The sequence below is a fragment of the Ostrea edulis genome, chromosome 2 (genome assembly GCF_947568905.1).
Source record: "Ostrea edulis chromosome 2, xbOstEdul1.1, whole genome shotgun sequence".
In the NCBI taxonomy this organism is placed as follows: domain Eukaryota; kingdom Metazoa; phylum Mollusca; class Bivalvia; order Ostreida; family Ostreidae; genus Ostrea; species Ostrea edulis.
Genome location: NC_079165.1, coordinates 107,213,701 through 107,274,648, shown reverse-complemented (window position 1 = coordinate 107,274,648; position 60,948 = coordinate 107,213,701). Strand labels below are relative to the sequence as shown.

Genomic DNA, 60,948 nt, shown 5'->3' with positions numbered 1-60,948 from the left:
AATTAAAGAAATGGAGATGGGCCTTTGCATATAAAGTCTACAACATAAAACCAGTGCCATATAACATGATAATTTCCCTATATTCATAAAAAGGGTTTAGACATATTTCTTCACATTATCTGTACATATTATATATGTAAATACCTTGCTTTTTGATCCGAAATAGAACAGATATTAAGACATCGAAATTGAGAAGATAAATATAATCTTTCTCAATACACAGATGATACTTCTCTTATGCCTGATGAGTCACTAGAATCAATGAGGCGAAGATAACGAACCGTGACCAATCGCATACCCAGTAACTCCTATAAAAGGTGAAGACAACGAACAGTGCTCAATCTCATAACTCTTATAAAGGTGAAGATATTGGACAGTGATCATTCTCATAACTCGTATAAAAAGTGAAGATAACGAACAGTAATCAATTTCATAACTCCTATAAAGGTGAAGATAACGAGCAGTGATCAATCTCATAAATCCTATAAAGGTGAAGATAACGAACAGTGATCAATCTCATAACTCCTATAAAGGTGAAGATAACGAATAGCGATCAATCTCATATCTCCTATAAAGGTGAAGATAACGAGCAGTGATCAATCTCATAACTCCTATAGAGGTGAAGATAACGAACAGTGATCAATTTCATAACTCCTATTAAGGTGAAGATAACGAACAGCGATCAATTTCATAACGAACCCCTGGATATACCTATCCATATATAAACTAACAACTCAACTTTAAGACAAACGGGATGATTTGATCTTCTCCATCTTTAACTTCCAATATATGTGTAGCAATTGTCCATCATCCATTAACAACTGCATATGGTGTGTATATTTCTCACCTGATTCGATTTACAAGAGCTTATTATGTGTACGAACATTGTTTTTAAAATCAGGACAGGCTACTCACAAACATGTTGATGGTGCAGGGGTTTCATCAATCTCATTTGAATTTAGCATTTCGCAAATTATATGGTTGTTATTATAACGATATAGTTTGCCAATACAACCTATCATTGCCATCAGACGTGTGTGATACCGATTATTATGCCGTTCCTGGCACACTGATCTTATTTACTCCGTTTACCTGATGAAGATATATGCCTTATGGCGGATGTGACCGGTCGACAGGGGATGCTTACTCTTCCTAGGCGCCTGATCCCGCCTCTGGTATATCCAGTTATCCGTGTTTGTCCAACTCTCTATTTTGTATTGTTTACGCGTTGTATTGTTTATAGGTGTTATGAGATGGATCAGGTTGTTATCTTCACCTTTTGTGAATGAGAATTATTATTGTAAATAGATAAAACATCGTGGAGGTATCTAAATGTCGAGTGATGATGCAGTAAGATATTTTTATAAGATGGTTTCATCACTCTAGGTGGATGCTTAACTGAAATGACAGGGAGTTAAAGTCTTTTGTAAGTATCATACCCATCTTCATTGGAAGATATCAAACAGGTGCTTGGTCAGTGGAAGGAAATATCTTCACACAAAACTAACAATAATAAAACATACCAAATTTAGTCATCTAATTATAACGCTACCCTACCCTAAACAAGAGTTTAAAGAAAAAAGATTGAAACTGAGATCTAGCTTTGGGTTATGAAAGTACTAAAAGGTACAAAAAAGCTTAAAATTAACAAATATAGATAAGGGCAATTAAATACGATAGATTGTATTTATATTAATTCTAAAGTGAATCTGGATGATATCAATACACTCTGATACAAAATGGATCAAACTAGTTTTACCGATCCACCTCTGCCATATCCAGGGGTCCGTGTTTGTCCAACTATCTATTTTGTATTGCTGATGGGATTTATGAGATTGATCATTGTTCGTTATCTTTCCCTTTCATTGATCACTGTTCGTTATCGTCGCCTTTCAGTCATGTTTTGCAGGTAAAGATAACAGATATTATCATTAGGAAGGAACTACTTGATCTTAAATTGTGTAAGAGAATAAGTAATGTATTTTGATTAGGAGTTTTGTAAAGTTGCATAAATGTAACCAATATTAGTAGTTAAAAAGTTTCGAAAATTAAAGATGAGCACATTGGGTGTAATCCAAGAGTGAAAGTAAATAATTCCTCAGTTCTTAATCATGAATGAATATGAAATTCACTGACAGGGCATATGTAATTGTCTATATACAAATAGTTTATGCGATCTCCACCTTTCACACAGGTTATTCTATTTTCTGATACACTCATGCACTTTTTTAGTTTGACTACGGATTAATCCTCTGGTGTGGCAAAGGACTTGGACAATTGATATTGGATTGTTCTCTAACTTCGCACTTTTCCTTGATTTAACTGTCCAGGTAACTAAGAGTTACGATCATTTCTCAAATTGCAAATTGAGGGATTCCACCTGTCAACTAAATACTTATCATTATCGACGTCATTGTAGACAGAACTTCCGTATTCTGGATTTGACAGGAGAGTGTTCATTCCCATCATGTTGACCTGTCAGTTTTTGACCGTCCATTCGCGTTATCCCTACGGACAAGAACAGCTATAATCATTTGAATTACCATGTTGAACTTTAATCCAAAACTAAACGTGATATTTTGTTTTTGATATACTTAGACATTGTATAAAGATGTACTTATACGAACGTAAGTTATATTGATTTCCATCAGGGGTATTTAATAATGGTATATGTAAGTTAAATAGCACGAACAAGAGAATAATTCGTCTCAACGCTTTTCGGAATTCCGTGGAACATTGAACTCGCATTTTATCTAAACATATAGCCGTGGTGGAAATCAACGATATCCATCTTTCACACAGGTTATTGTATTTTCTAATATACCAATACACTTCTTTTTGGTTAAACTACGGATCATTTCGTTTATCTGATAAAGATATAGGGTTCACGACGGGTGTGACCTGTCAAGAGAGGATGTTTATGACTCCTCCTAGTCAACTGATCCCATCTCTGTGGCATTTTTTACAAAAAATCTTACAATTAGGATGAAAATTTTAAAATGTTGTATTCTTTTATAATTCTTTACTCAAATATTTCTGAATGAGCTAACATTCTTACTTTCGGCATAGCTGCACCCAGCTGCGTATAAAGCAGACGGCATAGTTGCACTCAGCTGCGTATAAAGCAGAAATAAAGTTTTATCTTCGTTGTAAGATTTTTTTTTGAAAATTGCCTCTGTTGTATTCAGGGATCCATGTTTGTCCTACTCTTAATTTCGTATTCTATTTTATGAGATCGATCACATATTTTTCCTTCTTCATGCTCACCTGATCAATTAATATAAATTTTGTCCATTATTATATTACTCTTTCAGTACATACTTTAGGGTGTCAAGCGCCGCCTCCAATCGGACAAAGCTGTCGTTTTTATGAATGACTTGACAATTGATATTGAATTGGTTTGTAACTCCGCACTTATACTTGATTTAACTGTCCAGGTAACTAAGAGTTACGATTATTTCTGAAATTGTAAATCAGGAAATTCCACCTGTCAACTAATGACTAATTATTGTCGACGTCAGCTGTTGTTTATAGCTGTAGACAGAACTTTTACATCCTGGATTCGACATGAGAGTTTTCATTTCCATCATGTTGACCTGTCAATTTTTGACCGTCCATTCGCGTTATCCCTACGGACAAGGGAAACTACAAGGTAAGGATTCCCGTATTGAACTTTTCAAAAATGTTTCGCACTTCAATTTAAAGCTAAAGCTGATGATTTATTTTTGATATATTGAGAAATTGTATCAAGATGTACATATTTGAATGATTGTGGTTCACTGCTTTTAAGCCGAAAAACAGCTACTAGTCAGCTCTTGGAACCTAATGTTAAGCGTTACAATGCTTGTACATACACATGACTTCAAATAAAAAAATTATCAATACCTCTACACAAACATTTTCTAATGGTAATTTCACAAGGAATGATTTACATAAACATTTTGTTCCACGTACATGAATGCCCGAACACTTCCAAAAATACATATGCACATCTTCAGTGCTGCCATAAAAGCTTAACAAAGTCTGAAGGATATCAAATAAATGCTGTCAGAGGAAAAATAGGCACCGTCTATTCAAGACATGCTTAAAAGATTAGAAAGTTCAACTATATGTAAATCTTTCGAAAAATGTCTGATCCCTTGCAAAAAGACACATGCGCATCTTCAATGTGTTCACAACAACTGTACAAAGTTTGAGTAATGTCAATTTCAAGGGATGAGAGTTGATTACACAAAGTAGGTATCCTATTACAGGGACACCCGCTGTGCAACCTGGACAAAAACCAACCAAATTTGATTTATAGTAGTTTTGTCATACTTCAATGGAAATTAGAATAGAACTGTCCACAAAATACTTATTTCATGTTTCGAAGGATAAGTATCAGTTTACTAAAGAATGCGCCTATATTTGCGTAGGCACGTGATATAGAATCAATCCATAATTTTCCAGTTAGTATCATACACCATATACAGTATCTCTGCTTTTAAAAACGACTAACATTTGGTGAAAATCCACCGGCTACATCTTGTATTCTCATGGAATCCTTTCCATTCGTGCGGACCAATGTTTTTTCATAGTCAGGATTTTCAAATTCCTTGAGATGTAATATCTGCATATCGCATGTTTGAATATCATTTAGACTTGTATGTTTAGTTGAAACTTTCAATTCGTGGCCAAGGAGTTCACACTAAATCCTATATAAAAAAGGACAGGGGATGCTTACTCCTCCCACCTCTTGTATATCCAGGGTTCGGTGTTTGCCAACTCTCTATTTTGTATACCTTATAGTAGTTATAAGATTGTCCATTGTTTGTTATCTTCACCCTTCCATTAGTCTCCATAAAATAGCAATTTCAACCTATAAACTCTAAGTTTGATTTATTCACAAAGGTAACGCTATAACGATTTACAAGGAACATCATTCATTAATAGTTTTGTCTTACATTTTAGCTTCACCAAACGACAGCAATAAACAATATAATATTCTATGTGCCTTCTGCCGACAGATGAGATTTAGAAACTGTAACCTCCATTGTACTGCAATTGTACCACGGAGATCCGAACGTCTCAATCCCCAGACTGTATCACGTGTACAACAGATATCCGAGCGTCTCAATCCCCAGACTGTATCAAGTGTACAACAGATATCCGAGCGTCTCAATCCCCAGACTGTATCACGTGTACAACAGATATCCGAGCGTCTCAATCCCCAGACTGTATCACGTGTACAACAGATATCTGAGCGTCTCAATCTCCAGACTGTATCAAGTGTACAACAGATATCCGAGCGTCTCAATCCCCAGACTGTATCACGTGTACAACAAATATCCGGGACTCTCAATCATCAGCCTGAATCACGTGTACAACAGATATCCGGGGCTCTCAATCCTCAGACTTTATCACGTGTACAACAGATATCCGGGGCTCTCAATCCTCAGCTTGTATCACGTGTACAACAGATATCCGAGCGTCTCAATCCCCAGACTGTATCAAGTGTACAACAGATATCCGAGCGTCTCAATCCCCAGACTGTATCAAGTGTACAACAGATATCCGAGCGTTTCAATCCCCAGACTGTATCACGTGTTCAACAGATATCCGGGACTCTCAATCATCAGCCTGAATCACGTGTACAACAGATATCCGGGGCTCTCAATCCTCAAACTTTATCACGTGTACAACAGATATCCGGGGCTCTCAATCCTCAAACTTTATCACGTGTACAACAGATATCCGGGGCTCTCAATCCTCAGCCTGAATCACGTGTACAACAGATATCCGGGGCTCTCAATCCTCAGACTTTATCACGTCTACAACAGATATCCGAGCGTCTCAATCCTCAGTCTGTATCACGTGTACAACAGATATACGAGCGTCTCAATCCCCAGACTGTATCAAGTGTACAACAGATATCCGAGCGTCTCAATCTCCAGACTGTATCAAGTGTACAACAGATATCCGCGCGTCTCAATTCCCAGACTGTATCACGTATACAACAGATATCCGGGACTCTCAATCATCAGCCTGAATCACGTGTACAACAGATATCCGGGGCTATAAATCCTCAGACTTTATCACATGTACAACAGATATCCGGGGCTCTCAATCCTCAACCTGAATCACGTGTACAACAGATATCCGGGGCTCTCAATCCTCAGACTTTATCAAGTGTACAACAGATATCCGGGACTCTCAATCCTCAGACTTTATCGCGTGTAAAACAGATATCCGGGGCTCTTAATCCTCAGCCTGTATCACGTGTACAACATGTACTCGAGCGTCTAATTTCTCAGACTGTCTCTCCAGTTTATCCAAAATCGTACAATCCATACCAGGCTGGATCTAGCATCCACTAAGTAGTAGCCAGTAAGCCGCTAGAAGATAGCACTCCCCTAGGAAAATCATCAAAGGACCGAGGATTCTCATAGAACACTATTTCAATTGAAATCTACCTTAGTATTTCTAAGGAGAAAATAACATTTCTTTAATTAGTAGTTTCCACCAATAATTAGAATAATAATTAGAAAGTGTCCTGAGCATAATAGCTCTCAGAAGAGGTGAACATCAACGACAAATTTAATTTACATGGTTGATTTGTAATGTAAGAATGAAAGTAAATGAAATTCGCCTCACATTTTATTGTCAATATGCATTATGTGTTGTCATCTTACATGAAAATAGATGCACATTGATAATCCAGCTCATTAGAACGATGAAAGGTGAATATAACGAACAGTGATCAATCTCATAACTCCTATAAGCATTAGAAAATAGAGAGTTTGGCAAACACGGACCCCTGGATATACCAGTAATGAGGTCTAGGAGGAGTAAGCATCCCCTGTCGACCGGTCACACCCGCCTTGAGCCCTGTATCTTGATCAGGTAAACGGAGTTATCCGTAGTCAAAATCAGTGCCCAAGAACAGCCTAACAATCGTTATGAAACACGTCAGACAGCTTTTGACCCAATGATAGGTTGCACTGGCAAACTAGATCGTTATAATGACCATAAAATTTGCGAAATGCTGACTTTAACCTGTTCAAAGTCTTGTACCATCAACTTGTTTGTCAGTAGCCTGCTTCGATTTAAAAACTGAACATAAGCAGAACAAGCTCTTGCGTGTCGAATCAGTTGATAGATATAAACACCATATGCAGGCGATAATGGAATATTGCTACATAAATATGGGAAGTTGACGATGGAGAAGCTGAAATCATCCCGTTTGTCATCAACTTGAGTTGTTAGTTTTCCGTTAATATCTACTCTCACTAAGATATCTAAGTATAAAGTAGAAGTGGACGACTCTGTGATGTTATTGATTTCGAGTTATATAAAAGGCATTAAAAGAAAACGCAAATTGTTTCAATTTCTGTATACAGACGCAGTCAAGTAGAACTATCCTCGCCAAGGACAATATTATTTCATTCTGCGTTGTTCGACGGAAGCACATGTGCTGCAAAACCAATGTCATACAAGAATTGTTGTGTTTGTATGTGCAGAATCATATGCCTGTTGTTGATATCATATATAACTAAAAATGCGTCAACACATACATTAAAGGTGAAGATAACGAACAGTGATCAATTTCATAACTCCTATTAGGAATGCATAAGTATCAATTGGGCGAAGACAGACCCTTGGTTATACCAAAGATGCGATCAGGTGCATAGTAGGAGTAAGCATCCCCTGTCGAGCGGTCACATCCGCCGTAAGCCCTATGCCTTTATAAGATAAATGGAGTAATCCGTAATGAGTGTTTAGAGAACAACCTAACAATCGGTATGAAACAAGTCAGAAAGCTTTAGGCCCAAAGATATGTTGTAACGACCATAAAATTTGCGAAATATTGATTTTAAACGAGACAGGTGAAACTCCTGTAACATCACCTTCTTTGTCAATAGCATACCTCGATTTAGAAACTATTCAGTGTACATCCATCATGCCGGTACATCTTTGTAAGAGGTCTAATATAAAACTTATACGGTACCAATTTTGATGCACCAGATGCGCATTTCGACAAATAATGTCTCTTCAGTGATGCTCAACCGAAATGTTTTAAATCCGAAATACTGGTAAACTTGTAGGACCTAAGAGCTATTTTAGGGGAAAACAGAGTGCCACAAAAAGTGGAGTCAAATTCGTCAAAGGATAAGAGCTATGCATGAGGGAGATAATCCTTAATTTTGAAATGATTTTCTAAATTTTATCACAGCGATTAAATATACATCCGTATTTCCAAGCTAGTAACGAGGTACTTAGCTACTGGGCTGTAGAGACCCTTGGGGACTAACAGTCCACCAACAGAGGCCTCCACCCAGGGGTCATAATCTAAAACTTATACGGTACCAATTTTGATGCACCAGATGCGCATTTCGACAAATAATGTCTCTTCAGTGATGCTCAACCGAAATTTTTGAAATCCGAAATACCTGTAAACTTGTAGGCTCTAAGATCTATTTGAAGGGAAAACAGGTTGCCAAAAAAGTGGAGTCAAATTCGTCAAAGGATAAGAGCTATGCATGAGCGAGATAATCCTTAATTTTGAAATGAATTTCTAAATTTTATCACAGCGATTAAATATACATCCGTATTTTCAAGCTAGTAACGAAGTACTTAGCTACTGGGCTGTAGAGACCCTCGGGGACTAAAAGACCACCAGCAGAGGCCTCCACCCAGGGGGTCTAACAAACGTTTACGTCTATGTTCCCAAACTAAAGACATTTAAAAACAACCGATAACGTTTACACAGTGTTAGAGACAATTTAAAATGATTATGCATGAGCCTTTTGTAAAAACTAAAAGCAGATCCGGACTAATTATTTTTGTCACACTGAATTTCATCCTTTTTTAATTCAATGCATTATCAAACTATAAAAGAATATAATAGAAATTAAATTATAGTGTTCAATTTCTTTAATTTCCATATCAAGATACAATAACTATTGATCCTTAGATTAATATACTGAACGATGTTTGTAAAACTTTGGATAAGGCGAAAGTAAATGTGAGTATAATCCTGAGGGAAAAATAGGTTGAGGGTGGATGAGACCAGGAGACGGTCTCCGATTGGTACAGTGGGGAGGACAGCAACATGGAACGAGCCAACTGCAAAAGGCACAATGTATATCGCCTTCGCCAATTCCTTGGTTTGTTGAAGCTACAAAGATAGAATGGCTAATTACTGTGGCGGGTCAGTGTTAGAGTTTTCGGTGCGTGAATTAATCAAAGGTACGTTTTATACCGTGAAATCATTATATTTCGTGGGCCTAATGATTTTGTGGATTTCGTGCATACCTCAAGGCCGCAAAATGACACCTTCAACGAACACAAACTAAATGATATACATGTACATACAAATGTAAAGAGTCATCAAGCACGATATTTCATCAATTGATTTGATTTTTGATGTTTTTCGCCACGTTCAACAATTTTTCAGTTATATAGCGGCGCCCAGTTTTTGTTGGTGGAAGAGAGAACCCAGATACAATGTACCTGGGAAGAGACCACCGACCTTCCGAAAGTAAACTGGGAAACTCATCAATTGACAACGGATATTTAAAATGTTGACAATCAACAAAACTTTATCCCAGAAATGTATTTATTCCACATTAATATAATATTTTGCTAGTCGCCAATCTTAAAAGTTGAATTATTCTATACCGTGACTGGAACTGGCGGGAACAGAATGGTTTAATTTATATTCAATGAACCTTTTCTTTAATGCAAGGTGAAGATAAGGAACAGTGATCAATCTCATAACTCCTACAAGCAATATTTCTTTCGATATTGACATTGGTTTCATCAGTAATAATAAATATATGTTTGTTGCAAAATAGTTCGGTCCAGTTTTCTTCGAACCACATGTCCGCTTAATCATTACCGAATATGGAGCGGCGTGAAGGTCAAAAGTTACATTGGATAATCAATTTAAAGTGGCGAATGGGTCAACGATATGATATATTAGTACTTAAATCTAGTTTACATGGTTATTTAAAATACATATCAATATGAATATAAACAGTAAAATGGTTTCTTTGTTGTTTTATCGGGCGATGAAGGTAGCATACATCATTGCAGAAGAAAATAGCTTGAAACGCTAATTCGCTTATTATTTTTTATGCAATGCAATCCTTCATTACCCGACAGAAAACATAGAAAGTATTCTATAGTCTAAATTACGTTTCTTAATTATAGATACATTCTGCAGCAATTTATCGAACAAGATACAAATATCTACGTGAAATTCAAAATCATGGAACGTTCTACAATTTAAAAAAGTCAATTTATTTCACTTTAATGTGTCCCTCAACTCGACATTTAGATATATCGATGACGTTTTATCTATCAACAATGATTATTTTCATTCATATATCGACTAGATATATCAAGGTGAACTCACAATAAAAGACACCAGAGTTTTCCGCATCTGCCTCGTACTTAGATATTTCATTTAACATACCTGCTAACGGCGAAATAAACAACCCAACTTTATCATAAAGGGAATGATTTCAGCTTCTCATTCGTCAACGTCCCATATTTATGTAGCAATATTCCTTTATCAAATGGGTATGGTGTTTATTTCTCTCAACTGATTCGATAGACAAGAGCTTGTTCTGCATATGATCAGATTTTAAATCAAGGCAGGCTACTGACAAACAAGTTGATGTTACAGGGGTTTCAACAGCCTTGTGTTAAGTCAGCATTTCGCAAATTCTATTTCGATCTACTTTGCCAATAAAACCTGTTATTGGGTTATTGTTAGACCATTCTTTGTACAGCGATTGCGACTACTATAGGACTCACGGCGTGTATGACCGGTCTATAGGGGATGCTTACTCCTCCTAGATACTTGGGCCACCTTTAGTTTGTACAAGGTGAAGTGTTTTCCCTAATCTTACTTTGGTATTTATGGGATATATAAGATTGATCACTATTCATTACATGAATAATCGCGATTTGTAACTAGAAGAGTATTTAAACGTATTAATCATGAATTAGAAATGCATGTCAAACTCGTTTTATAGATTCAATGATTGAAAATCGATTTGAAATGTTTCGCTGCTATTCACAATACATGAGAATGTGTTACGAGGATAATACAATACTATTATTTAACGGGTTCACGAACAACATCAGTGTTATTTGACCATGAACGGATCTGTCGGCCGATTTATGACGGTCAAATAAAGCTGCTGTTGTCCAATAACCCAGTCTACAACTGTTTCATTAAACACATCTATTTTTGCAGGACAGAGTTGCATCATTCTATTGATGTCGAAAATCACCAAACGTTTATAAACTCTCCAGATACAAATCAGAATGGATATCAACTTAATTCAAACTCCAGTTCGTTCATCATCATACTAACTGCACATGTAAGTAGATTCAGAAAATAAACAATGGATGCGGATTGATTGTGTGAAAATGATTAAAAATCAGAACGGCAGTCCTTACCTGGTACTTGTGTTTGTCCTCGTCCATACAGATAATTCGAGTGAACGGTCGTCAAACACAGACAGATGAACAATATGGTCAGCATAATCAAACTGAGCACTCTCATGTTGATACCAGGAGAAGGAAGTTCTGTCTTCTGTCAACAACTGTAAGCAATGGGGCTGATGACGACAATCATTGGTTTTAAGAGTATGAATTTGATTGACAGCTGAAATGACCTAATTTGTAGTTTAAGAAGGAACAGAAAATGATAATGAATGATACCTTACCTGGACCAATTAATCATTAAAAAGTCTGATATTAAAACAAACGGACCCAATACCAATTTTCAAAATAATTCATAGTAGAATTTATCTTGTTGTTGGCTACACACTCGGAAGTACATTTGAATATGCTGAAAGGTTAAGATGATCAAGACCAAAATATGTACCGATTGATGAGGTGATCTTAGTATTATGATTCTTGGAAAGAATTTCCTATATTATATTGATTGAATATTATTTAACGTCCCTCTGAAGAGTATTTCACTCATATGGAGACGTCACCATTACCGGTGAAGGGCTACGAAATTTAGGCCTGTGCTCGGCGCTTATGGCCTTTGAGCAGGGAGGGATCTTTATCGTGCCACACCTGCTGTGACATGGGACCTCGGTTTTTGCGGCCTCATCCGAAGGACCGCCCCATTTAGTCGTCTCTTGTGACAAGCAAGGGGTACTGAGAACCTATTCTAACCCGGATCCCCACGGGACTCCTATATTATAACATTTGATGAATAATGAGATAAAATGCATCCAATACAACCTGTCCTTGGGTCAAATGCTGTATGACGTGTTTCATACCAAGTATTAGACCGTTCTTGGCACACTGCTTTTGACTACGGATAACTCCGTTTACCTGATCAAGCTAAAGGGTGTGTCCAGGATTCCGTGTTTGCCCAACTATATATTTGGTACTGCTTGTAGGAGTTATGAGATTGATCACTGTTCGTTATCTTCGCCTTTCATATAGATGATGATGGGATATCGTGGAATAAATATAGAAAGTTGATGAACTGAAAATGTCTCGGTTGTCCTACTGTGGAGTTTTCAGTTTACCATTAACGTGCATGTTCAGTAAAACATCCAAATATGAAACAGGTGTGGAGGAACCGGATGTTTTTATTTCAGGTTTACTGGGAGATATCGAATCGACTTATGAATGAAAATGAATTACATCGTTGGTGTACATAAATATTGAGTTGAAGACTACATGAAGAGATTTCTTCATGTCGTATTGTAGCTTTCAAATAAATTCTGCCTCACAGAATATGTTATCTATCATAGAGACATCAGTACGCGGATCCAGATGAAATAAAGATAAGCAGAAGTATTTGTGGTAGAGAATCAATTATGTGATGTTTTTAAGAAGTTTACCCTAGAGATGCCTCGGAATTTCATATGCATTTATAATAAAATCAGATTATGTAGGTAATCTTTTTACAAAACATACTGGAAAAGTAGCATATTAAAAGTAGATATTTTAAACAACCAAAAACACCAGAACACGTTTGAAATACCACATGTATATCTTCTATTTGTTTTATGACACCTCTAGATTTCAAGGTCTGAAAATGTCAAGTAAAACTGAGAAAAGAGTTGGTTACACAAAGTGGGTACCATGCTTAAAAATGCCAAGTCCAACTACACGTAAATTTTTTCGAATAATACCCGTACACTTCCAAAAATACATATAGAACTGTCCAAAAAATACTTATTTCATGTTTCGAAGGATAAGCATCAGTTTACTAAAGAATGCGCCTATATTTGCGTAGGCACGTGATATAGAATCAATCCATAATTTTCCAGTTAGTATCATACACCATATACAGTATCTCTGCTTTTAAAAACGACTAACATTTGGTGAAAAATCACCGGCTACATTTTATATTCTCATGGAATCCTTTCCATTCGTGCGGACCAATGTTTTTTCATAGTCAAGATTTTCAGATTCCTTGAGTTGTAATATCTGCACATCGCATGTTTGAATATCATTTAGACTTGTATGTTGTGTTGAAGCTTTCAATTCGTGGCCAAGGGGTTCACACTAAATCCTATATAAAAAAGGACAGGGGATGCTTACTCCTCCCACCTCTTGTATATCCAGGGCTCGCTGTTTGCCAACTCTCTATCTTGTATACCTTATAGTAGTTATAAGATTGTCCATTGTTTGTTATTCACCCTTCCATTAGTCTCCATAAAATAACAATTTCAAGGTATAAACTCTAAGTTTGATTTACTCACAAAGGTAACGCCTAAACGATTTATAAGGAACATCATTCATTAATAGTTTTGTCTTACATTTTAGCTTCACCAAACGACAGCAATAAACAAGATAATATTCTCTGTGCCTTCTGCCGACGGATGAGAATTAGAAACTGTAACCTCCATTGTACTGCAATTGTACCACGTAGATCCGAACGTCTCAATCTCCAGACTGTATCACGAGTACAACAGATATCGTATCACGTGTACAACAGATATCCGGGGCTCTCAATCATCAGCCTGTACCACGTGTACAACAGAAAACTGAGCGTCTCAATCTTCAGACTGTATCACGTGTACAACAGATATCCGGGGCTCTCAATCCTCAGACTTTATCACGTGTACAACATATATCCGGGGCTCTCAATCTTCAGCCTGTATCTCGTGTACAACAGATATCCGGGGCTCTCAATCCCCAGCCTATATCACGTGTACAACATGTACCCGAGCGTCTCATTTCTCAGACTGTATCACGTGTACAACAGATATCCGGGGCTCTCAATCCTCAGCCTGTATCACGTGTACAACAGATATCCGGGGCTCTCAATCCTCAGACTTTATCACGTGTACAACATATATCCGGGGCTCTCAATCTTCAGCCTGTATCTCGTGTACAACAGATATCCGGGGCTCTCAATCCCCAGCCTATATCACGTGTACAACATGTACCCGAGCGTCTCATTTCTCAGACTGTATCACATGTACAACAGATATCCGGGGCTCTCAAACCTCAGCCTGTGTCACGTGTACAACATGTACCCGAGCGTCTCATTTCTCAGACTGTCTCTCCAGTTTATCCAGAATCATACAATCATCGTTCCATCCATACCAGGCTGAACCTAGCATCCACTAAGCAGTAGCCAGTAAGCCCGTAGACGATAACAGTCCCCTTGGAAAATCATCTAAGGACCGGGGATTCTCATAGGACACTATTTCAATTGAAATATACAGGATTGTTTCAAAGGAAAAATAACTTATTTCTTTAATTAGTAAGTTTCCACCAATAATTAGAAAGTGTCCTGAGGAACATAGCTCTCACGAGAGGTGTACATCAACGACAAATTTAATTTACATGGGTGATTTGTAATGTAAGGATGAAAGTAAATGAAATTCGTCTCACAATTTATTGTCAATATGCATTATATACTAGCGGAGAAAAGAAACTGTGCATTATTTATCATATGAAAAAATAATAAAAAAAAAATAACAATCAACAAATTTTATTTTTTGTAATACTGTCAAAAAATATATTTGTTACAACATTTCATAATCCACTAATGTTAACGCTGAATAACGTCAATGTCAGCACATTCGAAAGACACTGGTATTCGAAATTGAATTAGCAAAGTTAATAACGCGTGTGACCATACACGCATTCTTGACAACTTCGCCTCATTGCTGCCACTAAAAAGTTCAGAAATGCTTGAGGGATGTTGTTCCAGATGTTGGTTAAAGCTTGGCCTAAATCAGCCAATGTCACTGGCTGATTTGGTTAACGGCGTTGACGTCGTTTCATTTCATCCCAGACATGCTCGATCGACGATAAATCGGGGAAAACAGCTGGTCAAGGGAAGACATCGACATTCTGTTGTACAAAAACGTCCCTGACTACACGTGCAACATGTGGTCTTGCGTTGTCTTGCTGAAGAGTGATGTGATTTTGCTGTCTCTGTATGAAGGGTATCACATGGCGCTGAATAATTTCGTCTCGATAGCGTACGCCGGTGAGATTTCCATTGACGATTTGTCGAGGGGTCCATCCACGTACTGTTATTTCACTCCACACCATAACGCTACCTCCACCGAATTGTCGACGTTGTACAACACACGCGTTCTGGTTCCACTCCCCAACGCGACGATAAACTCTACAACGGCCGTCACTGCTATCCAAATGAAATCTGGATTCATATGTTACCATTTTACATGAACATAAATGCACATTGATAATCCAGCTCACTAGAATGATGAAAGGCGAATATAGCGAATAGTGATCAATCTCATAACTCCTATAAGCAATACAAAATAGGGAGTTGGGCAAACACGGACCTCTGGATACACAAGAGGTGATATCAGGTGCCTAGGAGGAGTAAGGATCCCGTGTCAACCAATCACACCCGCCGTGAGCCCTATATCCTGATCAAGTAAACGGAGTTATCCGTATTTAAAATCAGGGTGCCAAGAACGGCCTAACAATCGATATGAAACACGTCAAACACCTTTTGACCCAATGACAGGTTGTATTGGCAAAGTAGATCGTTATAACGACCATAGAATTTGCGAAATGCTGACTTTAAACTGTTGGAACCCTCCACCATCAACTTGTTTGTTAGTAGCCTGCTTCGATTTAAAAACTGGTCATAAGCAGAACAAACTCTTGCGTAATGAATCAGTTGATAGATACCATTTGCAGGCGATAATGGAATGTGTGATAATGGAATATTGCTATATAAATATGGGAAGTTGACGATGGATAGGTTATAATCATCCCGTTTGTCATAAAGTTGAGTTGTTAGTTTGCCGTTAATATCTACTCTCAATAAGATATCTAAGTATGAAGCAGAAGTGGACGACTCTCTGATGTCATTTATGTCGAGTTCACTGGCTTAGATTGAATAGACATATGAATGAAAATTGTCAACTGTTATCTAAATGCAAAATATTCCATTATCACCTGAATATGGTGTTGATATCTCTCAACTGATTCGATACCGAAGAGTTTGTTCTTCGTATGGTCAGTTTCTAAATCGAGGCAGGCTACTGACAAAAAAGTTGATGGTGCAGGGGTTTCAACAGTCTCGTTTGAACTCAGCATTTCGCAAATTTGATGGTCGTTATAATGATCTTTTTTGCGAATACAACCTATCATTGGGTCAAAAACTCCGTTTACCTGATCAGGATATAGGGCTCACGACGGGTGTGACCGGTTGACAGGGGATGCTTACTGCTACGCACATGATCCCACCTCTGGTGTGTGCAAGAGTTTGTGTTCGCCCAACCCTCTGTTTTTTATTGCTTATAGGAGTTATGAAATTGATCACTGTTCATGATCTTCACTTTTCATACATAGACGTACTAAGACGTCATAAAGGGAATCGCAGTTGATAAGTAACGCCATATTTAAAATTGTGAGCAAAAGATTTGAAAAAAGTAAAAGCCTTATATCAATATTAGGAATCATAACCCGACCTACGTGAATGAGCATACAATTAAATATATGGCAAGTAATGGAGCAAGATTGAAGAAATATTTGTTGACAAAGTAGTTAACGTCAGAAAAAAGAAAAGAAAATACAGGTATTAACGAATAGGGTTTTCAATTTTCATCAATATCTTGTCGCTAAAGAAGGTAGTCTTTTAGACATGTTCTACATATCATGCATTAAATCACAGCGAAATTTAAATTGTATAATCTCAAAAAGGTAAACAAAACTTTTTTTAACATTCCAGAAAAAGTAACAAATAATTATATAAACGTCTATCACTCTTTCGATGGTGAAATTATGTACTTCAGATGAGGTGCTTTATAGGGGGCACATACTCGATTTTTGATCGGAAAAAAATTGACAGTTTTTTTTATTAATCAATTTTTACACAGGATATACTTTGTATTTAAATAAAATGTGGCTTCAAAAATTGTGTTTGTCAACACGCTTGACATAGCCAGAAAACCATGTGCGGAGGTGAGAAAACTAAGATTTCTAAACTGTATGTCAAAATCATTCAACATTTTGACATATTTTAATAATAAATCAAATTAAGGAGCTAGCACAAAGAAAGATGAGGAAATTGTCATTATAAAAAGCTTTTTCGCCGTATTCTTCAACTTTGGCGACACCCTGGCAGTCAAGTCACGTTACATGTAAATAAGAACATAACCCGTGCCTTGTTTTGAAAATGAAAACTTTAGATGTCTCAAATACATCTTTGCGTCAATTTCGGAAATTTAGGTTTATTGCTATATTTTTCACGAATAAGATACTATCAAATCATCAATTAAATATCCAAATAATTGTGATGAACCAAATTGTGTCCATGTCCCTTTAACGAGCCAGTGAATAAAGGTTTGGTGTAATGAGCTACCTTAATACGGGATTATACATGTATGTTCTTAGAATAGTTCAGTCAGCTGTATATACCGTGTTTATTTTTGCAATGGTTCGATTCTGTCTCAAACGACACATTTATTTTTATTTTTTTATTCGCATTTACAACACTTCTTCCACGTTTTAAATAATTATATACATGTATATTTTCCTTCAATAATCTAGTTGAAATGCCTTTTCATCCCTTATATAAAAGGCATTAAAAGAGAACGTAAATTGTTTCAATTTTCTTTATACAGAGGCGGTCAAGTGGAACTATCCTCGCCGATGTCGACTTTATTCCACGGCCAGTAATAATTCATTCTGCGTTGCTCGACGGAAGCAAATATTCAACGAAAAAAGCATGCCATGCAAGAATTATTGTTGTGTTTTCCTGTCCAGAATCGAACGTATGTGGGAAAGAGTTCTGTTATTGATATCATATAGAGCTCAAAATGCGTAAACAATACATGCATCTATTAGTACATCGTTGTAAAAAGTATGTTTAAAGTTTACGTCTATTTTCACATACAAAAGGCATTGAAAAACAATCAATTAGATTTACTCAGCCCTACAGCTACTAAAACCAGATCCGGACTAATCTTTTTTTTTTTTTTTTTTTTTTTTTTTTTTTTTGTTACGCTGAATTTCATCCTTTGTCAAATCAATACATCATCAAACTATAAAAAAATATAACAGATATTGAATTATAGTGTCTTGATTTCTTTAATTCCCATATCAAGATACAATAACTATTGATCCTTAGATTGATACACTGAAAGGTGCTTGTTAAAAATTTGAATAAGCCAAACGTGAATCTGCGTATAATCCTTCAGAAAAAACAGGCTGAGGATGGAAGGGATCAGGAAGCAAAAAAGAAGCAGTACATAAGTGAGAGCAGCAACAAGGGGTGGACCATTTGCAAAAGGCACATTGTATATTACTGTCGCCAAATCCTTGGTTTGTTGAAGCTACAAAAGTAAAAATGAATAATCAATGTGGCGGGTCAGTGTTATAGTTTTGCTACGCGAGTTAATGAGAAGTAAGTTGATACCGTAAAATCATTATATTTCGTGGACCTAATGATTTTGTGGACTTCGTGCATACCCCTAGCCCACACAACCTTATACCGTCAACGAGCACAAACTAAATAATATAAATGCAAAGAGCCATTATGCACGATATTGCATCACTTGACAACAGATATTTAAAATCTTGATAACCAACAAAAAGTGGCATCACTAAACTAATTTATTCCATATCAATATAAGCTTTTACTAGTCTCCAAACCATCACCAATGGAACTAAGTCGCCTCTCTTTAAAGTCGAGTAATGTTATCGGTATATGGTACTGGTGGGAACATTAATGATTTCATGTCATATATGTACATTCTTTTGAAATTGGCATTGCTTTCGTCTGTGACAATGAATTTGTTGCAAACTAGTTCGATCCTGTTTTTTCTTACCACATTTCCCCGTAATCATTGCCAAGTTTGGGGCGTCGTCAAGGTCAAATGTTGCGTTGGCTGTTTCATTTAAAGAAACGATATGATATTTTAGTATTTAAATCTAGTTTTATTTTTTTTTAAATAGATAAGAACAATAAAATGTCTATGTTGTTTTATCGGATGAAGGAGGTTACATACATTGCAGAAAAATGCATAAGCGCTATCTAATGTGTATGAAACAGAAGCGAATGACTGTTATGTCTTTTATTTTGAGTTCACAGAGATCTATTGAATCGACATTTGAATGAAAATTATTATTATTAAGGTATCTCATTACACTAAAATTTTATCTCAGGGCTCGTTCAAACATCTCTTATGAAGTATGATTTCACCATCGAAAGATTGATACAACCTCTCAATCATTCTATTTGAATTTTTTTGTGATTTTTCCCGGAATTATAAAAAGGGCATTTTGTTGGCCAATAAGAGATTGTAGAGTCCAAATTTCGCTGTCATTTGATGCACGATATGAATATTTCAGAATACATGCCTGAACTACTCAGATAGACGTTCTGATGTTTTAAATAAAAAAATATTTATGAAAATAGAAAACGTTAATTGCTAATATTTTTTCAATCTACTGATAACAACTTTTTAAAAACAAAACATGTCAATTAGAAAAAAATTTATCAGAGAAATGAATTTTAAACATACATTGAAATGAATTGGTTTTCAAATTTGAACCAAGACCGATTGGAATTATGAAAAAGTAGTCATGGAGAACATTGTAACAGAAAAATGCATTCTCTTGATGTAAAATGGTTTACAAATTCAATGAGTTTACCTAATCAGGATATAGGTCTCACGGCGGGTGTGATCGGTCGACAGGGGATGCTTACTCCTCCTACGCACCTGATCCCACCTCTGGTGTGTTCAGGGGTTCGTGTTTGCCCAACTATCTATTTTGTTTTGCTTATAGGAGTTATGAGATTCATCACTGTTCGTTATCTTCACCTTTCGTAAAGGAAACTAAATTGTTTTTTTTTTTTCCTTCTCTAATTTGAATATAGTGACATATATTTGAAATTTGGTCATTTCGTTCCAATTGTTTTTAAAAATATATTTCTTCGATTTATCTTTTTACTAACTAACATGTTTTTGAAGATTTTATCCATGGATTTAAAAAATATCTAAACATAACGTCTTCAATTTTCATAAATATATTTTTCTAAAAATTAGAACGTTTATATCTGAGTATCCAAGATACTTTTTATTAGGTATTAATGTCATGCACCAAATCGCAACAAAATTTGGACTCAACAATTTCTTATTTGCAAACAAAACGCCCTTTTTATCTTTCCGGGGAGAATCATAAAACATGCATATATTCATAAGAAATAATTGGGACCTTGTATCACTCTTTCGATGGTGAAATCATATATCATATGAGGTGTTCTAACTAGCCCTTAAAATGTTTTGTGTAATGAGCTACCTTGCTAAATAAAACGTTCTTGGTATATTTAATGCCGAATTGAAGGCCAAAGCAAGAGAAGTATTCGTCTCACGTAAAAGTTTTGAATAAATTCTGTTTCATAAGACTTTCAAAACAGGTCATCTAACAAAGGAGCACAATTCATGCCCATGGGAATTTTAACTGACTGTTGGAAGACTTGATCACCAAAGACCACAAAAGTATTGTCAATGAGGAATTCCAGCATATTTGTTATTATACCTTCAAAATACTTTGCCTGGGATCAGAGTGGTGTTTAACAAAGTAATTTTTGGATGACTGATCACTAGGTATGAATATTTGCGTTTTCCATTTTTGTTGAAGAAGCAACTGTCGATGATGTCAAAAAGTCTAGTCTGTAATTGATCGTGAAGAATGGTCGTGTAAAGTGTTGAAAAGTCATACATTTTGATTTTGATTTTGATGATTTAAGAAAAGTTTTGTGACTTCAAGTTTACTATAAGTTCTTCAGATTTAATTTAGAATCCACATTTGATTTGCATTACTTCTGGTATATGTAGTCGCAAAGTACGTTTAAAGTTTCTCTTTCACAGCTGTTAATGTTTTTGTGAGGAGCAAAGGTAGGGGCTTGGTTGAACACTCATTGGATCCAGCAATGTATCTTTGTTTGTAAGGTTTTTTTTAATGAAGTTTAGGAATTCAGTACAGGCATGGTTTTTCAATAATTTCATATTTTGAAAGGGCAGTTGAAGTACAAGTAGAATTAATGCCAAGTTCGTTTAAAACACACTTTTAATAATGAGCCTTGCAAACAAAGACACTGTTATTACAAGCTTTGTCACCTGAAACCAAAACAAGTTCCTTATGTAGCCTATCTAATTTTTTTTTATCTCACTTCTGGTTTACTAAACGCAGGATAGATGATACGTAGTTTTATTTCAATATGTCTAATGTGGGATTTTATCCATCGCGAACTTCCGATATTAACATGTTTGTAGCGATATTCCATTATCGCCTGCATATCGTACTTATGTTCCTCAACTGATTCGATAACCAAGAACTTGTTCTGTGTATGATACAAGGTAAAGATAACGAACAATGATCAATCTCATAACTCCCATAAGCATTGCAAAATAGATGAAGGAATATATATCGAGGGACAAGTATCCTCGGGGACAGCTCCGTTTTTAAATCGAGGCAGGCCACTGACAAACAAGCTGATGTTACAAGAGTTTCAACAGTTTTGTGTAAAGTCAACATATAGCAAATTCTATAACGATCTAAATTGTCAATACAACATGCCTTTAGGTTATTGTTAGGCCGTTCGTTACAAATCAATTTTGACTACGGATTACTTCGTTTATGTCATGAAGATATAGGACTTACGGCGGGTGTAACCAGTTTACAGGGAATGCTTACTCCTCCGAGGCATCCGATCCACCTTTGATGTGAACAAGGTTATGTGTTTGCCCTAATCTTACTTTTGTATTTATGAGATTGATCATTGTTCGTTATCTTCCCTTTTCCATGAAACACTTCGGTTCTGGTAACACATGTTATCATTTTAGCGTGCGTTACATCCTCAAGTGGAACTTCAAGACTTTTAACTGCAAGAATCGTTGAACATATCAAACATGAAATGAAAATATGTTTAAAGTTTGTTTTATAGATTCTATGATTGATGATTTAAAATGTTGTGCTGCTATTCCCAAAACTTGGAAATATGTTACGAGGTTAATACTATGCTGTTATTTACCGGGTTCAAGAACAAATGCAGTGTTATTTGATCGAGAACGGATCTCAATGCGGGTCACACAAAGCTGCTATTGCCTAAGAATCCAGTCTACAACTGTTTTTTTAAACTCTGTAAATCTTTCTATTGACGTAAGGTGAAGATAACGAACAGTGATCAATCTCATAACTCCTACAAGCAATACAAAATAGATAGTAGGGCAAACACGTATCCTTGGACAAACCAGAGGTGGAATCAGGTGTATTAATTTTCTAAATATATTTCACTGGTGTTGACATTGTACATTAACACAGATTAAATTCGTACATGTAGAGGTATAAAAAAAAAACATACCTGGGACAAAGGCAAGTGGTTCTTCAGCAGGAGTTGCCTCAAATACATATGATGTTTCTAACAAAATTTAAGTAGAAATTCAATAAACTCTTTCTGATCCTAAACAAGTGATTACACAAGAAAAACAAGTGGCCCATGGGCCACATCGCTCACACGAGTTACTTTGGCCCTGCATGCTGTTCTTTAGCATATGGTAATTTTTAAAAGAATTCTTGAAAACTTTATTCCCATAAAAAGTTTGATCCCATACTGTGGCACCGACATACATGTAGCCATGATACAATGTCAAAAGAAAAGAGAAAATCATGGTTTAAAATTTTCAAAGGTGTACGTTTCCTTATGCAAGGTGAAGATAACGAACAGTGATCAATCTCATAACTCCTACAAGCAATACAAAATAGATAGTTGGGCAAACACGGACCCCTGGACACACCAGAGGTGGGATCAGGTGCCTAGGAGGAGTAAGCATCCCCTGTTGACCGGTCACACCCGCCGTGAGCCCTATATCCTGATCATGTAAACGGAGTTATACGCAGTCAAAATCAGTGTGCCAAGAACGGCTTAACAATTGGTATGAAACACGTCAGACAGCATTTGACCCAATGCGAGGTTGTATTGACGAACTAGATCGTTATAACGACCATAGAATTTGCAAAAGGCTGACTTCAATCGAGACTATTGAAATCCATGTACCATCAACTTGTTTGTCAGTAGCTTACCTCGATTTAAAAACTGACTATATGCAGAACAAGCTCTTGCATATCGAATCAGTTGAGATATATAAACACCATATGTAGGTGATAATGGAATATTGCTACACAAATATGGGAAGTTGACGATGGAGAAACTGAAATCATCCCGTTTGTCATACAGTTGAGTTGTCAGTTTGCCGTTAATGTCTACTATCAATAAAATATCTAAGTATGAAGCAGAAGTGGACGACTCTGTGGTGTCCTTTATTTCGAGCTCACAGGGATATATCAAATCGACATATGAATGAAAGCTATCATTGTTAACAGACAAAACGTCATCGATATACATGTATCTAAAAGTCGAATTGAAGGCCACAGCGAGAGATGTTTTCTTCGCACGTAGAAGTTTTTGAATAAATTCTCAAATGCTGCTAAATTCGACAACCCCACAACGTTTATAAACTCTCCAGATACGAATCAGAATAGTATGATTATTCATATTAACCGAATTTCAACTCCAGTTCGTGCATCTGTATTCTAACCGTACATGTAATGCATTCAGAAATGACACAATAGATGCGGAATGATTGTGTGAAAATGATTAAAATTCAAAATGGGAATCCTCACCTGGTACTTGCATTTGTCTTCGTCCATACAGATAATTCGAGTGAACAGTCGTCAAAAGCAGACAGGTGAACAATATGGTCAACATAATCAAACTGAGCACTCTCATGTTGATACCAGGAGAAGGAAGTTCTGTCTTCTGTCAACAACTGTAAGCAACGGGGCTGATGTCAACAATTATAAGTGTTAAGAGTATAAATTTGATTGACAGATGAAATTACCTAATTTGTAGTTTAAAAGAACGTTAAGAAATTGATCATGAATGATAGTTTACCTAAACCGATTGATCATGGAAAAGTGTGATATTTCAAACTAATCCAATAACAACGTTTAAAGTCATTTGATATAGAGTTTGTCTGGTCGTCGGCTCCACACCTGGAAGTGTGTGCTGTAGGGTTAAGATGGTCAAGATATGTACCGATTGATGAGATGATTTTAGTATTATGATTCACAGAAATAATTTCCTATATTGTACCATGTGGTGAATATTATGATAAGATGCAACCAAAACAACCTGTCATTGGGTGAAAGGCAAAGATAACGAACAGTGATCAATCACATAACCCCCACAAGGAATACAAAATAAAAGTTGACCCCTGGATATACCAGAGGTGGGACCAGGTGCCTAGAAGGAGTAAGCATCCCCTGTCAACCGTGTTGGCCACATCCACTGTGAGCCATATGTCTTGATCAGGTAAACGGAGTAATCCGTAGTCACAATTAGTGTGCCAGGAACGGCCTAACAATCGGTATGAAATATATCAAACAGCAGTTGATCCAATGATAAGTTATTTGGTAAACTAGATCATTATAATGATCATAGAATTTGCTAAATGCTGACTTTAAGCGAGACTGTTAAAACCCCTGTAACATCAATTTGGCAGTTACTTGCTTCAATTCAAAAACGGATCATACGCAGAACAAGTTATTGCAAATCAAATCAGTTCAGAGATATAAACACCATATGCAGGCGATATTGGAAAATTGCTACATAAAATGGAAAGTTGATGATGGGTCAAATGCTGTCTGACGTGTTTTATACTAATTGTTAGACCGTTTAGGCATACCAATTCTGATTACGGATTATTCCGTTTACATGATCAAGATATTGGGCTCAAGGGGTGTGACCGATCGACAGGGGTGCTTACTCCCCCTATGCACATGATCCCATCTTTTATATGCGCAGAGTCCGTGTTTGCCCAACTCTATTTTGTATTCCTAGTGGGAATTATGAGATTGATCACTGTTCGTTGACCTTTCAGTCAAATACATTTTTAGAAATATAGGATTGTTGCTATGTTTTAAACGTATCAAATACTATCATATTGTCAATTAAATATACAAATATTGTTTTATACCAAATCGTGTCCATGCCCCTTTAACAAACCAAACTTTTTCAGTCTGCAGTTATCAATAGTTTCATTCAACCACTGAAACATGCGTTTTACAATAAGCTGAGAAGTATTTAGGTTTGGGGTTTTTTTTTTGTTTTTTTTTTGTGTTTTTTTTTTTTTTTTTTTTTTTTTTTTTTTTTTGGATAATGTATAAGCTTACCAATTAATTCTGAAATGTCAAAAAGAGCAATTATTAATTACGAATTATACCTTTGGTTTTATTAGCAAATTTGTATCTACAATGTATATATGAAAAAACTAGCACCTTTACAACAATGGGAAATCTTTACAACAGAAAACACTAACGCATATTGAATCAACTGGAAGATATCAACTTTATCTAGAAGTCTTATTTATCATAAAGTAGAAGTGTTAGTTTGCCATTAACATGTATGTTCAGTAAATGCATTCAAATATGAAACAGGTGTGGAAGACCCGGATGTCTTTTATTTCAGGTTCACTGGGATATATCATATCAGCATATAAATGAAAATAAATATTCTTAATGAATATGACGCCGTTGGTATACCTACATCTTGAATTAAAGGCCACATGAAGAGATTTCTTCTCTCTATAGTAGCTTTCGAATAAATTCTGCCTCATGGGAATACAAAATTAGGTCAGCTGATAAAAGAGCACAATTTGTGCCCATCTGAATACTAAGTGACTGTTAGAACACTGGTCTCAAACGACTACATGTATGTTGTCAATATGGAACTCCGACATCTCTTTAATATCTTCTACAGAGTACTTGGGTATCAAATCAAAATGTTTATACATTAACAATAGTAAGAGCTGCATCGTTATATACATAAAGCCATTCCCATTTCCATCTAATAGGGTTGTACTTACTACTTACATTCATATTTCTGAACAATGTGTGTTTCTTACAAAAGTGCTAGATCTTTTTTTCTTTTCAAGTAACCAAGAGTGTATATATATATATATATATATATGTGTGTGTGTGTGTGTGTGTGTGTGTGTGTGTGTGTGTGTGTATATATATATATATATATATATACATTTTTTTTACATCAATTAACTTAATTCAAGATGTTTTTCCATTGGATTTGATTATCGGTAAACAAAATCAGGAATTATGCTATTAACATTAAACAATAGAAGTAGTGCATCGTACTTGTCAACCCTGTATAGTTATGTCGCCAGTTCTGAAGTGAGTCCTAATTCAATTTGATCGTTGCTGTAAATTCAATACTATAGTACTATTTTCCAATTGTCTCCCAGGATTACGGGTACTGTGAAAATGTTATTTTAACCTAATTAATACCTTGAGCAATATATCTCATTTTTTGGAAATTCCCTATTTTTCTGACAAAAAGATAGATGAGAACCTAATGTGGTTACACCTATAAAAAAAATAACACACGGGTTTCACTGTACCGCGCACGAAAAATTAAAGATTGATTGAAATTCCGTTCAGCAACATTCTATCAATCTATGTATATAAAATATTGTAAGTAAACAGTAGGATTTATTTATCTCTTTATTCATTCAAAATGAAAATCCAAATATGCCTGTTTGTGGTAATATGTGAGAGCATTCTTCTAGTGGAATCGCAGGGAGGAATAATGCATTGGCCAGGAAACGTCCGTTCATTTGTTCCTATTGGTGAGCATTTATTGCAGACCAACCATAGTTTATATATTGTCTGAGCAAATATATTTAAAAAGTCAAAAGATGTTGATAGCACAAATCACTCATGAAGATATGTTATGTAAATGTGATAATATTGTAAATCTTCGTGGCGCATATTGCATGTTGTCATGGAGCACACGACTATGTTAGTTACATTGGCGTACGGTCACAAATGTTTATGTTTCTATTCAATTGTCCATATTGAAACTATATTTTGGACGAAAATGACTTTCAATTACAGGTGTTTCAAACCTTAGTTATCGTATGAACATCATTCGCGAATGATCGTTTAAGTAGGAATGTGTCTAATTTTTTTCTATATTACATATTCAATAATTTCCTGATATACATTAAGAAACTAACTACATTTGCAATTATTTTCCGTATTAGGCATATAGTTATTAGATGTTCAGTCATTTCTGCGTTATACATTTAGTCATGCCATATTTAGTCATTTCTGTATTTATGTTAAGTAATTTCCGTCTTACACATTTAGTCATTCTGTATTACACATATAGTCATTTCCATATTATACATTTGCTCATTTCAGTATTATACACACATTTAGTTATTTCCGTATTACATGTTCAGACATTTGTTTTATTTTAACACATTTAGTTATTTCTGTATTACACATTTAGACATTTCCGTATTATACAGTTAATCATACCCGTATCAAACGTTTAATAATACCCGTATAACACATTAGTCGTTTCCGTATTACAGATTTAGTAATTTTCGTATTATACAGTTAGTAATTTCCATATTCGACATTTAGTCATTCCCGTATTACATGTTCAGACATTTTTGTATTATAACACATTTAGTCATTTCCGTATTACACATTTTGTCATTTCCGTATTATACAGTTAATCATACCCGTATCAAACGTTTAATAATACCCGTATAACACATTAGTCGTTTCCGTATTACAGATTTAGTAATTTTCGTATTATACAGTTAGTAATTTCCATATTCGACATTTAGTCATTCCCGTATTAGGCATTTAGTCATCCCCGTATTAGGCATTTAGTCATCCAAGTATTAAGCATTTAGTCATTTCCGTATTAGGCATTTAGTCATTTCCGTATTACACATTTAGTCATTCCTGTATTAGACATTTAGTCATTTCCGTATTTCACATTTAGTCATTTCCGTATTAGACATTTAGTCATTTCCGTATTACACATTTAGACATTTCCGTATCATACAGTTAATCATACCCGTATCAAACGTTTAATAATACCCGTATAACACATTAGTAGTTTCCGTATTACAGATTTAGTAATTTTCGTATTATACAATTAGTAATTTCCATATTCGACATTTAGTCATTCCCGTATTAGGCATTTAGTCATCCACGTATTAGGCATTTAGTCATTTCCGTATTAGTCATTTAGTCATTTCCGTATTACACATTTAGTCATTTCCGTATTACACATTTAGTCATTCCTGTATTAGATATTGAGCTATTTCTGTATTACAGATTTAGTCATTTCCGTATTTCACATTTAGTCATTTCCGTATTAGACATTTAGTCATTTCCGTATTACACATTTAGACATTTCCGTATTATACAGTTAATCATACCCGTATTAAACGTTTAATAATACCCGTATAACACATTAATAGTTTCCGTATTACAGATTTAGTAATTTTCGTATTATACAATTAGTAATTTCCATATTCGACATTTAGTCATTCCCGTATTAGGTATTTAGTCATCCACGTATTAGGCATTTAGTCATTTCAGTATTAGACATTTAGTCATTTCTGTATTACATATTTAGTCATTTCCGTATTACACATTTAGTCATTTCTGTATTAATCGTTTAGTCATTTATATATTAGACATTTAGTCATTTCCGTATTACACATTTAGGTATTTCCATATTAAACATGCAATCATTTCCGCATTACATATTTTCTTATTCATTCACTTATTTCTGTATCAAACATTTTGTCATATCTGTTTTATACATTTAGTCATTTCTATGCACATATCTAATAAAAACATTTATACCCATGTTGTTATTTTTGTATACTTATCTACATATTTCCGTGTTAAACATGCAATCATTTAAAAATTACACATTTATAGCTTACATTTGCATCACTCATTCACCTTTCATTGATCACTGTTCGTTATCTTCACTTTTCATTGATCATTGTTCGTTATCTTCACCTTTCATTTATCATTGTTAGTTATCTTCACCTTTCATTGATCACTGTTAGTTATCTTCATCTTTCATTGGTCATTGTTAGTTATCTTCACCTTTCATTAATCACTGTTCGTTATCTTTACCGTTTCATTGATCACTGTTAGTTATCTTCACCTTTCATTGATCACTGTTAGTTATCTTCACCTTTCATTAATCACTGATCGTTATCTTCACCTTTCATTGATCACTGATCGTTATCTTTACCGTTTCATTGATCACTGTCCGTTATCTTTACCGTTTCATTGATCACTGTCCGTTATCTTTACCGTTTCATTGATCACTGTCCGTTATCTTTACCGTTTCATTGATCACTGTCCGTTATCTTTACCGTTTCATTTGGTATATTTCAGGTCCACCTGTTGTACACCGTTCCAACCACCACAATCTCATGTGTTCTATTTGCCAGTTTTTCTTTAATATTTTTGCGCCGGAGTGTTCATTTTACTGCATGAGTAGTAGACGATCTGTCGCGTACTCATCGATACCACCACCACCACTACCACTAGCCGCTGTGTTTCCCATCAACCATGCCTGGGCGCCACCGACGGCTGTGAAAGTATTCCCTTACCCGCTAAAACGATTATCATAAGCCACAGTCAGAAGGAGGGGATGATTGTTGTGTCATATCTATAAAGATAAAATTAAAAAAGGGTTTTTGTATACACAGTAAATAACAAGCAAAATTAATAACCTTTGCATACCCAAGCATAAATGCATTGATAATCAGATTATGCAAACATATTCTATTCTTAGTTTAATATCTGCCGTCATAGTGGATACTGCTGTTAGAACTCGAAGCTGGGGCTAACTTAAAACTGTAAAAGAACCACTTTATCAAATATTCGGCATTCTGAATGCAAGTCAAGTGGTATGTGGCAAGGTTACCAATCCCTCTTCGTTTGTATATACCCTCTCTTCGTTTTGCGCATGTTCTTATCCATATATTGCTCGACAACATTACGTCCAATGCACAACAAACATTGTTGATGACAAGGACAGACTGCATTATCATCGTTTCGGAGATATTGCGGAGTAAGAAGTTGCAGACAATGAGAACTTGGAACAATTTGGTGGAGGTTTGCGGTCTCTGCACGCCATTGTAACCCTGGATATCATTTTCAATGTCGCCATTCGTCACAAGATAGAGACTTAAGGAAATTCGAAATACATAACCCTACGAAATGGTTACAAAGGAAATATAGAGAGACATTACATGATATTCATACATCTATGAGATCTGCTGATAAATGAAATAAAGAATAAATAAACCAATTTGACCAAATTTATTGAGTTTTCTTTACAGCTATCCTTCCATCAGATAAAACTGGAAACATTACATGGATAAGGTATATTAATAAGAAGATAAATAGGTTGTACGTATTATTCATTCAAGATATATAAAGAGTGACGTTTTTCCTATAATATGCACAGTGATTGACTTTGAAAATTCGTAAAAATTATACGATGTTGTGCTAATCAATCAGAATATGTGATTCACGATATTGGGTTACCAGTTAATGTTTTAAAATCAAATTTATATTTACACGTTCCGATATTTGTCAGAGAAGAAATTCCGTGCTCCAGTGTTTGTTGATTTTGTCACGAGAAATACACGTGGCTTATCGCAAGTGATTGTACGAGAAATTTGCTGGGTTTTATGGGAAACAAAAACATTGCATAGAAATAAAATTGTATAATGATGACTACTGTACATTAATAAGTTAGTAGTATCCTTAGTTTTGTTTTCCACTTGTCATCAGGTAAACATCTTTGTTCTTTGAATTGAACGGTAAGAAAATTCAAATCAAACAGTAAAGAGCATGGTATTTACATATGATGTTGAAACGAAATTTTGATTTCACAAACTAAAACCTATTACCCACAGCCACTCCCTGTTCTGATATTAATGTTCTATTATTATCTATATCAACATTTATAATAACAAATGAAGATAACGAACAATGATCAATCTCATAAATCCTATAAAGAATACAAAATTAAGAGAAGGTCAAACACCAATCCATTATATTAGCAAAGGTGGGAATGGGTTTCTAGGAGGAGTAAATACCCCTGTTGATCGGTCGCACCCGCCGTAAACCCCTATCTCTTTTGTATTGCTTGTAGGAGTTATGAGATTGATCACTGTTCGTTATCTTCACCTTTCATATAGAGTTAACGCTTTGAAAATGTGTGTGTTTTCGTAATTTTTCAGTAAAACGCAATTGTTTTCTGAAGTCATAGTTGATGCCATGGATACTTGCTTAGAAAAGGATGTCCAATGAACAATAATCAATATCATAATCCTATAGAGAATGCAAAATCAAGAGTACATGCATCTCCAAGAGTTTGGTAATGATATCATTTTTTGCTATGAGTATGCAGACATTGCTTGCAATATACCCCAGACTAAATAAGATAAGTTTTAAAGATTACAATTTTAAAATCTGGTCTTGCCTCTCAGCACGTCACTATCTCTACCCAAGAAGGACAAAGGCTATAGTATTTGCAATATTCTCCCTTACTCGAAAGGATGTAAATAATTTTGGTGAAGTAGACCATACATTTTCTGACCAGTGAACGGTTACAGGGAGGAACAGGTCACCTGACTGACCAGTGAACGGTTACAGGGAGGAACAGGTCACCTGACTGACCAGTGAACGGTTACAGAGAGGAACAGGTCACCTGACTGAGTCAGATGACCTCTGACCAGTGAACGGTTACAGAGAGGAACAGGTCACCTGACTGACCAGTGAACGGTTACAGGGAGGAACAGGTCACCTGACTGAGTCAGATGACCTAAAATGAAATTGGATAAAAATGCAATATAGTCTTGCCCTGGTTTTGTACGTCAACCTATATCAAGAGTAAATCGAATCTACACATGGTCAACTGGTTATGGTGAATAACGACGCAATGTCACTGCAAATATCTGTACCAAAACAATAAACATATTCATATACAAATATATATGCATTCGGGAAATTACTAATCATCTTTCGTCATTCTCGGAAAATGAAAGGGTGAAGATAACGAACAATGATCAATCTTATACATGTAACTCCTATAAGGAAAACAATAAGAGTTGAGCGAACACGAATCCCTGGATATATCAGACGTGGTGCCTAGGAGGAGTAAGCATCCACTGTGAACCGGTCACACCCGCCATGAGCCCTATATCTTGATCAGGTAAACAGAGTAATCCGTAGTCAAAATCAGTATGTAAAGAACTGCCTAACAATTGGTTTAAAATACGTCAGACAGCATTTGGTCCAATGAAAGGTTGTATTGGCAAACTAGATCTTTTTAACGACCCTAATCTATTCACATCTTGCATGATATTCTTATAAACGGAACAATCTAGTAAAGGGAAAAGGAACTAGGCGTCATTGGAAATTTTAGGAAGGTTTCCATATCCTTGTCTAATTTCACCTTCGTCCGATCCCTCTTTCAAGTGTGAGTTAAATTATTAAAGTTTGAACCATTTTTATTCCACTTTCTTGTTTGATAATGTTCGTAAGGGTTTTTTCAGAGATCGCGATTTCAATATTGGCTCCCGTCACCACTCTAAAATATTGTAAATTCAACGCTGTCCTCTTTCGTAAAATTCGTCATAATATATCCATTTAATTCATCTTTATCACATCAAGACCACTTTATATTCAAATATCGAATTAAAATTCTACAGGCTATTTACCGCATTGCAATCGCCATGGGAAAGGATTTATTTCGATTTCCCTTGTGGTAATAAAATCTAATTTTGATCAATATGAATCGCTCGACTGGTCGACCTGTCACCTACTGATTGACCCTGGATTACCTTTGTTAAGCTTTTGGATTCGGTAAAATATGATTTATATTTTGACATGTAATGGGTCACAATATACGTACCAGACGACAACCATCTGCTATAGAATCGTCTGCATAGAAAATTAATGAAAATGAATATTATTCGTTGAGGAAATATATCTCAAAATGTCTACATTATCTGGGCTATGCAGTCTTCCAATGTTGGAAAAGTACTATTTAAAAAATTTCGGATCTCAACATCTCAAGATTTTCCATGGAGAGTTCCTAAATGATATTCATTCTTGTAAATATCAATTGCACATTATTAATATAAATATCAATTGCACATTGATATATAAGTATATCGGTTGAACATCAGGCAGAGACTAAGTCTGCACAATGTAGTGTAATGACCCCAACGGTGTGTGCACATGTTTTGTTGTCTTTGAAATTCCTTTATTGCCACCAACATGTAGTTTTGAGGAAGGGTAACCATATTCCCAATATGACGAATGCATTGGTTGTAATGCAGAGCGAAATTCCCCTACATATTCCTTTTAAATTCCGGCACTTTAACAAGAATTATCTATCCTTTATGATAGTAATATGAAATGAATAATTCATTTCACAATCTAACATCATTTGAAATTTTAATTCTAGTAATAAATAAAAAATTGGCCAGTCCCAGGATTTTCCAAGGACATTCATGCTTGTAAAATATTAATCGTTTACTGTCCATGTGTCTTGCTGTCGGTAGAAAATATACACGGGATGCGCTAAATATCATTTTTCACAACCAAATGTTTTTTTGAAGACAGTCAAGTTCAAAAGTAGATCATACTTTATACGTCCGTCTATCTAGATCATACTTTATACGTCCCTCTATCTAAATCATACTTTATACGTCCCTCTATCTAGATCATACTTTATACGTCCCTCTATCTAGATCATGCTTTATACGTCCCTCTATCTAAATCATACTTTATACGTCCCTCTATCTAGATCATACTTTATACGTCCCTCTATCTAAATCATACTTTATACGTCCCTCTATCTAGATCATACTTTATACGTCCCTCTATCTAGATCATACTTTATACGTCCCTCTATCTAGATCATACTTTATACGTCCCTCTATCTAAATCATACTATATACGTCCCAATATCTAAATCATACTTTATACGTCCCTCTATCTAGATCATACTTTATACGTCCCTCTATCTAAATCATACTTTATACGTCCCTCTATCTAAATCATACTTTATACGTCCCTCTATCTAAATCATATTTTATACGTCCCTCTATCTAAATCATACTTTATACGTCCCTCTATCTAAATCATACTTTATACGTCCCTCTATCTAGATCATGCTTTATACGTCCCTCTAACTAAATCATACTTTATACGTCCCTCTATCTAAATCATACTTTATACGTCCCTCTATCTAAATCATACTTTATACGTCCCTCTATCGCAGATATGTTGATAACTCGGGACATAGAGAAAATTAACTCGGTGTATATTGTAATAGAAATAACCAACATGATTTTGAACTATGACCCATAATTACTTAGCTGAATAATTTCGAAATGACAAATGATTTATATCACATCTGTCTTGAAAAGAAAAGGCTTTTTCGTACTTACTACAGCAATCAACATGAAGGTAGCAGACATTTTCCTTCTGTACGCCATGTTTTCAATCCTCACACTAGCCGTATGTTCTAAATACAACAGACGACACACTTCGGCAGACGCACAGGGTAAGTCCTCTTGATTTTTGTATTTCTGATTGAATTATTCTTACCTAATTCCCGAGATCTATGGGCAGATGTTCTATTATATATACAAAGCACTAGAATGACCAACGACACGAACAACTAGATTGTCAAATTTTCGGGATGACCCGTCCCTTCTTCAGGACAAACTTTTTTTTTCGTTTGTCCTGAAGAAGTTCCGAAAATTTGACAATCTAGTGCTTTGTATAATTTTTTGTATTTGATCTTGTATCCATGTTGTGGATCCGACACTTTGAGGTATCGGATGTTGTTGGAACTTTAGTGCTTATATATATATATATATATATATATATATATATATATTATATATATATATATATATATATATATATATATATATATATATATATCGCATTCATTCTTTTTTAAAATTCATATTGTTTGCAGCCAACAACCGACACCATATTGATAATGAAAGAAGAATATTAATGGATAATTAAACATGCAAAATATAAATCTGGTTGTTGCATGCAAAAGTATTAGTTTTTGCTAAAGTTTATTCATAATTTATTTCAAATCAACAGATTCCGCTAAACAGCTCATCTTTAGCGTATATTCATAACGTCATAATAAAATATTACGTCATTTTCATGTAAGTGGGATTAGAAGAACATCCTAGTTGTGTAAATAAAAAGAATAATTAAGCATAGTATGAAAGTTAAAAAGATCAAAATAATCTCGGCGGTATATAGCCAATAACGTCCCTTGTCCTTTATTTTGGTAAAATTGGGTTTTAATATTTCTTAATGGTAATGGTTTTGTTGGGGAAGAAAGAAAATTTGAACCTGATTTTAGAAAATAAAAATATTTGATTGTTGATATCTTGAAAATTAAAAATCTGTGATGTTTTGATTATTTAATTAACAGTTACATAAAAAATTCCGAGCTCTAATATAGATAATTTCAGTCATTAGAAAAGATGGATTTATTTTTGCGAAATTGGTTTTTTAAAATATTTTTTAAATAGTTATGGTTTTATTGCGGAAGAAAGAAAATTTGAACTTGATTTTAGAAAATAATAAATTTTAGATACATTATATCATGATATTTTCAATTTTAAAAAATCTGTTACTTACGACGGCGTATTCGTGCCAATTTACCTAGCAGAAAAAATAAAAATAAATCGTTTCTACGATTTATTAAATCGTAGAAACGATTTAAAAAGTCCTTACTACGATTTAGAAAGTCGTTTCTACGATTTATGAAATTGTAGAAACGATTTAAAAAGTTGTTTCTACGATTTATTAAATCGTTTCTACGATTTAGAAAGTCGTTTCTACGATTTAGATGAGGTGATAATTGCACATATCAAAAGTATTAATTGAACATGTGATCGTTATTTTAGATTGTACCATGCTTTGATCATAAATACCTGTATATATAAGTATAATAACTGTGAAAAAGAAAACAATACTTCTTGCTAGATACAAAGATTTGTTTAATATCGTTTTAAAAACGCCATTCTCTTCGTAAAATCATGCATAGAATTAAGAATGTCCGTTTTCGGTTTTGGCATTTAAAACACAGTACTAGATTTACCGCTTTTGGGTATGCTGCATCTCCAGTTTAAGTATTTATACCTATTAATATTGTTTGTTTTTTTTATTTTATGAATCAATTTGGACATAAAGATTGTTCCCAAGAAATATGAAGTTATTCTGTTAGCCGGTTTTAATATAATCTATAAAACATCGCAATCCGGGACAATCGGGAGTCGGCAGTACTAGATTTACCGCCCACCGTAAGCAATCGGTTATGAAGGTCAAAGTAATTAAAAGGCTGATTGTAAATAGAATTGAAAAGAAAACAATGTGTTCAAAAATGGTCATAATACCACTGTTAGGGACAAGATCAGACGAGTAGGTCTAGATGAAGCTTAAAATCTAGTAAGGGTTTAGCCCGTATTCATCCTGGTGAAGTCAGTAGGTTTGTTGATACCATGCGGTTTAAATGACTTCGACCTATGCATCCTGAATTTTTCCTTCTGCTTTCTTTCGGTATCTGACCAACTAGGGCCATGATCAATAACCACTACTGTCATGTCCTCCCATCGGTGGTTATTGCCATTGAAATATGTTGCTACTGGCAAATCTTTTTTTGGTTCTGATGGAGGACCGGTGGTTGTTGACCCGTCTGCGAAGGTCTGTTGTTTCTCCTATGTACTGCTTCTGGCAGACATCGCAACTGATGAGATAGATGCAGTTATTGGTTTGGCAGGAAAAGTAATGTAATTACAAGCAGATGTATCATGTACCCTAGCGGTGCATTTTATCTCAATTATTAATGACGTGAGCTTTGAATCAAAGTCTACAATAACTGTATGATGATAACAAAAACCAATTCATATTTAAGATGTGATTTTTTTTTCTCTTTAGGTCGAGGAGTTGTAATACAGTCTGGTAGGAATGTTAGACCGCCCGATGATGTATGGTGTGCTTTCTGTCGAGGGAGACACGGAAAGAGCCTAATATGCTATATGTACTGTACACAATAAGGCAAACTCTGATTACATACTTCCATGGCGTGGTTAGACAATATGATAAATATATTGAAATGACAGCATAGAAGTGACTGATGCAAGGAATGTAAAATTGTTTATAAATCAATCAATAAAAGTATAAAATGAAATATTATACAGTATATGTCAAACAATTGTAGTTATTAATTTACATCAACATAATTTCAAGTGACGGGATAATACTGACTGTATCTATTTTGATTTCATGGTAAAATAATAACCATATCTTATACACATTGTATCTTATACATATCTTATACATGTATTTATTTGTATATGTTTTGTCTTGTTTCATAAATAAAAATCTTGACCAAAAAAAATTGATAAAATGAAATATTAGTGTCAGGCAAAACATGTTCAGTAAGGTCACTTAACTATACGTGGAGACAAAAATGGAGGAGATATTTAAGAAATAAATTTCAACTTTGAAAATACATGAGGGCATGATCCCATGCCACCAGCATACTTCATGGCGTGTAGTATTGCTGTTCATACCTTCATGGCGTGTAGTATTGCTGTTCATACCTTCATGGCGTGTAGTATTGCTGTTCATACCTTCATGGCGTGTAGTATTGATGTTCATACCTTCATGGCGTGTAGTATTGCTGTTCATACCTTCATGGCGTGTAGTATTGCTGTTCATACCTTCATGGCGTGTAGTATTGCTGTTCATACCTTCATGGCGTGTAGTATTGCTGTTCATACCTTCATGGCGTGTAGTATTGCTGTTCATACCTTCATGGCGTGTAGTATTGCTGTTCATACCTTCATGACGTGTAGTATTGCTGTTCATACCTTCATGACGTGTAGTATTGCTGTTCATACCTTCATGGCGTGTAGTATTGCTGTTCATACCTTCATGGCGTGTAGTATTGATGTTCATACCTTCATGGCGTGTAGTATTGATGTTCATACCTTCATGGCGTGTAGTATTGCTGTTCATACCTTCATGGCGTGTAGTATTGCTGTTCATACCTTCATGACGTGTAGTATTGCTGTTCATACCTTCATGACGTGTAGTATTGCTGTTCATACCTTCATGGCGTGTAGTATTGCTGTTCATACCTTCATGACGTGTAGTATTGCTGTTCATACCTTCATGACGTGTAGTATTGCTGTTCATACCTTCATGACGTGTAGTATTGCTGTTCATACCTTCATGGCGTGTAGTATTGCTGTTCATACCTTCATGACGTGTAGTATTGCTGTTCATACCTTCATGACGTGTAGTATTGCTGTTCATACCTTCATGGCGTGTAGTATTGCTGTTCATACCTTCATGCATTTTCAAACTTGAAATTTTATTTTTCATATACACATTTTACTTTTATTTCTGTCGGAATATCCCAAGCCGTTAAAATAGTCGTACTATATTTATCAAAATGCATGGCACATTTGGGAGGAAAAGGCTATCATCTCAATTGGACTTTGATGGATGCCTCTGTCAGACTATTTTGTATATAGAACTATCATTCTTGTCTTTAAAGTTTTACATAGTCTAACCCCCGATTATTTAGATGTTTTTCAGTATGTTCATGAAATTAGCAGTAGATCTACCAGATTAAGTCAAAGTAATTCATTATATATCCAGAGAGCAAAGACACAATATTTTAGAAGATCTTTTACAATTTACGGTTCGCAGTTATGGAATGATATGCCAGAATTTTTAAAATATTACCCAACATTAGAAACTTTTAAATCCGCTTATCTTGGAAATTTTTTTCATTCGGGAAATTAAAACCATATAGATTTGTTTTTGATTATTTTTAGTTTTATTCTTATTTATTTATTTGGTTTTATTTTCAGTTTTAAATATGTACATAGCCGACATGTATGTATACAACATACCTTCATATACTATTTTATATTGTATCTGTATAATACTGCTGTCTGTATATATGTTTTCAGGACCACAATGTAAACTAGTTTTAAACTAATTGTGCTATCCTGTTTAAATAAAGGACATTATTATTATTATTAAGGCAAAGCACTGAAAATGTACATATTACGACAGAAATGTGTAGCAAATTCAGCCATGTGTCGAGATTACCTGGAGATAAAGATTGATTGATTGCGTCTTGCTTAACGTCTCGCTCGAGAATTTTTCACTCATATGGAGACGTCACCAAGACCGGTGAAGGGCTTCAAATTTAGGCCTATGCTTGGCGCTTACGGCCATTGATCAGTGAGAGTTCTTTAGCGTGCCACACCTACTGTGACACGGGTCATCCGTTTTTAAGGTCATCTCCGAGGACCCGTGACATTCAGACCTGATGCCGGGCATTTAGCGATGGAACTGTCACTACCCATTTTAACGACTTAGGTCATTCGCGGTCGGGATTTGAACCCCGGCCTTCCGCATGCGGGGCGAACTCTCTAACCTCTCGGCCACCGCGGCGGTACCTGGCGATAAAGACATCACAAATGGTACCGAAACGATATCCTAGTTTCAGCGTAAAGAATACAACGAGGCGTAAAGTGTTGGTTGTATAGGTTTCCTGCACCTGTATATGATGTTTATATCTCTCAGCTGTCTTGATACACAAGAGCTTGTTCTTCACATAATCAGTTTTTAGATCGAGACAGGCTACTGACAAATAAGTTGGTGTTACAGGGATTTCAACAGCCTCGTTTAAAGTCAGCATTTCGCAAATTCTATTGTCGTTATAATGATCTAGTTTGCCAATACATTTTATCATTGGGTCAAATACTGTTTGACGTGTTTCACACCGATTGTTAGGTCGTTCTTAGCACACTGAATTTGACTACGGATTACTCCTTTTACCGATCAAGGCATATGGCTCACGAAGATCGGGGGGGGGGGGGGGGGGGTATTGTTTTCGTCTTGTCTGTCATTCTGTAAATCTGTAATTCTGTCATTCATTCTGTCATCCTGTCAGAAACTTTAACCTTGCTAGTAACTTTTGAACAGTAAGCGCTAGAGCTTTGATATTTCACTTGAGTATTCCTTGTGACAAGACCTTTCCCAGTGGCGGATCCAGGAATTTTATAACGGGGGGGGGGGGGGCGCAGTAGAAGGCTGGGGTTGCCTTGAAGCTTTGCACTGATGGGGGTGCAGGAGGCGAAGCCCCCGGAAGCTAACGAAATTGTGCCAATAAGAAATTGGGTTCTTTTTCATTTAGATAATGAACATATAACGTCTACATACGTATATTTTGCTCTTTTGTGGGCGTTTGTAAATTTTTTTTTTGGTAATGAATAAAACATAATTGCAGACTTTAACTCAAATAACTCAAAAAAAAATAATTCAAACGGGAGGGCGCGCGCCCGGCGCTGGATCCGCCTTTGTTTCCGTGGGTACTAAACCTTTTGACCTTGGCATTTGACCTACTTTTTTAAAAAATTGACATTGGTCATAACTTCTAAATGGTAGATATTAGAGCTTTCATATTGCACATGAGTATTTCTTGTGACAGGGTCTTTCTACTGGTACCAAGATATTTGTCCTTGTGACCTTGGTCATCTTCGGAATTGGCCATCATCGGGGGCATTTGTGTTTCACAAACACACCTTGTTAATATACATTATTGTTAACCTCAAAGTGAACATAACCGACTATTTCAATTTTGTTTGAACAAAAACTATTTCGGACTAGATAATTGTATCATGTGGTTTCCCTTGCTTTCCTAATAGAAGATAAAGTCGGCGGAGGTTAAACAATGGCGGACAGAGAAGAATGATTTATTCTCAAAGACAGTATCCCTATGTAAAGCCGTCACACTGTATGACCCACATGTTTGACAAATTGTAATTCTGTTTCTTAGAAGAAGACATACAACTCATTCTTGTATATTCAGTTGTAAAGCTTTGATTTTCCATTGTTTTGCAATTGGTTTACAATTACAATGCACGAGGGTGCCGCCATACTTTTTTTCATACAAGCGTTCTCTGGCGCTAGTATCTACGATGGAGTTGAGGGAGGGGCTTAATTCACAAATTCAATTTCTGCGTTGAACTTCAGGACGGATGGTGATGTGAATTGTGTAACAAGCCAAACCAATTCCCCTACTAAACGTGGATTCATGAGTTCGTTTAATCATATTGCTTTAGAATCCAAATAATAGCTCAATCGTAGGGGGCTCGCATGCCTATATTATGTTCCATCATATCTTCATGCTTGAATGTTTGTTACGTCTGAGAAAATGGCAATGGCGCCTGATTCCGAATTATGTTTAATGTGTAATGTGTTTCCGCCGGAAACAGTATTGTAACCTCGTTACTTTGTAATGGTTTATTGAATTTCGTTGTATGGTTCGAAAATACGGAAACAGAGGATGGACAGCAAAGGGTTTTATTGCTCTTTTAATAATCCAATATCCACCCCCACCCCACCCCCTACCCCCTTACCGAGGTTTAAACCAGTGCTAAAGTCAAGGTAAGAAATTAAATGTTTTATGTGTAGATGTGTACTAGTATAATTAGTATGGTTTTTTTTTTCATATTTGCTACACCAGTAAGTAACACACGTACAACACCTGCTATTCTGTTTGTTAAAACATTCTTGATGCATGTGATGATACGGCCTGTGAAAGGCATATATCTGAGTTAATTTCATTTATCTTGCTGAAATATTAATTATAAAACTGTTTTCCTCAATTGTTGTAATTTCACAACATTTTATGGTTCAGTTCAGAAGTTGATTTAATTAGAAGCGATGACGAAGAGACACTACTCACATTAAAAATAAAATGGAGTTGAATTGATAAGCAGAAGAATGCAAGAGGGTGTAAATACCTCAAAACGATAAAAAGAGTGGAAAAATCGAGGATCAGAGGACCAGTCAACTAAGCAACATCCTGTCGAAATTCGGAACGCGTGTGTGCAATAGAAGAATATGCTTTTAAAGACAGTGATATTTTCCCTCGTGATTTCGTTCTGTTGTATATATGGATGGTATATCCCAGGTATTTGGCGGCCTCAGTCCGAGTATAGGAACGTTATTTCTCAGCAGGTAGACGAAGGTATGCATTTCCCCCAAATATTTCATCAAATGACAATTATTTAAAGTATCGTATAAGTTAATATTAAAAATACAGATACATAATGTGTTTTACTTGTTACAAATAAAGACGTTTGTTACTTTAGAAGACGCGGGTTCCTACACCACGGTCTCCAGTCAGCTGTCAGACATAATGTGTGGGTATTGTCTCCAGTACACGGAGGAACGATGCTCAAGGTTCTGTCAGTGAAGAATCAAATTACCCAACACTACTATTGTACAGATGTTGTAATAAACTCTTACAATGACAAGCAACTCTTGCGGTTATTGATAGAATTTTACTTCCTAATTTCGTTTTAAACACAACATGTACCGGTCACGGTAGCTCAGTGGTACAGCGTTCGCTTCATAATCAGGAGATCGTGAGTTCGAGCCCAGCTAGAGTGATGGCCGCGTCAAACCTTAGACATTAAAATAGGTAGTGATTGCTCATTCGCCAAACGTTCGGCATTTCGAAGAAAGGTGAAAATAAAAAATAACGACATTCGTTATTTTTACTATAAGCAATACAAAATAGAGAGTTGGGTAAACACGGAACCCTGAACACACAAGAGGTGGGTTCAGGAGCCTAGGAGAAATAAACATCCCCTGTCGACCGGTCACACTCGCCATGAGCCCTATATCTTGATTAGGTAAACGGAGTTATCCGTAGTAAAAAAAAATTAAGTGTGCCAAGAACGGCCTAGCAATCGGTATAAACACATTAGACAGCATTTGACCCAGTGATAGGTTGTATTGGCAAATTAGATCATTATAACGAGGTGAGAATCACGGGTCTTTCGGATATAACCTTAAGAACGAAGGTTCCTTTTTGCGGCAGGTGTTGGCATGCTGAAGAATCCTCACTGCTACGGCCCTGAGCGTTAAGCATATGTCTAAAGTTTTGTGGTACTTCACCTACAGCTGAGGACGTCTCAGTGGAGAGAAAAATACTCGACGGGACGTAAGAAGCACACAACCAATCAATCATTACAACACGCAAATAAAATTTTCCTCGAACACGAGGCAGGTGTGACGGATTTGGTCACTTTTGTATTCGGAAATCCACTTTCGATATAATTTCATATAGTAGAATTAAACATGTATAAACGTATCATTATAAGAATAAAAGAAAATATTACTTATTTGTTTGTACAAGTTTTAAGCGATTTTTATTCGATTTGTAGTAATACATAATTTCGAAAATCTGAAGTCCAACATAGAGGCTGTTATCGAGGCAAAGGGTTGAAGAAAAATACAAGATTTCACAGTATCAGGGAGATGAATATTTCAGTTGAGCCTATCTATATCTACAATCCGTAAACTGCCTGTTCTCAAGTCTTTGTGTAAGGTCACCCAGTCTGCACTTCAAAGTCATCAAATTTATTGCCTGGCTAGACAAAAGAATTTATGTCGAAACACAAACTGTAAACATTCCGTAATTCATTTAATCCAGACCGCAAATTAGCCTTCACCTTTCTTAATAATGGCGGCCTAGGAACTACAATTACACACACCTCTCAAACATAAAACACACCTATAATAGGAACTACAATTACACACACACACCTCAAACATAAAACACACCAATAAAAGGTGTTCCATTGTAACTTGATTTTCATTTTAGCATTACGAGGTTAGAGTTAAGTCTAAAGGCATGTTTTGAGTGCAGCCCAATCCCAAACATACTTCAGTGCGCAGACGGTTGTGCCTTTTTTTTCAATTTGTTGAAAACATGGTAATTACTGAAGCTCATTTTGTCACAAGATGAATTTTTAGGTTTTTAAATAAGGGAAAGTCTCCGAAGCGACTGAAAACTCCATTAAATCAATCAATATACCTTTTACCGTACAAAGAGATCTACATTCAAATATATGCATCAATAATAATGATAATAAAAACATTCAGTGTATTTCGTTTTCAAAATATCGAAAATAAATATAAAACAGTTTAACTGAATTATTTGAATATTTATCATCATTCATTATTTCAGGGCGGTGTGGAAAGGTTATTATGGGCTTATCGTCACGGAATTGGACGACCGTGTCCGTTCGTTTTGTTGTCTGAGTGAACGGCTCGGACTCCCCAGTGTCTGGTGTGCATGATTTGAAGTGACAATGAAAAACCCAACACAATTAGTTTCATTGTCTTCTTTTCTGTTTTCTCTTAATTCTGAAAACGTTTAACAAATACATCATTATCAGATTAAAAATGTTAATGCATACTTTAAAAAGAAGTATCGCTCTTGCATTTCATAACTGCAATAAACTTACGTTTTACTGCTTACAGTCATTTCAGAATTTTGTTACGTATCATATTGTCTTAATTGAAGTTCTGATAAACATCCTCATAAAATGTCTTTGATTGTTTTTCTTTCTTCTTTAAATATAGCATTAAATTTGACGAAAAACACCTGGTTTCCAATTTACCTGTATATTCAATTTAGCAATCGTAATTTGTAAGCACATTTGGGCATTTCAAGTGTCACAAATTCTGCTCATAGATTGCTAGATAAAATATTTTTCAAAAATCTAACTCCCATTCCTGATGAAACGTACTTTCAATTGAAGACAGAATTCCATTTTTATTATGAGTTGTGTCAAAGATTATTGCCAGACCATGGGCTAAATATGAAGGGAAACACCTTGACATTTGTCAGATCCCTCTGGTGTATGAAAGGTGAAGAAAACGAACAGTGATCAATCTCGTAACTCCTATATGCATAGATAGTTGGACAAACACGGACCCCTGGACACACCAGAGGTGGGATCAGTTGCCTTGGAGGAGTAAGCATCCCCTGTCGACCAGTCACACCCGCCGTGAGCCCTATATCCTGATCAGGTAAACGGAGTTATCCGTAGTCAAAATCAGTTTGCCATGCAAGAACGGCCTAACAATCGGCATGAAACACGTCAGACAGCATTTAACCCAATGATAGGCTGTTTTGGCGAACTAGATCGTTATAACGACCATAGAATTTGCGAAATGCTGATTTTAATTGAGACAGTTGAAACCCCTACACAATCAACTTGTTTGTCAGTAGTCTGTCTCGATTTAAAAACTGGCCATACGTACATTGTAGTATCCAGGGGTCCGTGTTTGCACAAATTTTAATTTTTTATTCTTTATAGAAGTTATGGGACTGAGCACTGTCACTGTCACCTTTCGTAAAGAGTATCAGAGAAACGTTGAAGTCTAATTATTGAAAAAATAAAATCTACCATTATTGCTTAGTTATCCACAAGTGTGAAAGAATTAGATAGGTTGCATAAGGGAAAAGAAAGAATTAGATAGGTTATATATTCGATAGGTTATACAAGGGAAAAAAACAAGTAGATAGATTATATAAGGGAAAAGAAAGAAGTAGATAGGTTATTCAAGGGATTATACTGGTTCTAAATGACTATTGTCTTTATGTGTGAATCTATTGTCTTTGTGTGTGTGACTATTGTCTTTTTGTGTTTGTCTATTGTTTATGTGTGTGACTATTGTCTTTGTGTGTATGACTATTGTCTTTGTGTGTGTGACTATTGTCTTTGTATGTTTGTCTATTGTTTATGTGTGTGACTATTGTCTTTATGTGTGTGTCTATTGTCTTTGTGTGTGTGACTATTGTCTTTGTGTGTGTGATTATTGTCTTTGTGTGTGTGACTATTGTCTTTGTGTGTATGACTATTGTCTTTGTGTGTGTGACTATTGTCTTTCTGTGTGTGACTATTGTCTTTGTGTTTATGTGTGTGACTATTGTCTTTGTGTTTATGTGTGTGACTATTGTCTTTGTGTGTGTGACTATTGTCTTTATGTGCATGTGTGACTATTGTCTTTGTGTGTATGACTATTGTCTTTGTGTGTATGTGTCACTATTATCTTTGTGTGTGTGACTATTGTCTTTGTGTGTGTGACTATTGTCTTTGTGTGTGTATGTCTATTGTCTTTGTGTGTGTGACTATTGTGTTTGTGTGTGTGACTATTGTCTTTGTGTGTGTGACTATTGTGTTTTTATGTATGTCTATTGTCTTTGTGTGTGTGACTATTATCTTTGTGTGTGTGTGTGACTATTGTCTTTGTGTGTGTGTGTGTTACTATTGTCTTTGTGTGTGTGACTATTGTCTTTGTGTGTGTGACTGTTGTCTTTGTGTGTGTGACTATTGTCTTTGTGTGTGTATGTATATTGTCTTTGTGTGTGCGACTATTGTCTTTGTGTGTGTGTGTGTGACTATTGTCTTTGTGTGTGACTATTGTCTGTGTGTGTATGTATATTGTCTTTGTGTGTGTGACTATTGTGTTTGTGTGTATGTATATTGTCTTTGTGTGTGTGACTATTGTCTTTCTGTGTGTGACTATTGTCTTTGTGTGTATGTGTATTGTTTTTGCATGTGTGACTATTGTCTTTGTGTGTGTGACTATTGTCTTTGTGTGTGTGACTATTGTCTTTCTGTGTGTGACTATTGTCTTTGTGTGTATGTGTATTGTTTTTGTATGTGTGACTATTGTTATTGTATGTGTGACTATTGTCTTTGTGTGTATGACTATTGTCTTTGTGTGTGTGACTATTGTCTTTGTGTGTGTAACTATTTTCTTTGTGTGTATGTGTATTGTTTTTGTATGTGTGACTATTGTCTTTGTGTGTGTGACTATTGTCTTTGTGTGTATGACTATTGTCTTTGTGTGTGTGACTATTGTCTTTGTGTGTATGACTATTGTCTTTGTGTGTGTGACTATTGTCTTTGTGTGTATGACTATTCTCTTTGTGTGTATGTGTGACTATTATCTTTGTGTGTGTGACTATTGTCTTTCTGTGTATGTATATTGTCTTTGTGTGTAAGTCTATTGTCTTTGTGTGTATGTCTATTGTCTTTGTGTGTGTGTGTTACTATTGTCTTTGTGTGTATGTCTATTGTGTTTGTGTGTATGTATATCGTCTTTGTGTGTATGTCTATTGTGTTTGTGTGTGTGACTATTGTCTTTGTGTGTATGACTATTGTCTTTGTGTGTATGTCTATTGTCTTTGTGTGTATGTTTTTGTGTGTATGTCTATTGTCTTTGTGTGTGTGTGACTATTGTCTTTGTGTGTGTGACTATTGTCTTTGTATGTGTGACTATTGTCTTTGTGTGTGTATGTCTATTGTCTTTGTGTGTGTGACCATTGTGTTTGTGTGTGTGACTATTGTCTTTGTGTGTGTGTGTGTGTGTGTGTGTGTGTGTGTGTGTGTGTGTGTGTGTGTGTGTGTGTGTGTGTGTGTGTGTGTGTGTGTGTGTGTGTGTGTGTGTGTGTGTGTGTGTGTGTGACTATTGTCTTTGTGTGTGTGTGTTACTATTGTCTTTGTGTGTGTGACTATTGTCTTTGTGTGTGTGACTATTGTCTTTGTGTGTGTAACTATTGTCTTTGTGTGTGTATGTATATTGTCTTTGTGTGTGTGACTATTGTCTTTGTGTGTGTGTGTGTGTGACTATTGTCTTTGTGTGTGACTACTGTTTTTGTGTGTGTATGTATATTGTCTTTGTGTGTGTGACTATTGTCTTTCTGTGTATGTCTATTGTCTTTGTGTGTGTGACTATTGTCTTTGTGTGTGTGACTATTGTCTTTGTGTGTATGACTATTGTCTTTGTGTGTGTGACTATTATCTTTGTGTGTATGTCTATTGTCTTTGTGTGTATGTCTATTGTCTTTGTGTGTGTGACTATTGTCTTTGTGTGCATGTATATTGTGTTTGTGTGTGTGAATATTGTCTTTGTGTGTATGACTAGTGTCTTTGTGTGTGTGACTATTGTCTTTGTGTGTGTGACTATTGTCTTTGTGTGTGTGACTATTGTCTTTGTGTGTGTGACTATTGTCTTTGTGTGTGTGACTATTGTCTTTGTGTGTGTGACTATTGTCTTTCTGTGTGTGACAATTGTCTTTGTGTGTATGTCTATTGTCTTTGTGTGCATGTCTATTGTCTTTGTGTGTGTGACTATTGTCTTTGTGTGTGTGACTATTGTCTTTGTGTGTATGACTAATGTCTTTGTGTGTATGTGTGACTATTGTCTTTGTGTGTGTGACTATTGTCTTTGTGTGTGTGACTATTGTCTTTGTGTGTGTGACTATTGTCTTTGTGTCTGACTATTGTGTTTGTGTGTGTGACTATTGTCTTTGTGTGTGTGACTATTGTCTTTGTGTGTATGTCTATTGTCTTTGTGTGTATGTCTATTGTCTTTGTGTTTGTGACTATTGTGTTTGTGTGTGTGACTATTGTCTTTGTGTGTGTGACTATTGTCTTTGTGTGTGTGTGACTATTGTCTTTGTGTGTGTGTGTGACTATTGTGTTTGTGTGTGTGACTATTGTGTTTGTGTGTGTGACTATTGTTTTTGTGTGTGTGACTATTGTCTTTGTGTGTGTATGTATATTGTCTTTGTGTGTGTGACTATTGTCTTTGTGTGTGTGTGACTATTGTCTTTGTGTGTGTGTGTGTGTGTGACTATTGTCTTTGTGTGTGTGACTATTGTGTTTGTGTGTGTGACTATTGTTTTTGTGTGTGTGACTATTGTCTTTGTGTGTGTATGTATATTGTCTTTGTGTGTGTGACTATTGTCTGTGTGTGTGTGTGTGTGTGTGTGTGTGTGTGTGTGTGTGTGTGTGTGTGTGTGTGTGTGTGTGTGTGACTATTGTTTTTGTGTGTGTGTTTATTGTCTTTGTGTGTGTGACTATTGTGTTTGTGTGTGTGTGTGACTATTGTGTTTGTGCGTATGACTATTGTCTTTGTATGTGTGACTATTGTGTTTTTGTGTGTGACTATTGTCTTTGTGTGTGTGTGACTATTGTCTTTGTGTGTGTGACTATTGTCTTTGTGTGTGTGACTATTGTCTTTGTGTGTATGTCTATTGTCTTTGTGTGTATGTCTATTGTCTTTGTGTGTATGTCTATTGTCTTTGTGTGTATGAATATTGTCTTTGTGTGTATTGTTTTTGTGTGTGTGACTATTGTCTTTGTGTGTGTGACTATTGTTTGTGTGTGTGATTATTGTCTTTGTGTGTGTGACTATTGTCTTTGTGTGTATGATTATTGTCTTTGTGTGTGTGACTATTGTGTGTGTGACTATTGTTTGTGTGTGTGACTATTGCCTTTGTGTGTGTGACTATTGTTTGTGTTTGTGTGACTATTGTCTTTGTGTGTGTGACTATTGCCTTTGTGTGTGTGACTATTGTTTGTGTGTGTATGATTATTGTTTTTGTGTGTGTGACTATTGTGTGTGTGTGTGACTATTGTCTTTGTGTGTGTGACTATTGTCTTTGTGTGTGTGTGTGACTATTGTCTTTGTGTGTGTGTGACTATTGTGTTTGTGTGTGTGACTATTGTGTTTGTGTGTATGTCTATTGTCTTTGTGTGTATGTCTATTGTTTTTGTGTGTGTGACTATTGTCTTTGTGTGTATCACTATTGTCTTTGTGTGTGACTATTGTCTTTGTGTGTGTGTGTGTGTGTGTGTGTGTGTCTATTGTCTTTGTGTGTATGACTATTGTCTTTGTGTGTGTGTATGACTATTGTCTTTGTGTGTGTGACTATTGTCTTTGTGTGTGTGACTATTGTCTTTGTGTGTGTGTATGACTATTGTCTTTGTGTGTGTGTGTGTGTGTGTGTGTGTGTGACTATTGTCTTTGTGTGTGTGACTATTGTCTTTGTGTGTATGTCTATTGTTTTTGTGTGTGTGACTATTGGGTTTTTTTGTATGACTATTGTCACACGCACACACACTTCGTTCTGAAATTGATGGATCCGAAACTAATTTCACATGTTATTTAATCAACTTGGGATTGGTACTTTGTGCTTACTCACTCCCCCTTCCAACTTTTAAAACTTTGTATCAGTCAAGCCGAAAGCCTACATCAAAGGGGAGGCGAATTTTATTTATATTTGTTAACTTTGACAGGGGCCTAATATACCACTTTTAATTATTATAATTAAAAGAGTTCGGTTATACAATCTGTTTCGTTTTGTTTCGGTAGGTTTCGCTTCATTTCGCACTTTACAGGTACCCTGAAATCATTTACATGTACATAAATTGGATATATGTACATGTGCACGTACATCACTTACGCCGGTCTAAGTAGATGCAACCTCAATAAGGAACTAATAGATGTCGCCCCAATAATTTTGAAAAAGGAGAGAGGATGATGAAAAACGACAAATTCATGACGGTCGGTGAAATAAAACAAATTATTTGCAGCTGATCTTTGAAGCTTGGGTCAATATCTAAAACATTGTAGTAGCGAACAACTACGATATCTGTGGTCACTGGAGCAGCGAAATGTGAACTTTTCTTTTTTACACGAGCGTACTATGTATTTGTTGATGATAATTTGGAACCTATTCTAACCCGGATCCTCACAAAAGAAATATTATGATGATGCTCGTGAAAATCTGAATTGGTCTGACACCCCCCCCCCCTCTTTCTCATCAGTCTCCCCCACTTTCTGATGCCCCGTAATTCCATATGCTGAACATGTGGATCATAGTAAAACTTTTACATACATGAATAGTCAATGTGCACTGAATGCCTCACGGACATGTACAATGTACATTGACACACCCGCATCCACCAAATTGTTGTTTGTTCTCCAACCGATAATCATCTCTATCTCCCCCCCCCCCCCCCTCCCCTATTTTTTTAAATCACAAAATCTCAACTTTAAATTTGACTGATAAGATAAGAACACCCAGGAAGGAATTGATATCGAATATTCATATCTCGTATCGCCATGTAAAAATCCAAATGTATATCGTAAAAAATATCACATTTCGGAAAACGGAATCGTGGTTCCGCATTCACATTTTTGATTTGAACATATTTTACTGTATAAATATACAAAGGGATTAATTACAAGTTACAAGCATTTACATTTGATTGTGACGTAGGCCGAGTATAGGTCTACTTTATTAACTAGTTGTATCCCAATAGCACAGTTGATAACTTTTAGAATAGCTAGTTCCATCACAATGGCATAATTAATAAAATAACTACATGTATTTCCATCACAATGGCATAATTAATAAAATAACTACATGTTTTTCCATCACAATGACATGATTGATAAAATAACTAGTTGCATCACAATGGCATGGTTAATAACTTAATAATCTTAGACAGCGAGCTACGTGGCATGGTAACCAACACTTAAAATGAAACATGAAGAATGACAACTCTAATAGTAAATCAGATAAAAATATTTATACCTAGATCTATGAAATGGAGCATAACAGAGTGCCTTGATTGTAACACTTCACATGAGAGGTGAGGTGGCTAGGATATTTGTGTTTTAAACTAGGTTGTGACGTGACAAGAACTTCAAGACACTTAGGCCACGATTACCATCATAAACTTTTACTTTTAGAAATTGTGTTGTTTAGAATGTACTTGGTTCTATATGCACCTGTGATTTTTACCAGGAAGTGCGAATGTATTGATTGAAGTACCTAAATCTCGCGCATGCGTGTCCTTTGTGTACACACATAGGACTCGGATAACAAAGCAATGGCTTCACCTCCTCAGACGGGTTTGTAGACTTAGTTTTTCATAATTTTACAAATATACAAAATAATTACAAATGTGCACAATCTATTCCGCGAATCTTTTAGTATGAAATACTTTTTTGCAGTGTACTACTTGAAATCGAAATATTGATCAGTTAAATTTACTTTTTTGTTTTGAATCTTCGACACAGACGAAGGATTTCTTTCTACGCATTATGTATCACTTGCAAGCTACATTGTAAAAGTGAATTGATAACTAATGATATTTATTTCATTTTCTGTATATTGTTTTTGATTCGTCACTTCCTGGTTGTCTTGTACCGTGCCTTTAAATTCCAGATAAGCCAACGTTTATTGCCTGTATACCCAGTGAACTTCTCAAATATAGCAACATGATTATTTGCATACAAAGCATCACATCGGCGGCTAAAAGTTCTAATAATCTACACTCTTTCCAAAGAAACACACGGATATGAAACATTTCATTCAAAATTGGAGATAAAATCAAGAAACAATTTGATTTGCATACCCACTTTAAACAATAAATACATGTACTATTATTTATGTAAGAGCACTTACGAATATAAACAAGATGTGTTTATGAAACACAAATGCCCCCGATAATGGTCAATTTTAAAGATGACCAAGGTCACAAGGATAAATATCTTGGTACCAGTAGAAAGATTTTGTCACAAGAAATGCTCATGCAATATGAAAGCTCCGATATTTACCATTTAGAAGTTATGACCAATGTCATTTGTTTTTAAAAGTAGATCAAATGTCAAGGTCAAAAGGTTAAGTACCCACGGAAAGGTCTTGTCACAAGGTATACTCATGTGAAATACCAAAGCTCTATCACTTACTGTTCAAAAGTTATTAGCAAGGTTAAAGTATCAGACAGAATTACAGAATGACACACAGGACAAAAACAATTACCCCCCCCCCCCCCCTCGATCTTCGATCTCGGGGGCATAAAAAATATGAATGTATGAAGTACATGTAACCAGAGAGACAAATACTATCAGTCTGAGGGATAAGTATATTAAAACTATTAAGTGAAAACCTGAAATAAAATGAATAATTAGAAATACGTTTAAATATGACAATGAATATCACAATTGCATATAGTTAACATCATCATGAATAATTACCAAACACCGGTACATATATTTCCTCAATAAGAAATATGAAGACTAAATGCTATGCAGCTATTCAATTACATCTGTTCCCTTCAAGGGTAGCGCCGAGAGTGCGGGCCCTGGGTTAGTAAAAGCGGGAAAGTGAGTGAGTATTAGAAACCGGTTAAACAAGTATAGGGAAGTCCAGTGGTCAGTTATAAACACACACACACACACACAACACACACACAACACACAACACACACACACACACACGTGGTCTGTCACACCTGAGCGCAGAAATAAAAACATATTTACACTTATGCAACAATGAGAAATAAATGATTAATGATAATTTATTTACAGAGGTTACATATCCCCCCCCCCCCCCTTTTGTTTTAAATGGCTCCTGACATTTGCTTAAATATCCCATATAAGGTAAAATTTAAACATGGATTTACTTATTTCAACAACTTGAATTGAACACCACTGGGGAAAATAACCAAAATCATAAAAAAACAAATTATGACATATGATTAAAACAAATCCATCGACATTCAAAGACATTGATTAATAAATCAATGTAACCTGACCAATCCAACAACCTGAAAATGTTCTCAAAAATTCATTAAACTTTATCACCAATTAATTAATCATACAGTAATCCACGGCTCAACCAACAACTTTACAGCTGAAAATGGAGTTATTCATTAACAGTTGATAACTGCAGAATTTGCAGAAATTTAATTACAAATTCAATGATTATTAGTGAAAATAACAACTCAAACAATACAATCATGAGCTACATATTCAAGCACACTTTATTCGGTCATATCATTGTGATCAAGATAATAAGATTTTTTTTAAAATAGTTCCGACATCATGTCATTACTTCGCAAAATGTTCATTTTTCACATCATTCCACCCATTCACCGTAACGATCTGGTGGCTTTCTAGATCTGGTGGACCTCCTGTATTCTGGCTGAGGTTGCTCAATCTGCGTTGGTTCCGTTTGATTCTCTGACATATCTTCCGTTGCTTCCTTTGGTTCTGCACAGTCATCAATTCCAGACAAAGGATCCCCTACCAGTGATCTACCATCATCCATAAGCACCCGATCATCCTGTAACGATAAACATTCTGAATTATCAGTAACATTATCATTATTCAAAAAATCAATCTTTGATACTTTAGGCTGAATCTTTCTCCATATGGCGAGTTCATCTCCCTCTGAATCCGATGATGGTTAAGAGGACTGGAAAGATTCATCGGGGATTGCTCCTGTACTCCTGAGTTTTCTTTCTGGCTTTTTCTTCTTTGCTGGCGGCGCATCCATATCCTTCCCCTCTGAACAACCAGAATATGACAATAGCATATTTCTATGCAGAGTTCGTATTCTGCCTCCAACCTCACCTTTTACCTTGTATACAGGCAATCCTGGTCTTTGTTCCAAAATTACATAAACCTCTTCATCCCATTTATCTGCTAGTTTGTTTTTACCTTTCAACCCAACATTCCTCACCAAAACTCTATCTCCTACCTCTAACTTAACATCTTTAACCTTGGCATCATATCTGAGAGTGCGGGCCCTGGGTTAGTAAAAGCGGGAAAGTGAGTGAGTATTAGAAACCGGTTAAACAAGTATAGGGAAGTCCAGTGGTCAGTTATAACACACACACACACACACACACACACACACACACACACACACACACGTGGTCTGACACACCCGAGCGCAGAAATAAAAACATATTTACACTTATGCAACAATGAGAAATAAATGATTAATGATAATTTATTTACAGAGGTTACATACACATATTTTAGGTTTTGATATTGGATGTGTCCGGTTGAAATAATTCATTTCAAAAGTAACAGATCTCAAATTCACAATTGCTGGAACAGGAAGGAAGTTCAGAGAAAACATGTTTTAAAAAATACGGACGTGACCCAAATCAATGCTGACACAGGGAACCACCAGCGTTACCAAACATGACTGGATAAAGTTTAAAAACTAAAACATTATTTACTCCAAAATTAGATTTGATTTGAACATATCTTATTTCCCAGATGTTATAATCAAAGAATTAGATTACAGCATGCGTGATTGAAAATTCTACTCGATTTACACCAGATTTCATCATTAAAATGCAGTTAATCACGGGACATTCCGGGCGTAAGCAAATGAGGCAAACATGAATGTTATCAGAATTTTTATAGATTGAAAAATCCAAACATGCTTCCGAAATGTGTTTATTGTGTCTCATAGTTTATAAATAGAATGCAAGACATACCCCGTATCTATGTCACGTGATGAGAGCAGTATTATGTGCTGGACTGGCTTATACTGTGTTAATCCGAGATTCCTCTGACTCTTACCCCCGCTTTTATATTTGACATGTGCGGGGGAGAGTCAGAGCGGACTCCATATTGAAAAGTGGGAATTCAGCGACACCAGCTGGTGTCGCTGCTTTACCTACCTCTTACAACTTTATTTCGCGGATCTATCTTCCAAGACGTGAGAATTCAGTTATCGGAAGATTATTCTACAAATACATCATGATTAATACGATGCTATCACCGTTTAAACAACCCTAACACCGACAAATGGAGCATCACTTGAATTAGGTCGCCGCCTCGCCATTTGATTTCTTTGCACATGACGTCAGCACATATAAACACAAAATTCCATCGTTTAAACGGCGATAGCATCGTATTAATCATGATGTATTTGTAGAATAATCTTCCGATAACTGAATTCTCAAACTTTACACATATATGAATATCTGCAGCTGTAGCATATTTAAAACAAAATAACTTGTTTTTATCGGTTCTTTTGGTTCATTAATATCTGCAAATGCATAAAGAGTTGCTTCTATATTTTACAAACTGCCATTCCGGGGAGGACTTGTAAAAACTTCGTGTAAAATCGCAAATTCATAATAATTATTTGATAATGAATAAAAATGAAAAGTATTGATTACAATAATGAAGACAAATTCATGTATTTCTAGAAGGCCTTTATTCAGAACTTTTATGCATGTTATCTATCAGTAGTCATCTTCGCTAGCCAAGGGTTTTCGGTCCACTCCGCTCCCCATAAACCCTTGGCACGATAAAGATCCCTCCCTGTACCGTAAGCGCCGAGCATAGGCTTAAAATTTGTAGTCCTTCACGGGCAGTAATGACGTCTCCTGCAGAAAGATCTGACTCAAACCACACAATATAGTGAACATATACATAAACTCTTTGCATGTTTTATAGAACCACCGAATAGCTGAACTCATTGTTTACAAAACAAAGTCAAAGCGATTTTCAGAAAATACCCGCGTTTCCGAGAAGTCAAAACGAAACTTGACCCGATATATTTTCTTAGTGATGATGCAATAGTACGGGTCAGTAAATTATGTGTGTAAATTGTTCATTGAATAAATTTGTAAACTTTCAACCATTGTCCTTTAATTCTTTATTTGAAAATTTAACAAAAAGAAATACACCAGGAATACAAAACGTTCACACACTATCGCCCCAGATTTTTCCCCACCTACCCAGCTCCCACCTACCCAGCTTGACCGCACCAGGTGGCCTGCTGGCCACCTGCTGACCCCTACACACATGTCAATACCGCTCAAAACTGCACTCCGCTGAACCCCCTATCAACCCTCACTCAAAACTGCACTCAGTTGAACCGCCTATCTAGCTCTATCAATCTCTACCCAGAGTTATCGTTCCTTACACTCACTGGGTAGAGATTGGTTATCTATAAAGAACTGGAATTATTCTAACCAAACAAAGTAAAACCATGATTTCTCATCTCCCCATGCGCACTAACACCACCGCAAATAGTTCGGCAGCAGGGGCAGTCTATGATAGCTATAGTTACAGATGTACCCCGATGGTCTGTAGTACTGTCATTATAGATATGTATTGAACTTGATTCCGTGACTTGCATGAATTACAGGTGTACCCTACCTGGCCATGAATTCTAACCAAGGTCCTGCTCCACAGTTCACATTGGTCAATATGGGCCAAGGTGGCAACAACTATGTACAGGTAAAACTCAACATCAGACAGGTGTTTCACAACTATCTACAGGTAAAACTCAATATCAGACAGGTGTTTCACAACTATCTACAGGTAAAACTCAACATGAGACAGGTGTTTCACAACTATCTACAGGTAAAACTCAATATCAGACAGGTGTTTCACAACTATCTACAGGTAAAACTCAACATCAGACAGGTGTTTCACAACTATCTACAGGTAAAACTCAATATCAGACAGGTGTTTCACAACTATCTACAGGTAAAACTCAATATCAGACAGGTGTTTCACAACTATGTTCAGGTAAAACTCAACATCAGACAGGTGTTTCACAACTATGTACCGGTAAAACTCAACATCAGACAGGTGTTTCACAACTATCTACAGGTATTGGTGTTGTTGTTTATTAGTCAAAAGCAAATACAGCTTATAGACATTGTATACAATGTAATAAATCTAAAATCATATAAAGGTCAAGAAAGAATAGAAATTGTGCTTATACATTGGTATTTCTAATTTCAAGGGAATTCTTAATAAATTTACCCGTTACATAATTCCTTTATACATTCTGTGTGGATAAAAGTTGAATTAATTTAAAGACAGAGGGTCTGATATGATAATACTTTTTCAAAAATTTGATTCTTACATGACTGTAATAGGTACACTTAAAGAAAAAATGAAACTCATCTTCTACATCTAAGGTACATAAAGGACATAAACGTCTTTCTAAAGGAACATTTTTGTATCTACCGGTTTCATTATCTAACCAGTGAGACGATAGTCTTAACTTACATGTAAACTTTTTATACTGCATAGGAATTCTTTTAGTTAAGAAGGATTGCAAAGTAAAATGATCAATCAAATGTTTATAAATTCTACATTTTGCGGAAGAGTTGATTTCAGAAAGTATTGTTTGTTTACAATTACCAAAAATACGTTGCTTAGCAACCGCAATCATGTATTGTGGCTTCAAAGTACATTGATTTAACCATAGGTTCAACAATCCAACATTTGACAAAATACCTTTAACATTTACTACCCAATTTTTACAGTTTTGTTTACTACTCATTTCATCACACATATAGTCATAACATGATTTCAAGACACAGTTTTTTGTTGATAAAAGCTTTAACCAATATTTTAAAATTCGTAATTTTCTCACACATTGCAATGGTAATATACCCAATTCACAATAAATCATTACATTAGGAGTAGCACTTTTCACACCCAGTATGCTTTTACAAAAATCCATGTGAACTTTTTCGATATCAGGAGCTAAATGAGCACCCCACACTTCAATCCGTAATGTGTATCAAATAAGGACACAAGTGTTGTAAAATTCAAGCTCATATTAGAACATTTTCTCTTTAGTGAAAATAAAGCTTTCTTACATTGTAATGATAAAATGTGAAACACAACTTCAGACAAGTGTTTCACAGCTAGCCAAATACACCATAGGTACAGGCAAAACGCAACATAGGTACAGGCAAAACGCAACATCAGACAAATGAATAAATTACGTTTTCAAAGAGTGTGATTTTTATTAGATAAATGATACAATATGAATATATCAGAGAAAGAAAATAAGAAATGAACAGCACTTTTGAGCTGTTCATGGTCAATATGAACGGATTTGGATTTGAGGCAAATTCTCTGTGAATCGCTATATATATATGTCAGTGTATGTATGTACATAAGAAAACGTGAGGATAACGAACAATAATCAATGATCTCATAACCATCACCATTACCGTGGTATCAGTCGGTAAAGTGTGAAATTAATTAATGGAAAACTAACTTGGTCGATGAAAAGGTGAAACAGTTAATTCGTACATCGTGGTATTCTCCCCTAGATCAAACTATTGAAAATCTAAATTTCAGATAATAGTAAATGAAATTGGCGTAATGTCTAAGCTATTGGTTACTTGTAAAAAACTAAAAATGGAACTTGTTGATGATGAGTGCCAACGACGTTGGCAGTGCTGGTACTGCTATGCATCCTTGGTGAAGCAAGGCGATGTATCGTTGGTAATATGAGGCGGTTTATTTCTCATAACTTTATTTCTCTTAAGATATCTGCGTAGGGGAGAATACCACGATGTACGAATTAACTGTTTCACCTTTTGATCGACCAAGTTAGTTCTTCCATTAATTAATTTCACACTTTACCGACTGATACCACGGTGACCAGACACCCTGATTGTTATTCTTTTTTGAGTTAATAACAAAGCCTGCAACATGTAATCCGCTGGAAAAGTGTTTAGCTAGTTTTGTAGTGTAGCTTTAGTGCTTATTGTTAATTATATTTGTGTTTTCTCCATAATGTAATCCTTTCACGTCCTGACGAAGGGACAGGTTGTCCCGAAAATTTGACAATTCCAATTGTTCATGTCGTTGGTCATTCTAGTGCTTTATATATATATATATATATATATATATATATATAATGAAAATCAGAATGACACATTCCATAAAAAAATCTTTTACTGCTAGCGCTTTCTCCATGATCAGGATTATAAACCCAGCAGACATGGAAAAAGCAAGTAAATGGTTGTTTTTTATGGAATGTGTCATTCTGATTATCATTACGTATTTACAACTGTACCGAATCAACTTCTAATAGAGAGAGATACGTAGAGAGGAAAAAATGTATAATATCAAATACAAAGTTTGCAACAAAAATATGACGTTTGCAACTACATTTTGCACATGTATGCATAAAATGCCATGAACTATTTTATTCATGCACAATCGAAATGCATGTATACTGCTAGCTAGTGAGAGATTTGGGGTATGTTTTTATAATACAATATTTATGGACTATTTTGATAGCATTGTCATGTAAGAAATTTATCAGCTTATATTAATTTCTGACATTAGGCTCCAGCGCAGAATCAGAACTCAACGACCAACCTCGATGTATTCATGTGGGTGCTGACAGCTTTCTCTACAGTGGTGGCCTGTCCCATTGGAATTTTTTCCATATGTTATGCGTACATGGTAAGGAAATGTGAAAGTATTTCACCATGTTAACCTCTATGATGTGTTATATTAATCTCTGTTTTATATCACCTGCTGTGATAAAACTCTGCTTATTACACTAGAATGAAAACGTAAATAGACACACACGCCCGTTGAATTCAACATTACACGTGAAGTAGTTAGATGAATACTTTAGACCCAATTCTCTCTCTCTCTCTCTCTCTCTCTCTCTCTCTCTCTCTCTCTCTCTCTCTCTCTATATATATATACATGTATAGATACACATAGTTAAATTGCAGAAAAAGTCCATGGATGGGTAATAAGTAGGGAAAAAAAGCATATCCAACGATGACTCAGTAAACATGTTCCATATTTAACCACAGGCACCTGAAGTATGGATTATTACTACCCCCCCCCCTTTCATAAATTTTTTTTTTTGGTGGCAATAATTTCTCAGAAATGTGTGAATTCCCAGTCTATCTCATCCCTCTTTCGATTCATGTAATCGTTTCACGCTTTTTGTAAGCTTTAGAGATTGGCCTTCTACCGGTATAATAAAATATACAAGGTAAACAAAAATTTGTAAACAAACAGGGGTCCCCGTTTCGGGACACATTTTCCAAGTAATTACAGCATCACCTAAGGAATTTTGGCGAGCGGCAGGTCGGGGAGATGTCATACTACAAGTCTCTTCAACTCAAAACCCATCTCATCTCTTTTATTTGACACAATCTTGCGTGCATTGATCGGACAGGGCTTCATCTC

The 60,948-nt window shown here is 35.7% G+C and overlaps 3 protein-coding genes and 4 long non-coding RNA genes across 7 annotated transcripts in view; 4 read left to right on the top strand and 3 right to left on the bottom strand.

The window, feature by feature from the left end:
• Positions 1-3,486: 3,486 nt before the first annotated feature.
• Positions 3,487-6,634, top strand: LOC125680892 (uncharacterized). The gene is made up of 2 exons (XM_048920696.2): positions 3,487-3,652; positions 4,951-6,634. The coding sequence occupies exons 1-2, from the start codon at positions 3,568-3,570 to the stop codon at positions 6,354-6,356; spliced, it is 1,491 nt and encodes a 496-aa protein (XP_048776653.2). The 5' UTR covers positions 3,487-3,567; the 3' UTR covers positions 6,357-6,634.
• Positions 6,635-8,895: 2,261 nt separating this feature from the next.
• Positions 8,896-11,607, bottom strand: LOC125681181 (uncharacterized). The gene is made up of 2 exons (XR_007372180.2): positions 11,455-11,607; positions 8,896-9,157 (listed from the first exon to the last, which is right to left on the bottom strand). It is a non-coding gene; the product is annotated as an uncharacterized LOC125681181 (long non-coding RNA).
• A 6,935-nt stretch (positions 11,608-18,542) lies between these two features.
• On the bottom strand, positions 18,543-24,326 carry LOC130052045 (uncharacterized). The gene is made up of 3 exons (XM_056155994.1): positions 24,160-24,326; positions 22,841-22,897; positions 18,543-18,806 (listed from the first exon to the last, which is right to left on the bottom strand). The coding sequence occupies exons 1-3, from the start codon at positions 24,184-24,186 to the stop codon at positions 18,588-18,590; spliced, it is 303 nt and encodes a 100-aa protein (XP_056011969.1). The 5' UTR covers positions 24,187-24,326; the 3' UTR covers positions 18,543-18,587.
• A 10,518-nt stretch (positions 24,327-34,844) lies between these two features.
• LOC130052044 (uncharacterized) lies at positions 34,845-37,667 on the top strand. The gene is made up of 2 exons (XR_008800394.1): positions 34,845-34,978; positions 37,390-37,667. It is a non-coding gene; the product is annotated as an uncharacterized LOC130052044 (long non-coding RNA).
• Positions 37,668-42,190: 4,523 nt separating this feature from the next.
• Positions 42,191-42,803, top strand: LOC125678629 (uncharacterized). Its single transcript, XR_007371570.2, has 2 exons — positions 42,191-42,514; positions 42,639-42,803. It is a non-coding gene; the product is annotated as an uncharacterized LOC125678629 (long non-coding RNA).
• Positions 42,804-51,718: 8,915 nt separating this feature from the next.
• LOC125680466 (uncharacterized) overlaps positions 51,719-60,948 on the top strand; it is a 10,447-nt gene continuing 1,217 nt past the window's right edge. The window contains exons 1-3 of the mRNA XM_048920076.2: positions 51,719-52,062; positions 57,119-57,210; positions 60,082-60,201. Of these exons, the coding sequence (XP_048776033.1) occupies positions 52,041-52,062; positions 57,119-57,210; positions 60,082-60,201 (234 nt within the window). The 5' untranslated portion in view covers positions 51,719-52,040. The remainder of the gene's footprint in view (positions 52,063-57,118; positions 57,211-60,081; positions 60,202-60,948) is intronic.
• Positions 53,955-55,915, bottom strand: LOC125680467 (uncharacterized). The gene is made up of 2 exons (XR_007371968.2): positions 55,452-55,915; positions 53,955-54,280 (listed from the first exon to the last, which is right to left on the bottom strand). It is a non-coding gene; the product is annotated as an uncharacterized LOC125680467 (long non-coding RNA).

What these genes read in the sequence shown, in the direction of transcription:
- LOC125680892 (XM_048920696.2), top strand. Translation starts at nt 3,568, where the DNA reads ATGAGAGTTTTCATTTCCATCATGTTGACCTGTCAATTTTTGACCGTC. An exon ending in CGGACAAGGGAAACTACAAG is followed by an intron (nt 3,653 to 4,950) that starts GTAAGGATTCCC and finishes CTTACATTTTAG; the next exon opens with CTTCACCAAACGACAGCAAT.
- LOC130052045 (XM_056155994.1), bottom strand. Translation starts at nt 24,186, where the DNA reads ATGGACGAAGACAAATGCAAGTACCAG. An exon ending in AAGACAAATGCAAGTACCAG is followed by an intron (nt 22,898 to 24,159) that starts GTGAGGATTCCC and finishes AAATTTTGTTAG; the next exon opens with AAACATCATATGTATTTGAG. An exon ending in ACCACTTGCCTTTGTCCCAG is followed by an intron (nt 18,807 to 22,840) that starts GTATGTTTTTTT and finishes TTACTTTTGTAG; the next exon opens with CTTCAACAAACCAAGGATTT.